We start from the raw sequence: 54,670 nt of genomic DNA, 5'->3' as shown, positions 1-54,670 counted from the left end.
AAAAAAAAAAAAAAAAAAAAAAAAGAACCACTTTTATAGACCATACACAAAAATAAACTCAAAATGGATCAAAGGCCTAAATGTGAGACCTAAAGCCATCAATCTAGAAGAAAACATAGGCAGTAATCTCTTGAACATCATCCTTAACAACATTTTTCAGATATGTCTCCTCAGGCAAGAAACACGAAAAGCAAAAGTAAACTGTTGGGACTACACCAAACTAAAAAGTTCTTACATAGCAAAGGAAACAAAACAAAACAAAAAGGCAACCTATGAAATGGGAGACGATATTTCCAAATGATGTATCTGATAAAAGGTTAATATCCAAAGTATATAAAGAACTTATACAACATCAAAAATAAACCCAAACAATTTAAAAATGGGCATGTTTCTGGGGTGCCAGGGTAGCTCAGTCAGTTAACTGTCTGACTTCGGCTCAGGTCATGATCTCACAGTCTGTGGGTTTGAGCCCTGCATTGGGCTCTGTGCTGACAGCTCAGAGCCTGGAGCCCGCTTTGGATTCTGTGTCTCCCTCTCTCTCTGCCCCTCCTCTACTTGCTCTCTGTCTCTGTCTCTGTGTCAAAAATAAATATTAAAAAAAAATTTTTTTTAATGAACAGGTTTCAAAGAAGACGTAGATTACAAATAGACACGTGACAAGTTGCTCAACAGGGAAATGCAAATCAAAACTACCATGAGATATCACCTCACACCTGTCAGAATGGCTAAAATAAAAATCACAAGAAATAGCAAGTGTTGACAAGGATGTGGAGGAAAAGGAACCCTCAAGCACTGTTGGTGGGAATGTAAACAGGTGCAGCCACAGAGAAAAACAGTTTGGAGATCCCTCCAAAAATCAAAATAGAAGTACCTGATGACCCAGTAATTCCACTAATGGACATTAATGCAAAGAAAATGAAAATACTAGCTCAAAATAATATTATTCTTTTGGTTTACTGCAGCATAAGTTACAGTAAGCAGCTGTGAATGCAACCCAAGTGTCCATCAATGGATAAAGAAGATGTGACATATGTATGTACACACAAACACAGGAATGTTAGTCATAAAAAAAACAACAATGCAATCTTGCCATTCATGACAGCATGGATGGATCTGGAGGGTATTATATTAAATAAGTCATGCAGAGAGAGCCAAATACTATACGATTTCACTTATATGTGGGATCTAGAAAAAACACGAAAAAGAGGAAACAGATCCATAAATACAGAGAATTGGTAGTTGTCAGAGAGGAAGGGTAGGGGCATGGGCAAAACTGGGTGGAGGGGAGTGGGAGGTCCAGGCTTCCAGTTATGGGATGAGTAAGTCACAGAGATTAAAGGTATAACATAGGGAATTATAGTCAATGAAACTGTAATGACTTTGTGTGGTGACAGATGTAACCATACTTGTGCTAAGCACAGCATACCATATCCAGATTTGTCCATCACTATGCTGTATACCTGAAACTAACGTAACATTGTGTATCAAACTATATACTTCAGTAAAAGCAAATACCTCTTTGGCAGACAAAAAAATTCGATTGTAAGCAGCTGTCATATAATATCCCAATGTAGTCCAGGAACTTAAGGATACAAGACAATTGGGGTTAACAGTAAAAGTACTACTATCTCCTGAGAAATTCTAGAGCATCATTATAAGAGTATTTAACATTTACCAAGCATTTAGGAGATGCCCTTTAAAACATTATAGTGCTTAATCTTTACAATGATCCTTTGAGGTAGCACTGTTAATTATTTTACCAATGAGGAAACTGAGGCTTAGAGAGATTATGCGCCAGCTCCAAGCTGCATAACTATTACTTGGCATCCTCGGGAGGTATGATTCAAAGCCTAGTGTTCCACTGTATCTCCCATTTAGGATAGTAGATGGAAGTGTAGATCAAATCTCTGCCTCCTCGCACTCTTCTGTGGCGTCTGGAACTTTGGAGGTTAGCCTGGCCAGTGGCAACAAAGATCATCTGTGCCAGGCTGCAGGGGGCACTGTGGCTTCCTGCAGGCAGCCTGTGGCTAAGTCAGGACAGCCCAGTTCCAGCCCAGCTCCGCCACCTACATCTGTGCATGACACTCAACCGCCACTATGCTTTGTTTTCTCCCATCTGAAACACTTGCCCTTCAAGCCTCACGGGGAACAGAAAAGACCCTGAAGAGCCAAAGTAATGTTGAAAAAGAAAACCAAAGCTGGAGGCATCACAATCCCAGACGTCAAGCTGTATTACGAAGCTGTAATCATCAAGACCGTATGGTACTGACACAAAAACAGACGTATAGATCAATGGAACAGAAGAAGAAACTCAGAAATGGACCCGCAAATGCATGGCCAACTAATCTTTGACAAAGCAGGAAAAAATATCCAATGGAAAAGACAGTCTCAGAGTACCTGGGTGGCTCAGGGGGTTAAGCATCTGATTTCAGCTCAGGTCACTCTCTCAAGGTTCATGAGTTCAAGCCCCACATCAGCTCTCTGCTGTCAGCACCGAACCCACTTTGGATCCTTTGTCCTCCTCTCTCAACCCTTCCCCTGCTTGCACTCTCTCTCTCAAAATAAATAAACTTAAAAAAAAGAGAGAGAAAAGACAGTCTCTTCAGCAAATGGTGCTGGGAAAACTGGACAGTGACATACAGAAGAATGAACCTGGACCACTTTCTTACACCACACACAAAAACAAACTCAAAATGGATGAAATACCTAAATGTGAGATAGGAAACCATCAAAATCCTACAGGAGAAAACGGGCAACAACCTCTTTGACCTTGGCCACAGCACCTTCTTGACGCGTCTCCAGAGGCAAGGGAAATAAAAGCAAAAATGAACTACTGGGATTTCATCAAAATAAAAAGCTTCTGCACAGTGAAGGAAGTAAGCGATAAAATTAAAAGGCAACCTTCAGAATGGGAGAAGATATTTGCAAATGATGTATCTTGCTAAAGGGTTAGTATTCAAAATATATAAACAACTGATCAAACTCAACACCTTCCCCCAAAAAATAACCCCATTAAAAAGTGGGCAGAAGACATGAATAGACACTTCCAAAGAAGACATACAGATGGCTACCAGGCACATGAAAAGATGGTCAACATCACTCCTTTTGATTTGTATTCAGGGAAATACAAATCAAAACCACAATGAGATACCACCTCACATCTGTCAGAATGGCTAAAATTAACCACAAAAGAAACAAGAAATGTTGGTGAGGATGTGGAGAAAGGGAAACCCTTTTGCACTGCTGGTAGGAGTGCAAACTGGGAATACAGCCGCTCTGGATAACAGTATGGAGATTCCTCAAAAAATTAAAAATAAAACTACCCTATGACCCAGCAATTGTACTACAAGGTATTTATCCAGAGAATATAAAAATGCTAATTTAAAGGAGCACATTCACCCCAATGTTTACAGCAGTGCTATCGACAAGAGCCAAATCATGGAAAGAACCAAAATGTCCATCAACTGACAAATGGATAAGGAAGATGTGGTGAGGGGCGCCTGGGTGGCTTAGTCGGTTAAGCGTCCTACTTTCACTTAGGTCATGATCTCGCAGTTCATGGGTTCGAGCTCCAAGTCGGGCTCTGTGCTGACTGCCAGCTCAGAGCCTGGAGCCTGTTTCAGAGTCTGTATCTCCCTCTCTCTCTCTGACCCTCCCCTGCTCACGCTGTCTCTCTCTCTCTCTCTCTCCTAGAAATAAATAAAAATATTAAAAAAAAGAAGATGTGGTGAAATATTACAATGGAATATTACTTGGTGATCAAAAAGAATGAAATCTTACCATTTACAACAACGTGGATGGAAATACAGTGTATGATGCTAAGTGAAATAAATCAGTCAGAGAAAGACAAATATCGTATGATTTCACTCATATCTGGAATTTAAGAAACACAACAGATGAACATAGAGGAAGAGAAGGGAAAATACGCTAAAAACAGAGAGGGAGCCAAACCATAAGAGACTCTTAAATACAGAAAACAAACTGAGGGGTGCTCATGGGGTGCTGGGTGGGGGAAAGGGCTAAAAGGGTGATGGGCATTAAGGAGGGCACTTGTTGGGATGAGCACTGGGTGTTATGTAAGTGATGAATCACTCAATTCTACTCCTGAAGTTAAAAAAAAAAAAGGCAATAATAAAATCCAGAAGGCTTAAAAAAAAAAAAATGACCCTCACAGGGAAGTTGTGACATGAAAGTATTCCAATAGCTTGGCAAGATTCTACAATTAAGATGGACAGATAGCCAGGATCTCCCAGAATAACATCCATGCAGCATTCCTTAGGCAGCAGTCTAGACAGGAGCAGGAAGAAAATAAATCCAGGAGAGCTATCACCAAGAAAAGCAAAGTGAAAATGGAGCTTCATCAGATAGGCTTGATCACAATGAGAGGATATTAACATTTCTCTCAGAGTTTGAGAGTAATCAAGTAAATTGTTAAATGACACATTAATTTCAGGGAAATGAAAAAGCTAAATGAAAAGAAAATATAACGAGGAGCGCCTGGGTGGCTCAGCCGGTTAAGCATCCAACTTTGGCTCAGGTCATGATCTCATGGTTCATGGGTTCGAGACCCAAGTTGGGATCTCTGGTTGTCAGCCCAGAGCCTGCTTCAGATCCTCTTTCCCTCCCCACCCAACTCTGTCCTTCCCCAACTCTCTCTCTCTCTCTCAAAAATAAACATTTTTAAAAAAGGGAAATGTAACTAGACTGTATCACATGGCTCAGCTGTGAATACTCACATAGTTATAATAATATACGTAAAGAATATTGAACTAGCCCCAAATTGTAAGTACACTGAGAAGTGGAATGAGGGAGGGAGGAGAGGGTAGAAGAGAGTGAAATCCTCTTCAGTGGGTGTTAAGTAGAAAGTATCGAAAACAGAAACGTGTAACGGAGTGTAAGCATCTTATCTAGAAATAACAGGGGGAAAGTCTTAAAAAGTTAAAAATCATTGCCTCTAGGGAGCAGAAATCAGGAATGGGGAAGAAGAAAGAGGAGGATTTTTTTCTGTTTTTAAAAGGAAGACTTTTAGGACTTCTTGACTTTCTAACCAGCACGCAGTAAGAGAATGTTGTAAGCTTTGGAACAGACAGACCTCAGCTGCATCCCCTACTGCTTGCGGGGCTTGGGTCAGTTGCTTAAACTCCTCCTTTACTCATCTGTAAAGTGGGACCATCCACACCAACTTCACAGGAGAGGGAGTACAGTGAAGTGGTTAAGAGACTCAGCAGTCGCCTTGCCTAGACTCAGTCCATCAGTAAGAGCTGGATGGAACCTAACTGTGGGGAGCTGTGAAAAGTACTTCATGTCTCTTGGGCCCATTTTTCTCTTCGGGAACATGGCGAGCATAATAGAACCTACCTCAAAGAGTTGCTGAATGGATTGAGAGAGACAATCCAGAAGGTCCTGGTACATAGTGGAGTTCAGTAAATAACTCTGAGGGGTTACAAGGGTTACACAAAACAAAACGCCAGGCGCTATGTGGGGCGCTTGACCCCCCAGTGGGCATCCTCCCTTCTCCTAAAAATACCTCAAGACAACCTAGGAGGAGAGCCTCTGTTGGTCTCCCCGGCCAGACCGAGGTACCATGTCCAGCTCCCCTGCAGTGATGCAGAGGGAAGCGCTCCTTGACCTACCACCAAGCCTGGCTCCAAGCACACCGGTCAGAACAGCCGTTTTATTTGGAGAAAGTGTATAAGACTCATTTAACGCTGATAGAGCTTCCCCAGCTTGTTCTTAGTCTTCTTACACACGGGAGAGCCCATCAAGGCCATCCGGGCCCGGCCAGGCCTCAGAGTGCCCAGCCCAGCAGGCGCCCCACAGCGTGCCACACACACTGCACAGCCTGAAGGGCCTTCCCCTGATGTCAGGTCAGACCCCGTCTGGAAAAGCGGCCACAGGAACGCTCTAAAGCCACGCCCATACTCCAATGCCCCCAACCCTCATTTCCCCCACCTCGCCTCTCTAACCCAGATCCCAAGTCACTTCCTGCCAAGGCTTCTCAGCAATTCAGAGAACTTCTAAGTGCAGGTTCTTTCCAAATAGATCGGTTTCTTGAAACTCACAAGAAGTCAAACACCAGAGGAGAGGGGATTTCTGAAAGCCACCCACTAGGATGGCAACTGGTACTTGGTAGTTTCAAATATTAAGAAAAGAAGAAACAAGCGACGTTGATTAGGCCGTATCTAATCTCGCAGAGCACAGGAAGTGAGTGAAGGCGAGTGAGTCTGATTTGCAGGAGGCCCTGAGGTTGCACAAAGCAGCCGCTCCTTCTGCAAGGCCCACTCACTGCCTGCGGAGACCAGACACCCGCTTTGCCTGCCTCCAGCTGAGCACACCGGAGGGAAAGCACCACTAAATTCCCTGTGAGCTCTGAGCCAATTAGCTGCAACAAGGTCACCAGGTGAAGGGGATGGGGGGTGGGGGGGACTGAGGGAAGAAAGGATGACATGGGTTTCACAGGGCTAATCTGATGGGGCCAATGGAAGACAGTAGCCAGGCTACCATTCACTTCTAAATGTTTACAGAGCCCCTACCATTCGCTAGGCATTAAATCAGGCACCCAGGGCACACAGAGGAATAAACCTGTCCCCACACTGAAGGACCCCACAGCCCAGCAGGGAAGCTGGCTGACATCCCGGTTAGGCTGCACTGTGGGAGGCACAGACGGTGTTAGGGAAGAATAACCTCAGGGTCTGAATGTTGTAGGACAGTTAGGGGTTGTCCAGGCAGACGGCTGGGGGAGGTGGGAGGAGGAAAGAGAACACCTCATGGGCAAAGGATCAAGATTCTGGATATTGGATGTTGTTGCAGGGGCGTGTGAAAGGACTATTCAATGCGCTTTGGGGACCAGGTATAGGAAGGAGCTGGAAATGTGGGCAGAGTCTCGCCACCTGGTGATGGGGGAGGGGCAGAGGCAGGGAGACGGGTCCTGGTGGGGTACGGCAGACCAGGAGTAGACAGGGGCAAATACTGGCCCAGAGCCCAGGCGGGAGGCCTCGTCTGGATGTCCAGGCTTCAAACTGCGGCAGGGTTGCCTTTAGAGATACTTGTTGGAGGGCAACGAGCCTCATGAAAGGGGTTCTCCTACTAGAGAAACAGGGAGGCGGCAGCTTATCTGATCCCCACGTCTGCCTGGGGAAGGAATGAGCATGCCCAGCCCAGCCCCGTGCACTCAGCCCCTCCTGACATGTTGGGCCCTGTGCAGGTGGCTCCCCAGGGTCTGTCGCAGGTTGGTCTGTGGAGTGAGCCGCTCGGAGCAAACCCAAAGCCATGGTCTCCAATCAGCTTTATCCATAATAAAGCGAATGTTTTGATCTCCATCTGTCTCCTACAAGCTCATGAGGGAGAAAGTGTTACTTATCGAAGCCACGGCCAAACCGCCAACAATACTAACGTATGTTTTGTTCGCTGTACTTTTCCGTCCCCTGCATTCCAAGCAGGTGGCCAGGCCTGGAGGAGTCCCCTTCCTGACATGCCTTTGCAGGGTGGAAAAGCAATCACTGGTTGTCTGTGCTTGCTGTTCTGGGTCGGGGGCTGTGAGAGCCTCATTGAGGAGAGAGAAGAGACTGGCCCCTGGGACTGAGGAGAGGGAAGTATCAGGTCCCCCAGGGCTGGGGCCTGGACACTGCTCGGTGTCAAGTGCTCAGAGAAGGTAGCCGATCAGCATCATTAGGGGAAGGCTGGACCCCAGGCCCAGGAGCACTTCCCTTGCCAAAGATTCCTCCGTTCCAAGCAGCGAGGGCACTGCTGGGGCTGGACAAGGGAACATCTCAGCAGTGATGTTCGGCCAGAACCAAAGAGCAATGGCTTTGCCTAGAAGGGCCTCACAGGAGGACCGATCGTGACATAACCCCTGGGTGGAAGGGCAGGCATTCCACAATCACAGATTAATTTCCTGCCAGCTCAGTAGAATGGGGGCTCTGGGCAGCCTGAAGCTGATTTAAACAAAGCCAAGAAGGGTGTTTCCTTCACCTCAGAGTTGGACGACTAACATTCACAGCTCCGACAACAGTTATGAGAACACAGAGGGGCTGGGATTGCTCTGCATGGGAATTCGGGAGCGAAGCCAAGGCATGTGGGCAAAGCCCAGACAATCTCAGATATGGCGGTAAGGAAAGAAAGAGGGGGCTGAAGAAAGCGCAGTCAGCAAAGCGAGAGATGCTAGGGAGGAGAGTTAACAGCATGAAATATTGCAGAGGTCAATTAAGGAAAGGATTGAAAGGTAGCCCTGTGATCTGGCATTTGGGGTGACCTTAGCAGAGCAGAGCTGTGGAGGCGGAAGTGAATGCAGGGAATAAAGGTCACATTCTCAAGAAGAGCAGCAGGGGAAGGAGGGAGAGATCAGGGGTCATAGATCAAGGTGGAGGAAAGGCTTATTTTTTAACTCAGGAGATTTCCAAACATGCCCTTCGGTTGAGGGGAAGGAGCCAATGAAACAATGGTAGATATTTTACAGAGCTCAATGGGGAGGACAGGAACATTTGCACACATTGAGAACTAGCCCAGGCACAGAGTAGTGGAAAGAAGTGGAGAAGTAGTGCTAGGCAGTTCCTAAGACCATTTCCCCCTGATTTCTGCCTCCTGGTGCTCACGCCCTTGTGTAAACCCCTCCCCTTAAATGGGGGCTGGACTTGTTGACTCACTTCTAACAAACAGAATGCTGTAGCAGTGATGACATGCCACTTCCAATACCAGATTATTAAAAGACTGTGGCTTGTATCTTAGGCCCTCATGTCTTGCTCTCCCTTGGATCATTTCTCCCCAGCTGCCGATTGGAAGGCAGCCCTATGTAAAGGCCAACATGGGCACCCTCGGAAGAGCATCCTTCAGGTCAGCCAAGCCTTGAGGAGACTACAGCCCCAGCCAATCACTTGATTGCAATCTTATGAAAACCTTAAAGGAGAGGCACCCAACTAAACCACAGCCAGAGTCCACAGACTGTAAGATAATAAGTGTTACTTTAAGCCACGAGGTTTTGAATGCAGCGATAACTAATAAGAAGAAGATAAGCTGGTGTGCAGGGCAGACAAACATTTGAGGGAGCATGTGCTCAAAGGCCTTCCATTTTCTGTGCTGAGAACAAGCTGAAAAGAGGGACAGTGGTTTGGCACGGCCACAGTGTAAGATGGGAAATTTAGTTGCCTAAGGATGCATGAAAGAATGGACCACTACTCTTAAAAACCCAGCTGAGACTGGTGACAACAGCCTCGAGGCTACTGCAATATGCAAATAAGGAGCTGTTGTCCAGCTACCCCCACATTCTAAAACAGAAGAGAAAGAGGCTGCTGACATGACCAGGGCTGGGAGTTTAGAAGATGACGGCGTAGAAAGCCAAAGAGGCAAATTAGCTGAAGATGGTAGCAAAGAGAAGGGCTACAGCGAAGGAACCACAGGAGGGGAACAAGAGGTGGTTGGAAGGTCATGGTTAGATGGACAGAAAATGGCAGTCTCTGTAAAGCTGATGAGCTGACGTGATAGGTTAAAGAGTGAGAAAACCAAAAGGCCCCAGGTCTGAGCTCAGAGGGGAGCAGTTCTAGGTGACCAGATGACTCAGGATGTGTGTAAGGGCTGGGCTCTGTAAAATGGAATGCCCTCTGCCAACTCTCCCCATCCAACCCGAGCCAATCTGAGCGCCCTCTAGCCCATCTCCCCCTGGGCCATGCTCTCCCCACAAAGGAATCCTAGGGGTCTATTCTTGCCATGTCTTCCCGGACAGCCCTCCATTCCACCTCCCCCTCATCTTTCCCTCAATGTATTCCTTTCATTTTTCCCTAACATATTCCTTTCCAACTCTGGAGTTCCAGCTCACGTCCTGCTTCTTTAGGGAGATCCTCCCAAAGATCTCCAGTCTGAATTCACATCTCCCCAGCCCAGGGTTGTGCCTGTTACAGCCCTACGGCCTGTTACACGTTATCATTAGGTGGATGGGGTTTTTGGTTTTTTCCACTGGAAGGCACATCCTTGGAGGGTAGAAGGTGTGAGCCGGGATCTTTAAGTGGCTGCTGTTCTTAGCAGAGTGGCTGATTCACAGTGAGTGCTCAGTCCCGAACTCCATAAAGTAGTTAAATAAGGCGGCCGAAGACGCCAAGCAAATCGGTCTGCCTGAGGAACTCTGAGATCAGAAAGGCAGTAAGCACTTACCCACTGTGCCTCTGCCAACTCTCCCAACAGCGTGCAAGAGTAGACCATCCACAGTTTGAGAAATTAAGGCTCAGAGGTCCAGATACTTGTCCATGACATGTGTCTTCACCCCTCGCTAGGCTCTCATCCAGACTCAAGGCTAAACTCCATGATGATGCTGATGCCCCCAGATTTCATCTCCAACCCAGGCCATTCCCATGCTGAAAAAACAAAACAAACAAAAAAACCTCCCAACCGCCTATGCAGCCTCTCCAGTGGACTTCTTAATCCGTTGTCTTCATCCTGGTAAATGGCGGCTTCCCTCTGCCAGCACTGAAGCTGACTCCTTGCTTTCACACACCCATACCCAGCTATCCTATGGGCACCTGTCAGCTCGCCACCAAAGGCTGTCTAAATTTGACCGTCCACTCCCACGTCAGCACCTGCTGGGAGCCCCCAGCCCCGCCCACCCTGATGTTTGCAAGAAGCTCCTTACCATCTCTGCCTCCACACCTGCGCCCTACAGCCTGCTCTCCACACAGCAGCAGAGAGGGTCTTGCCAAATGTAAATCCAACCGGTTCACCCTTCTGCTTAACACCTTACAGCAGTGGCCCATCTGAGTAAAAGCAAAAATCCACATGAGGGCCCACAGGCCGTGCGTGATCCAGGCTCCTGTCAGTCTCTGCTCAGATTGTTAAAATAATTTCCTTGGGTACAATTCACATGTATACAGTTTACTTAACGTGTGCGGTTGCGTGGCTTTCAGCATATGCTCAGAGCTGGGCCGCTACCCTCTCTGAATTTTGGAGCACCTTTATCATTTCAAAGAGAACACCTGCCTCCTGGAGCCTCCCCTCTTCCTGGCCCAGGCAACTTGCTTTCTGTCTCCATAGATGTGCCTACTGCGGAGATTTCCTTTTAACCTGTCTGATTCTAACCTACTTCTGCCCTGCCCCTCCCCGGACACCTCCTACCTCTTCCTCCCCCCTCCCACTCCTGAACACCCCCAGCACACTCCCTTCCCAGGGCCTTTGCCCTGCAACTCTGGTGCCTCACAGCCATACCTTCCCCTCTTCAGGTCTCTGCTCAAATGTCACCTTCTCTGGGAAGCCTTCCCTGACCTCCCCACAAAACAGCCCTCCCACAATTCCTGAACCACTCCCTGCTCTACTTAATTTTGTCATGTCACTAAATATATACATCAGAGTATATATCATAATTATATAGATCATATATTTGATGTTTGTTATATACATAGAGTTTTTAAGTTGTGCCCCACCCCCCAATAGCCAAGGGATCGAAGTTCCAGAGACAGAGATATTATCACTTTTGTACCCTTAGTGCCTTGAGCAGCATGTGAAACATAGTCTGTAAATATTGTCAAATGAATGGCAAAAAGTTTTTGAACAGGAGCCTGTCAGACTCCAAAATCTATCCCCTTGGGGCACCTGGGTGGCTCAGTCAGTTGAGCGTCCATCTTCAGCTCAGGTCATGATCTCGTGGTGAGTGAGTTCGAGCCCTGCATTGTGCTGTGTGCTGACAGCTCAGAGCCTGAAGCCTGCTTCAGATTCTGGGTCCTCCTCTCTCTCTCTCTCTCTCTCTCCCTCCCCTACTTGCGTGAATGGTCTCTCTCTCTCTCTCTCTCTCAAAAACCAATATAAAAAATATCAATACCCTTAAACATTATACTCTGCAAATCTTAGAGAACAGGAAGGATTTGGACAGTAAAAGGCGGAGGTCTACTGCCCATGCTCAGTGTGGTGGATGCTGAGGTACATTGCCCAGCTCTCCCCTCAGGACAGAGTGTGCATTACCCAGCTGCAGCTCACAGTTGCGTCTTTAGGGCTTGCCCTGGCCTAAAGAGTTGCCCTTCCCAAGACCACTTCCCCTTTCCAGCACAGCCTGTACCCAATGGTCAATGCAGGGGTAGAAAGCTTACCCTGAGCTCCATTTTTAAAGGGCCATCCTATATGATCTAGTAATTCCACTATATAGTAATTCCACTATAGTAATTACACAAAGTAAACTAAAAATCTAATCTGCAAAAATATATACACCCTTATGTTTATTGCAGCATCATTTAAAATAGCCAAGATACAAAAAATAAAATAAAATTTAAAACAAAAACAAAAACAAACAAAATAGCCAAGATACTGAAGCAGACCAAGTGTCCATGCATAGATGTAAAGATAAAGAAGAGGCAGGGTGTGTGTGTGTGTGTGTGTGTGTGTGTGTGTTTAATAGAATATTACTCAGCCATAAAAAAGAGTGGGATCTTGCCATTTGTGACAACATGCATGGACCTAGAGGGTATTATGCTAAGTAAAATAAGTCAGGCAAATACCATATGACTTCATTCATATGTAGAATGTGAGAAACAAAAGTACACAAGAGACAAACAAGAACCAGACTCTGAAATACACAGAACTGAGGGGAGGTGTGTGGAAGGATGGGTGAAATAAGAGGACTGAAGAACACACTTAATCATGTTAAGTACTGAATAATGTGTAGAATTGTTGAATCGTCTACATCATACATTTGAAATTAATGTAACACCATATGCTAAGTATATTTGAACAAAAGAACCTTTTTTAAAAATGTGGCATATACACACAATGGAATGTTATTCAATCTTAAAAAGGTATGAAATTTTGATACGTACTACATCATGGACGAACCTTGAAAGCCTTTTGTTAAGTGAAATAAACCAAACACAAAACGAAAAAATAATAATAAAGGAAATAAAGGACCACGCCAGCTTCAGAGCTCCTTGTGGTATTGGCTGAAGCCTTTGTTGTGACAGCATCAAAGTTCAATGTTTCCCTGTGTCCATCCTGCGTCCGTCCCTCCCCTTGCAGGTGTCCATCTCGAGAACAGTTTCCAACAAGCTTTGTTGTACACACCAATCTCACAGGGCCTGCTTCCTGGGGAGTTCAACCTGTGATGCTCTGAACAAATCATCTGACGGCTTTTTAGAAAGGCTGAAGGATCTTTGGAAAACTGGACACAGAACAAAGAAGCTGGGCCTCTGAAATCCACGCCAACAACCATATGAACCGATCCCACCTGTATCTGCATGAACCGGGCTCTCATCATATCCCTTTTAACAAAACTAACATGGAAAGGAAGAGAAGGTGGTGTGTACAGCCCACGATCACCTCCACAGCCCTCAAGTGTCCCTCACGTGAAAAACAGCCCCATCTCGGTCAAGCAGATCTGAGCCTGGGCTGCCGGTGTTGTGACCTCACTCTGCAGAGCCAAGTGTACAATGACTCATAAGTCATCAGGCTCAATCAAAATTTCCTCTTGGCTACATACCCCGCCCCCACCGCAAGGCCGGTGGTTATCTCCACCTCCCCCTTCTGGAGCGTGGCTGCTGAGTGGGAGAGAGGTGGGAAGGGGGAAATAAGTCAGTCCAGAAGTGACAACCCCAAGGGGGCAGCAATATGCCTGCCTGAAGTCTAGAGAGGAACAGGCAAAAATGATTAAAATCATACTTGCCTATCAGTCTTTTAGCCGAATAAGAAATTAGAGAGGCACCTGGCTGGCTCAGTCAGTAGCGCATACAGCTCTTGATCTTGGGGTTGTGAGTCTGAGTCCCACTGTGGGTGCAGAGATTACTTAAAAATAAAATCTTTAAAAAAAAGTTTTTAATGTTTATTTATTTTTGAGAGAGAGAGCGAGCGAGCACACAAGCGAGCAGGGGTGGGGCAGAGACAGAGGGAGACACAGAATCCAAAGCAGGCTTCAGACTCTGAGCTGTCAGTACAGACCCCGATGTGGGGCTCGAAGCCACAAACTGTGAGATCATGACCTGAGCTGAAGTCAGATGCTTAACTGACTAAGCCACCCAGGTGCCCCATAAAATCTTTTTGTAAAAAGAGAAAGAAATTAGAGGGTGCAACCCTCCCGAGTGTGGGAGCAGCTTGAGGGCAGGTATCAATTATTGACGTAATAGTAAAGGTCAATGCTCACATCGGAGAGATGGTGTGCCAAGCTCTGTTTCTGAGCCTGCACATATATTCACTAGTTTCATCCTCATAACACTAGGAGGTAAGTACATTATCACCTCCATTCTGCATATGAGGACACTACGGCTCAGAAAACCTAAGAAAGGGTATGAAACTGACGAGGGCCATACAAGTCATAAGTGGGTTTAGCCAGCGTACCACACAGCTGGTATGTGTACTTCAGGACTGAGGCAGTACCTGGGGCTCTGCGGGTTACACTACTCCATTGCCCTTCTCACAGCTGACCACATACACCTCAGGAGCAAGCGAACCCGGTTATAGACAACACAGGTTAAGAAGAACCACAGGGGCTCTCAGAGCCCCCCTTCTTCCCGTCTGGTGTCCGAGGGGCCACATGCATCTCCCCCTGGCTTGATTCATGGTGTCTGCTTTATCTTCAATGCATTCATTCTTTCCAGATTTTTTACTTTCTTTCCGTTTGCTCACAAGGGAAGGCCTGCTGGGGTGGAAACATCACGCATGAGTTAAAGGAGAACAATGGGCGCTGGTGTGCTGAGGAAGCCCTGAGTGTGGTGGCTGTATTGTGGTTCCTGAGCTTCCTCCAAGCAAGATCTGATCTTACATTACGCCCAGCAGGGCTGATGGAGACATTTATCACTTCCTCCCTCAACAAAAGGTGCTAATCAAAGAAACTTTTTTTCTCAGGGCCCAGTTGGCCCCTGTGTTGACTACAGCAAGAGCTCTAGGACTCTGGTTATTTTCTTGTCCTTTCAGAATGGGACTATGTCCTTATACCTACAAGCCCCAGCCCCTCCCAGTCCACACACAGGTGCTCAGTTGCGTTCTTCATTGGGCATCTCTGCCTAGCATTGCTTATTGTTGACTAATCTTCCTTGACCGAAAAGCAAAGTGATCCTCTGAGGTTCCAGATTTTGGAGATGGGAGACTGTCTAGACTGAGCTAGGCCAACGTCACTAAAGCGGTCTTCATTATCACTCACCAACGAGGCTTGTCAGATATTTTTCCCCTAATCACCCTTCTCCCCATGACATTATTATATATCAGTGTATTTCAGATATTACAAGGGTTTGTGTCCCCAAGTTATTTTTACATACACTCTGCTCCCTCAAGAAACAATTTCCCCCTCCTTGGGGGCAATACTACCTGTCTAGAATACATGAGCTACATCAGTCCCCCACCCTGGCATTGTCTTCCTTTGGGTGGTGACTGTTGACATCCTGCCCCAACACCGCATGTCACGCTCATGGTTGTATATAAACTCCCATGTACCCCTCACAGCCCAACCTCAAGCCTAAAGCAATTTCTCTCCCAGGTGATAATGACCAAGAGAAACACGTGACTTTGTCCACCAAAAGACCAGTTCAAGAACATTCATAGCAGCTTTATTCATAAAAGCCGAAAACTGTAAACAATTTAAGTGATCTTCGATAAAAGAATAAATTACAATATGTTCACACAATGGAATACTCCTAGCAATAAAAAGGAACTGTTGCTACATATGACAACACAGATAAATTGCAAAAATCGTAATGTGAGTGAAAGGAAAACAGACACAGAAGAGTAGATACTATTTGATTCCATATCTGTGAGGTTCATAAAAGGCAAAACTAGCCCACAAGTAATGGTCCAAATAGCACGTACTGCTGGGAAGCCTTAAGATGTATCTTGATCTGAATTGTTGCACAGGTGCACACAGGTTCAAATGTGAGTACTTGCATAAAAATTCTAAGCTATACATTTAACATTTGTGCACTTAACTCTATATAAATTATACCTTAAAATTTTAAGCAAGTCTTTGAAAGCTCCTTGAGAAAAACTCAACTAGGGGAGCTTGACTGAGATACAGATTTCAGTCGGTTAAGTGTCCGACTTCAGCTCAGGTCATGATCTCATAATTTGTGGGTTCGATCCCATGTCGGGCTCCATGCTGACAACTCAGAGCCTGGAGCCNCTCTTGTCTCTCAAAAATAAAAAATGTAAAAAAAAAAAAAAAAAAAGAAGTAGATTTCAGAGTCTCTCCCAGAGACCTAGCCTATGGGGCAGGACTGAGAAACAGAATCTTACCCAGCCTCCCAGGGAATTCTGACACAGGATATCCTGGAACAATGCTCTAAGACCCAGTGGTCAAGAGTTTCCACAGAAGACACTGTGCTCCATTAGCTTCTCTGCACATGTTCCCATTCTGTAAACCTGTAGAACTTTGAGTGAATTTAACAAATGTAGCAAATGTTCCCTGAAAACCTGTGAGGAGTACAATTGAAATAAGCCCCAGTGTCCTATGAGCTTAAATTGACCCTATGTAACAAACTGGCCCCTAGGAATGAGGGCTGTGATGTTGGAAACAAGGAAAAAAGGCAAAGATAGGGACACTTATACTAAACGTTTTTTTAATTGCTGCAATTGAGTACTCTAGTTCGAGTCCACCCCACATCCCTGGGAAGTGGAAGGCCGAGATACTAGCTCCTCCTGTTGTGAGCTCTGTGACTCTGGGTACATTACTTAATAACTCGGATTTCCAGGTCTTGCTCTGTAAAATGGGATTAGTAGAGTTTACTTTCTGCGATTGTTGTAAGGATTAAAAGAGAGAGGGAAAAAAAAAAAAGAGGCTCCTGGATGGCTCAGTCGGTTAAGCATCCGACTTTGGCTCAGGTCATGATCTCATGGTTCATGAGTTAGAGCTCCACATTGGACTTTCTGCTGGAGCATAGGGCCTACTTCAGATCCTCTATCTCCTTCTCTCTCTCTGCCACTCCCCAGCTTGTTCTCTCTCTCTCTCTCTCAAAATAAATAAACGTTAAAAAAGAAAAAGGACACTGTACCATATGTAGGGGAGGAAAAAAAAATCTTTCATTCTCTGTCCTCTTCAATTTTCTCCCTGGAGCCCTGCAAGTTGGACTGACAAAAGACAAAGTAATGAGAAAAAAAGAAACAAGTTGAGAGGTTTATTAACAAGTGCATTGAATATGTGCAATGTACCAAGTGATGAGGGTATGAAGCATAGGGGTGGTTAAAACATGAGCTTATATAGCATCTTCACAAGAAAGAGAAACAAACTTTTAGAAAACTGATGGGAAAGGGAAGAGGACTTTGAATTTCCAGGGCAGCAGACTGTGGGAAGGGACATATTGGAGGAAAACTAAAGGAAGATCTGGGCTACTAATAAGGTGTGTGATGCAGGCCCCTCTCTTGGGGTCACCGCGGGGCTGATATGAGTCTACAGTTGTCTTTAGTGATTAACTTCCCTCCTTTCTGGTAAAGAGGGGAGGGGGACACATTTACAACATTTTTCTGGCTTTTAGACAAATGGGGGAGAGCAGAGAACTTTTCTTGTATCTTTCTTCTCCATTGTCTTCAGCTCAAAATGATTTTTACACCAAAGTGGCATATTTTGGGGTGGCATAGTTGCTACCATTGAGGTGTATGCAGATGGAGCTTTTTAAGAGTAGCTTTCTCCAATCTTTCCTGAAATTTAAGTTCCTGTTTGCACTAGCCTCAGCCCCTTATTCACACACTAAATATTTATTAGGGTGGCAGGGGGCTCCTAGATGGCTCAGTCAGCTGAGTGTCCAACTCTGGCTCAGGTTGCGATCTCACGGTTGGTGAGTTTGAGCCTGCATCTGGCTCACTGATGTCAGCATGGAGCCTGCTCTGGATCCTCTGTCCCCCTCCCCCACTCACACTCTGTCTTTCTTGAAAATAAACATTAAAAAATAATGATAATTAAATAAAAAATAAATATTTATTGGATATCTATTTTGCGCCAAACACTGTGCAAGGGTGGGGGCTAAAGAGATGAATGAGATGTGGACGCTCACATTAGATGGGGCAGGTAGAACGACCTGGGAAGACAGGTACCAAGGACACCCTGCATATAGTTGCAGGCATCCCCCGCCCCATCTCTGGGAACTAGGGAAGGCTTCTCAGAGTTCCCCTCAGCTGACGTTAGCAGGATACACAGAAGTTGCCAGAAAGGCAAACCAAACAAAGAAGAAACAAAGGCCTGGGGTGAGGAGGAGATCTAGCTGTGTAAACTTTCTGGGTTCTCTTTCACGGGGTACACCAATTCAAAAGCCAGCATCTAGTGAGAGGCAACAGATGAGATACTGTGAGAAACACGGGGAATGACTAAGACAGTCCATGGTCTCAGGAAGCTCCTCATCTAAATCAAACCCTCCCCAAACCACTTGGGTGGTAGAAAGCAGGTGATCAGAATTAGATACATAATTTCTATTTGTCCTATGTTACTAACCAACTACTAGTCCTCAGAAGGGTGGGAAGGGGTCTTGGGTGTCTTTAGTACTTGCCCCGGGGATCTGGGGACAGTCTCTGACCATGGAGAGAGTCAGCAAGCAGTGGTGACTGGTGAGTTCCAACCACCTCTATCACCCTCAAATTACAGCATTTAGGAACTCCTGCCTCTTGAAAGTCAACTTCCAGGAACATTCACGAATAACAGAAATCACACTTCACTGTAGGTGAGTCAGCAGCATCTTCTCCCAGCTCTCTCGGATTCAAAGGCCACCATGTCACTTTGCCATAAATCCAACCCTTTCAAGAACACTTATGATGTTCAGTGAACGTGGTCACTTCTTGGGGGCTGTGAGAGGTCCTTCCTGTTCAGTGGCATGCTAGTAAGCGATCAACATCGGCTCTCCAGGAGAAAAGACCCTGACTTTTTGGGCAGTTTTTCTAGTGTAAATACTCCCACCATGACCAAGTTCGAATCACCAATGTGAGGCCACTGAACATAGATGGGAGTCATCACCTCACAAGCAGAGAGGATCCTGCTCTGGCCTCTGGTCACCACCGTGTCAGGCTCTACTGTAGCCCTAAGAGATGACTTACCAGAATATCTACAAATGTTACCCCAGCGATGAACAACATCAGTTTTTTTTTTTTAAACTTTTTTTTTCAAGTAACCTCCCTCCTCAACATGGGGCTTGAACTCAACCCCAAGATCAAGAGCTGCTTGCTCCACAACCTTGAGCCCCAACCACAGCATATTCTCATAAGTCCCCAAGCATTGTTTGACACAGCTTTGGGCACCAAAGTGACCTGCATTCAGAGCTGGGCCCAGGCCAGCTCCCGCAGCAGGTCCCATCCTTTCTCTGCCCGGTCACCTCCTACTCAGCCTTCCATTCTCAGCTTGAGTCACTTCCTCAAGGAAATCTTTCCAACACCCCAACCTAGGTCAAATCCTCCTACCAGGAGCTCCCAAAGCCCCACCCACCTCTCCTTCCTGGGCTCATCACAGTTTAATGGTAGATCTTGTAGGTGTGATTATTTGATTTGCGTCTCTCTCCCTTTACGCTAATCTCCCAAAGGATAGAGACTGGTCACTGCTAATCCCTCCCTGGCACGTGACAGAGACTCAGCATATACTAGTGAGACAATGAAGACATGATGTGAAGAAGTGACTAAACCAAAAAAGCATGGACACTGGGCAGAGCCAGAACTGCCTTTCAGGGTGACCCTGCGGCATTCTCTCACCTTTACCTTCACTCAGTTTCAAGGTTTGGGGCTCTGATACCAACTTACCTATGCAGTCATCATCCAGTAAAGGAAGTAATTTTCCAGTTCTAATTAGGACATCATCTAGCATGGGCCACCACCAGCCTGAATGTCTGTGTTCAAAGTAAACAAAGATCTCCCCTCTAGCCAGGGGGATGCAACCGCAAGGACTCTTGAATTGACTACAGAATGTTCTTTGGTGACAAAAAAAAAAAAAAAAAAAGGCAGCTTTTCTCAGAGCATACAGCTTGGTGGGCAGCATGGGAAATGAATTTCAAGCTGCAGTGTGGCATCTTTGTGAGTGCCAGGGCACAGCACATAGTGGTCATAGCAGCCCTGCTGGCCTGTCCTCCTCAGGAGCCAGCCTTGCCAATGTCTAGAGGCAGACAGTTCCAGAATAGAATGGCAGTGCGAAGTCCCTGAGGCAGGTCTGAGCTCAGACATTGAAAAAAATGAGGCCTGAGCAGCTGGAACTCAGTGAAGGCAGGAAGGAATGGGGAGTGAGGGGAAGAAGGGAGTCAGAGAGTGTGGCAGGGGCCAGAAAGGGAAGAGCAGCTTTAAGTGGAGAGCTTACATTTTCAGTGTTTGATGACTTGAATGGAAGTCATAAGATTGGATAAAACAAAGTTTTTCATTCTTTTTTTTTTAATGTTTATTTTTCAGAGAATGCAACCAGGAGAGGGGTAAAGTGAGAGGGGGACAGAGGGTCTGAAGCAGGCTTCACACTGATAGCAGTGACAGGAGCAAGCCTGATGCGGGGCTCGAATCCATGAACCATGAGATCTTGATCTGAGCCGAAACCAAACCAAGAGTAGGATGCTTAACTGACTGAGCCATCCAGCTCTGCCCCCAAGTTTTTCATTCTTACTGTCTTATCTATTGACAGTAAGAGCTTGGGGACAAGGCCCTCTCCCAGGATACACAAGACCTTAGCCAAATTATATCATGAACCTTCCTTCCTCCACTTTCCCCTCCAGGTAAAATCAGACCACGATAAGCATCAAGGATGGCCTTAAAGGGGTAGACATTTATTGTTACATATATCTACCTCCTCGCCTTTCTTTGAGGATTGTTCCCTTCCTTACTCCAAACATGTGGTTTGAACAGGGGCTACCATGTTCTCACAAACCCTGCTCCCAGCCACAGTCCCAAGATGGAAACGTGGCCCTAGCTAAGCCAGTTAGAATTCTTCTCTGGGATTTTTATTACAATATGGACCAGGGGTCCTGAGAAACTCCTTTCCGGTGTTTTCACTTAGTCATTCTTCTTTTGTCTGGTAAGCACTTATAAAAGCTGTGCTTACGTGTACCCCAATGTTCATAGCAGCACTCTCCACAATAGCTAAAACATGGAAAGAGCCTAAGTGTCCATCCACAGATGAATGGATCAAGAAGATGTGGTTTATCTATACCATGGAATACTACATGGCAATGAGAAACAATGAAATCTGGCCATGTGTAGCCACATGGATGGACCTTGAGGGTGTTATGCTGAGCGAAATAAGTCAGGCAGAGAAGGACAAATATCATATGTTTGCACGTATAGGAGGATCAGGCGGAACTTGACGGAGGAACAAGGGGGAGAAGAAGGGCGGAAATGGCGGGGGAAAGGGCGAGAGGCAAACCATGAGAGACTCTTGACTGCTGACAAAAACTGAGGACTGATGGATGTGGTTGGGAGGGGGGATGGGCATGGAGGAGGGCACTCGTGGGGATGAGCACTGGGTGTTATGTGGAAACTAATTTGACAATAAACTATTTGTAAAAAAAAAAAAAAAAGCTGTGCTTAGGTATTAGGGATACACTAGTAATACAAGGAAAGGACACAGTCCCTGGCTCCCTAAAGCTTTCAGTCTGCTGGGAGGGACAGAGGAGAGTCCTTCCTGCTGGCCTGTAAAATTCCGGTGGGGACAGTGATTACAAGGGAGAGGCTGGTGGTGCTTTGAGGACCTATGACAGGCAATCTGCCTGGTGAAGAGGTCAAGGACATCTCCCTGAAGGAAGTAAGGCTGAAGCAGAGACCTAGGCCTCTGGAATAGCCTATGGGAAGCCTAAGTGGCAGGAGAGAGCATAGTGAGCCTAAGGAGAGAAGACAGTGTGACAAGAGAAGAAGGAAAAGGGTGAAGTAGGGCCTGGTGCCCAACGAGAATGGAAGTGCAGAAGGAGCACATTATATTTGTTAGGTTCCAGTTAGAGAGACCTGAAATAGGAATGGCTTCAGTAAGATAGAAATTCTTCATTTCTCCCCCAAAAGTGGTCTATAGAAAATAGGCCTCTTTATCCCAGGCCCTTTCACCATTTTCTCTGCCAATTTTAGTGCTGGTTTCCATCTTCAGGTTTTCCTCATACTCTCAAGATGACCACTGGTGCCCCAGCTATCATATCCACATTCAAGGCAGAAGGAGGAGGAAGGCTTAAGAGCAAAAATGGCAAAACTTCCAGCTGAGTCAGCCTTTTGCAAAGGACTTTCCCAAGAAGCTCAACTTCATTACTTCTGCCTACGTCTCACTGTCCATCCCTGGCTGCAAGGGAAGCTGAAAAATGTAGTCTTTTCAGCTGGGTACACTGTCACTTCTCACAATATGGAAATTCTGTTACCAGGAAATAAGGAATACACCAGAGTAGATGCCAGCTAGGCATCTGGGCACACTGGAGAGCTTGGATAAAGGTCTGTGTTTGAGAATCAGTTAGTGAATCCTCTAAGTAGAGATGGTGATTGAAGCTGTGGGCATGAATGAAATCACTGAGAAAGGGAGTAAGAGCACCTTGGATAAAGACTTTAGGAACTCCAACATTGGACAGCCCGCTCAGGGGCTGAGCCTGCCAAGGGGACAGAGAAAGAGAAGGTTAGAAGTTGGGAAATGTGAGCCTGTGGCACCACCATCATGGGGAAGACCCCTATCTGCAGAGGGAGTGAAGAAAGCCTCCTATGCAAAAAGTAGCTGGAGAAGAAGGACTGTAGGGTGGGGAGGAAGGATGAGGGGAAATGGATTCCCCGGTTCACTCATAGCTGATGCCCTGACCTTCCTATGACTGAGTTGTTGAACTTTCTTCCTGTTATCTGAGCCTTTTAATATGTCTTCTCCTTTTTCTAAATCACTGGGAGTCCCTCCCTTTATAGTTTATTAATATAGACAAGTTGAGGCCTGAGGAGTGTGGAAAGTAACACTATCCTCTGGGTCATGTGAAAGAGGAAGCAACAGCTGATGGTAGAAGAACCTCAGGTGTTTTCAGCACCTTTGCTGGGCCCACTCTAGGATGAGTCCTCAATGTGAACTCTCAAGGTCAGACCTTGTGCCTTCCTAACGTATGGCTCATAAAAGATTCCACTTGTTTGAATGAATAAATGTTTGTGGGGTGAGAACCACTACGGCATGATCATTGCTCAAGCACTCGTGAAACCACGGGCTCCAGAGTTGGTTCATTTAGTCATTCACTTCCCTTCTCCTCTTTCACTCCATCACTCTTTCAACGACCCCAAGGCAGAAGCACCACATCACATTTCTTCTAGCTACAGTGACAAGTAGACCCAGTGGCAACAGAGAAACAAACAAGGGTAAGGATTCGTTGCTAATGGTGGTGTTTCTGACAACATTTACCTAAAGGGCAGGGGCAGCCTATGTCCTGGTGAAAAAAAAAAAAGTGTTAATCATTATGTAAATGACATTCCTGAACTTTCAAGATGATGAATCACATAATTATCTATATAATAATTCAACAAGCACAAGTTGCTAACCAAGCTATCTACACGCCTGAGAGGAAAACCAAGATCAGATATGGCCAAGTGGAGGAAGGAGCTTTGAATAGCAGGAAAAGGCCAGTAAAACGATTGTCCATTTTTTGGCGGGGGGATGGAGAATGTTTGAGCAGAGAGGTCCAACTGATATAAACCATATCCAATTTCCACATGACTTAAAGTTCTCTAGATTCTGATATAAACAAGAATATGGAACACGTGTCATCTCTACTCAATTAGCTAGACCGATATATTTATATTCACATTGGCTATTACTGGCCATAAACTTCTCCAAAGCTCTTTTTCCAAGCCATCCGAATATACACACATACACATCATCAACTTCATCAGTGCTGGAAATAAACAAGGAAAATAACTCAGCCCGAATCCATTTCACTACAGGAGGGCTTAGAGATGGGCATTTTAACTCAAGCCAGTCTCAGCAGCTAAAATCTTACCCATCCCTGTCAACTCTCTTGAGAAGGAACTAAACAATTGTGATGAACCTGGAAAAGTGAGCATTTGATTTTGGAAGGGTGGTATACAGTCCTTTTCAAACTGAAATCTTTTTATTCTAGGAAGAATGAGTCCTAAACCAACGGCGGGGTTCTCACTGGCTCAAAGCTTAATCTAACTGGTGGGTAACTGTCCATGAGAGACCATCTGGTTTTATGAGTTCATATCACCATGCACCATGCTTGGGTGAACTTGGCCACTTTGAAGTCTTTGCTTGCAAATTTTACCACATTAAACCCTTTTGGCTTCCCCATCAGAAGGCTATGAAGCTGTTGTTTGTTCTAGTTCAGTCACTGAATTAGACAAAACTCAGTTACCTCTGAATAAGCCAATTCGCTTCTTGAGTCAACTTGATCAATATTCACTTATGTCATTAGTATTGGGAGGTGGGGTGGGTCCTTCTAATGTGCAACTTTCAAGAGCCTAAGTCATTCCCTAATAGAAAATTAAGAGTTCAGTGATTCATACCAACCCTTCTCAGCCAAAAGAGATGCCTCCAATATTATGACTAGTTAGTCCCTTATATACTTGTTCCACTGGGGGGCAAAGACCGACCTACTACCCCAAAATGTTTCCCTCTGTCCCACCCTACCAGTTAAGGTAGGACAAAACTTGTTGCCCTCCCTCCCAGGTACCTGCCGCCCCCATTTAAATGAAAACTTCCCTCAAAAGAGCAGTAGCTTTACCTCAATCTGCTTTACATAGGGTAGCATGTGAGGGAGGTCAGGCTTTCTTCAGTTAAGATTTCCACTCAGACTTCCCACTAAATATCCCTGTCTCAATCTACTCTTTTCTCTTGGGGCCTCCAAGCCATTGCTGAAAATTATCTCAAAGCAGGATGGGAGGTAATATTGTGTGTTAAAAGAACACATTGGGTTTGCATTGGGATCTGCTACAGACTGGCTGGATTGCCCTGGGCAAGTCACTTTAACTTCTCAGTGCCTCTGTTCTCACACCTGTAAAATGAGGATAATAATGGCACCCGCTTTAGTGTACCTAAAGCATTAGCTATGACAATGATGAAAATCTCTTTCCATTCTTCTCTTCTCTAATCCAATAAGAATGAACTTCTTTTCAGTTCCCTAAAACCCTCTCCTGCCTCTGTGCCTTTCTCTCCTGATATGAGCCTTCTAGAATGCTTTCTCTTTTATTGGGACAACCCCTCCCCTAACTTTATCCCTCCAATTCACCTAACACAGTCAGGTTTTACCTTAGATATTACTTTCTCCTGGAAACTGTCCCTCACCAGCCACCCCCAAGTGTGGGGGGACTGTCTGTGTAAATATTCCTACCACATCCTAGATTTATCTTATCCAGCACCCATCATACTGAACTGTAAGTGTTAGATTAGACCGCATTTCCTGAGGACAGGCACTGTATCTATCTTGTCTGAGGACTAAGCACAGTTTTGATAAATATTTGTTGAATTAAGGAATGAACCAAATGTTAGATGAATGTTAGACAAAAGCTTATTAATACCAACTTATGGAAATTCCTGCAGACATTTCAGGGGAGAAGGTGTAAGTATGGAATTACCCAGAGAAGGGATCCTTGCCACCAAATACAGATTTAGTGCCCAGACGTTACTTACTTGCCTTTTAAGAACTGATGGCATTTGATGCCAAAGACTCAAAAACTATTTACGGTTTCCTTTAACTTATCTCCACACACATAGTGGTAATATACTATCAGGATAACAATACCAAGAAGATTCTTTTAGGTTTTTCTTTTTTTATTTTAGCAGAGGACAAACAGGAAGAAAAAACAGGAATTGAATCCCCTAGCTTGTAGTCATGTGTTTCTGCTTCTCAGAGCCTTGGTTACAGTGAAGAGGTGAATGACATTTAGATATGAAGCTAGTGACTTCAGATCTCAGTCTCTGGTGAAGTAGGGTATTTCCATTTGGAAATCACTGCTCTAAAAATGGCAATAGTGTGTCGTCATTATGCTGAACAGAACTCCAGCCCAAAGGAATTTCCCTGGGAGCCCTACTTCAGCCATCAATCTGGCTCCTGGAAGGGCCTGTCTGGTTTTTGTCGAGTTCTCAAAGTGAGGTCATCACCATCACTATTGCTTTCCAGGATGCTGTTCCAGGCACTGAGAAATTAAAGGGTAGGAGATAAATATAGGGCCCATCCAGGAAGCAAAGGGAACCCAAGGAAACGCAGAACCAGGGGAGAGAATGAGGCTTTACCCAGGGAATGGGTGACTAGACAGGCCAAGGAGCGCATGAAGGAACAGAAGAGGTTGTCAAACAGATACTCTCCCCCCAGCCTTTTTTTTATTTTGAGAGAGAGAGAGAGAGAGAGAGAATGTGAGCAGGAGAGGGGCAGAATGAGAGTGAGAGAAGGAGGAAGAGAGGGAAAGAGAGAATGAGAGAAATAATCCCAAGCAGGCTCCACACTGTCAGCACAGAACGCAATGCGTGGTTTGAACTCACAAACCGCGAGATCCTGACCTGAGCTGAAAACAAGAATCAGACAATCAACTGACTGAGCCACCCAGGCACCCTGGAGACACTCTTCCTTTTGACAGGCTGATAGTGAAGCAAAGGAAGCAGGGCAGATGGAATGCATTTGCAGAGGAAAAAGGCACTTGGAAGGGGAGGCTGAACCATGGGAGAGGGAGGGGACAGTTAATGGAGTGAAGTACACCAGGAAACAAGAGGAAACCAAGATCAAGATGGGGGAGGAAACTTGAGGTTGCAATTACTTTTCTTCTCCCAAAACCTAAGAGTCAAGACAGGCATTTTCAGAAGAAGAGATAAGTACAGGGAGTTCATACTGGAGACAGCAGTCCTGAGACCAAATGCCTGCATTGGGACTTGGAAGAAGTGAGAGCCTCTTTAAAGCTCTGGTTTCATCATCTGCAAAGCAGGGTTCTCTAGACTCACCTTGCAGATGAAACACACATGGGACACCAACCTAGTGCTTGCGCTGCTGCATAAATGATAGCAGCTGTGATTGTTACTCATCTCAGGAAAGCAAGACAGAAAGCCATCTGCAGAAGGGAAATGGAGAAAATGGTTTGGGGCCTTGAGGGAAGTGAGCCACCATGGGAATAAGGCAGAGATACAATCAGTAGGTGACCAGAAGGATGGTCAAGAGGACCAGCTGAGGTCAGAGGACAGGAATTTGGGGCAGTCCACTGGCAACTCTGGGCTTTGAACTAGTAGGATTCAGTAATGTAGAAAGGTGCGGACATTTCCATCAACATTCATGTTGTTGAAGTGGCTGATTGTTTTAGTTTGGGGGAAACAGTTCTTTTGATCAGGAATTCCACAAAAAAGCACCCCTCCCGTGCCTGGGATTCTCTTGTAGTGCTGAGGCCATTTGGAGCCTAGTCCAATCACCAAGGCACAGACTCTGTTTTTCACACATCGCTGCCAGAACCAGGTTTTTACCATTGTGTTCATTAGAGCCATTGTCCTACAAGCCTCGCATGTGTCAATGTGGGAGACAGGGGGTGGGTAGGAGCGGAAGTTAGGAAAGAAGAATCAGATGCCTACCAAAGATGGTTTATGGGGAAGAGCAAACTGCAAAATGCCTTTGAGAAGTTACCTTACTGTTTGATGATTATTCATTTTGACAAGGTGAGTGGTCAGTGACTGCCGTAAAAGGAATACCCTGCGAACAGGATTTTTCAACATCAGAACTACTGACATCTGGGACCAGACAATTCTTTGTTGTAGGGGGCTGTCCAGTGCACTGCAGGGGTTTAGCAACATCACTGACCTACACCCACTAGATGCCAGTAGCAGCCCTCCGCATCCCAACCCATTTGTGACAACCAAACAGGTCTCCAGATGCTGCCACAAGTTTCTTGGGGAGGGGACGGGAATCACCGGTGGTTGAGAATCCACCTTGGAGGGAAAGGACAGTCCTTGAAGGAAGACATCCTAGTCTCTACATTTGTTTCATCACTTTGAATCCCACTGTGGCAGTCTCTCCCCTCCAGGCAGTTCTCCCAGGCCCTCCTTCCTCATCATCACATCCCCTACTCAATCACCACGGCATCACCATCCTGGCAAGGTGGGACAACGTGATGGCGGGGGTCAGGGGGAGAGTCCATCCAGAAGGCAAGAGCAACGGAACAAGAGAAGCATTTCATCAGGAGCTGAGAGGGCCTGAAACTTACACAATTTGGGTAGCCCATTTATGAACACTAATGCAAAATTACAAACACAAAATTGCCAAGGTCCCTTTTGGGGCTCTGGAAGAGTCTGGTACGTTAGGGGGGAGCCCTGAATCTCAGTCATTACTTCCAACATGAACCCGCTTCTACACATCATGCAAACCTCTTTCCTCAATTTTCTTCTCTTATCTGAACTTTTATTCCCAGAATACTATGTCGGGTGACCTCACACAGGACATCCAATGTGTTGTTTGTTCTCTTGTAAATAGATATTTAAGACATTATTCCTTTTGCTTCTTTTTTCTCTTCCCACAAGGTATTTAAGGTGAAACCATACTGCTTTCTGCAAAAGAGGTACAGAGTTGACCGGAGAGTATGTAAAAGAAACCATCTAGATTTTAATTTCCTAGGCTGCATGGAAAATGAAATTGTTCTACTTATTAAAATAGCCTTTCTTCAAATTCTTGTGACTTACTAAAAATGACAATCAACATTTTCAGTTGGTTCCATTTTGGTTTTGGTCAGAGTTTCTTCTGAATTGAGTTTCACTGACAACTTTGGTGACATTTATCCTTCACTTCCTTTTTTTTTTTTCTGATGCCTTCTGGGACTGAGGCTAAGGGATGAGCTGCTCTTATGGGCACAGCAGCTTTTCTCTCTGGATAGGACTGAGATCTGATGCTCCAATTATGGCAATAAATCATATTTTTCTTACTAAAACACTTATTTACTCTCCTTAATGTTCTGTGTAAGAATTTCTTGTGAGCACAGCATAAACCAAGGCTTACTTGGGAATCAATCCAATAGTAGATAAAGCCCTCTCTTCATCTCAAAGAGATCTAATAGGTATGACACAGAAGTATATATAAACAACAACAATAATAACAGTAACAGTATTAGTAACACAGTTGACCCTTGAATAATGTGGAGGGTAGGGGCACTGACTCCCACATAAGCAAAAACCTGCATATAACTTTTGACTCCCCAAAAACCTAACTACTGATATTGGCCAGAAGTCTCACCACTAATATAAACAACACATATTTTGTTTATGTATTATATATTGTATTCTTATAATAAACTAAGCTAGAGAAAAGAAAATGCTATTGAGGGGCGCCTAGGTGGCTCAGTTAAGCGCCCAACTCTTGATTTCAACTCAGGTTGTGACCTCACGGTTGGTGAGTTCAACCCAGCATCAGACACTGTTGGAGCCTGCTTGGGTTCTTCCTCTCTCCCTCTCTCTGCCCCTCCCCACTTCCCCCACTCTCTCAATATAAACTCAAGAAAGAAAAGGAAAGAAGGAAAGAAAGAGAAAGGAAAGAAAGAGAAAGGAAAGAAAGAGAAAGGAAAGAAAGAGAAAGGAAAGAAAGAGAAAGGAAAGAAAGAGAAAGAAAGAGAAAGGAAAGAAAGAGAAAGGAAAGAAAGAGAAAAGAAAGAAAAGAAAAGAAAGAAAAGAAAAGAAAAAAAAGAAAAGAAAAGAAAAAAGAAAGAAAAGAAAGAAAAGACCCAGGGCACCTGGGTAGCTCAGTCAGTTAAGTGTCAGAGTTTAGCTCAGATCATGATCTTGCGGTTCATGAGTTCAAGCCCTGCTTTGGGCTCTGTGCTGACAACTCTGAGCCTGGAGCCTGCTTCGGATTCTGGGTCTCCTTCCCTCTGTGTTCCTCCCCTGCTCCCTTGATTGCTCCCTCGCTCTCTCTTGAAAATAATGTTAAAAAAAAAAAAAGGAAAATGCTATTGAGAAAATCAGGATAAAGAGAAAACACATGGTACTGCAAAAAAAAAATCCACTTATGTATAAGTAGAACTTCATTGTTCAAACCTGTGTGTTTCAAGCGTCAACTATAACTTGAGTGTGTTCCTATAGAGTTCAAGCACTTTACAAACATTAATTCACAAAATCCTGGGAAATACTGGGTAGACGTTATAATAACAAATGACAAACAATATTCTCTGAGGCCATGTTAATTACAGCTATGGTGGAGAGCTGCCAGGAGGACTTCACAGAGAAGGAGGGATTTGAACAGAGCCCCTGAAATCAACATGCTTTATATAAGCCGAGAGATTCCTTGGCATCAATCACACACTTATTTTTTATCAACCCCTTATCTTCTCACACAGTATTTAAGGCTACTTAAAATTTTAAAAATGCAGCCGTAACAGAAATGTTAACCCAAGACTTAAAACACAAAGATCACTTGGAGGAGAAGGGAGAGCTGTAGGAGAGAACCCAGAAAGACTCGTTCTCAGAACTGAGGTAAAATCAGGGTGTCTTGGCAACTTGGGTATAACGAGTTTCATAGCTTCAACTCCCATGTAAAGAAACAGACATTATCCTTGCTCTAAACGCTCAGATAATTGATAGGGTGAATCTTTATCAGCGGGGCGGTAACGGCAACATAAATTGTTTTGCACAGATAAAGATCTTTCACACATGTGTTTCTCACCCCTAAATTCCTGTCTTGTGATGGCACTTCTGTAGGGAGCTGAGAAGCTGCGATCCAAGAATGCGCCCTGTCAGGTGTTCTAACTCTCACCAGATAGAAGAAGAGAGCTTGGAGTTGTGCTTTTCAAACTCCATTGTGATTGCAGGGACCTGGGATTCGAATTCAGCTGGCCTAGGTTGGGGCCTGAGGGTCTGCGTTTCTCACAATCCTGTGAAACAGCGGCATAGAGCAGCAGTTCTCAGATGTGAGCATGAACCAAAACATACAGATGGCCGGGCCCTATCTCCTGAGTTTCTGACACAAAAGTTCAGGCGGGGCCTGGGGCGGGGTGGGGGCAACAGTTTGCTTTTTTAAGAAATGCAAACAAACAGGGGCGCCTGGGTGGCTTAGTCGGTTAAGCGTCCGACTTTCGCTTAGGTCATGATCTCGCGGTTTGTGGGTACGAGCCCCGCGTCAGGCTCTGTGCTGACTGCCAGCTCGGAGCCTGGAGCCTGTTTCAGTCTGTGACTCCCTCTCTCTCTGACCCTCCCCTGCTCACGCTGTCTCTCTCTCCTAGAAATAAATAAAAAAAACATTAAAAAAAAAAGAAATGCAAACAAACACCAAAAAAAACCCCACACCACTTTAGGTAGGTGTGATTGACATACAAAAAGCTGTCGAAACTTACATATACAATTTGATAAGTTGGGAGAGAAGTATACATTCGGGGACCAGTCACCACAATCTATGCCATAAACATATCCATCACCTCCAAAAGTTTCCTCCTGCCCTCTTTTTTTACTAAATCTAGTGGTGATAGGAGTTTGCATTTCTAACATGTTCCCAGGTGACACTCATGCTGCTGACACATATCTCCCAGACACCACATTTTAAGGACCACTGGCTTAGAACACCCCCATGAGTGTTGAGTGGTCCCTCCTGGGCTTTGCAGGAAAGCTGTGGGGGGGTGGGGGAGAGGGTAGACAACTCAAGATAAAACAACCAAGATGGGCCTTCCAAGTAGGTATTTTGTGAGCTTAAAATGCAAAGGGGTCCACATGCTTCAGATAATGAAGGTAAACATAGCTGGCGTTTGTTGACATTTTCTCTGTGCACCAAAGGGTTTAACTCACATCATCTCACTCAGCATCCGGTATGGGCAGCAGAACTGGTGTCTGAGGTGTAGCGGAAGGGCCGGCGGCCCTGTGTGCGTGCCAGGAGGTAGTGTCGCATCTTCTGTGCACTGCTGTGGTCTGCAGAGGTACCTGCAATGCAAGGCCAAATCGGCTCTCAGGAAACATCTTTAGATCTGGACAAGCAGACGCTGGAGGCCTGAGTTCTGCTTCACAGGGCTTGCAGGAAACAACCAGAAGAATTTGGGGGCAGGTGTTAACAATCATCTGTCTCAACCACAAAAGTACCTGAATATAGAACAGGGTTTATCAGCCCTGGCGCACACGAGAAGCACCTGGATGCCCAGGACCCATCTGGGGAGACACAGTTTTAAAAGCTTTCCAGCCAGGGTTCAGAACGACGGGTGTTGCTGTGATTTGGGGCCAGATGAGTGGGCCAAGGAGGGGAGCAAACACCAAATTTATCAAAGAAATCACCTATTCCCAGAGTGGATCGCTTAGGGGCTTGCCTAACTGGCCACACTGGTTTCATGCTCCTCTTTAGAGCAGAAGTCCTCTGATTTCCGGACAGACCAGTATCACCTGGAGGGGTTGTAAAGACAGGTTGCTGGGCCCACGTGCGGCGTTTCTAATTCAGCGAGTCTGGAGTGGGCACGAGAATTCAATTTCTAACACGTTCTCAGGCAATGCTGATTCTCCAGATTTCAGAAGCTTAGCTGCTTTGCTATTAAGACCTTAACTACTACATAGAGAGGGATGACTGTATTTCAGATTTTCTCTTTTTTTCTCAGCCTTTTTTTTTTAAACTGGAGCAAAAGAAAACAAGAGATAGACTAAATAAGCAGCAACCGTTTTCCCCTACACACTAAATATGTATATACACAGATTTTTGGAAAAATAATAATGATTATATGAGGAATATTTTTGGATCTAGAAAGATGTTTATACCTTCAATGTCCCTTATATAAAAATCTATACAATAGGGGCACCTCGGTGGCTCAGTTGGTTGAGTGTCCAACTTTGATTTAGGTCATGATCTCATAGTTTGTGAGTTTGAGCTCCACATCAGGCTTGCTGCTGTCAGTACGGAGCCTAGCTTGGGATCCTCTGTCCCCCTCTCCTGGCCCCTCCCCTACTGCTACTCTCTCAAAAATAAACAAACATTTAAAAAAAATCTATACAATAAAATTTACTTTGAGGCACCTGACTGGCTCAGTTGGTGGAGTATGCAACTCTTGATTTTGGGGTTGTGAGTTTTAAGCCCCATGCTAGGTGTAGAGAGTACTTAAAAATAAAATCTTCTGGGGCACCTGGGTGGCTCAGTTGGTTGAGCATCTGACTTCAGCTCAGGTCATGATTTCACAGTTCATGAGTTCAAACCCTGCATAGGGCTTGCTGTTGCCAGCGCAGAACTCACTTGGGATCCTCTGTCCCCATCTCTGTCTGCCCCTCCCCCACTCACACTTTCTCTCTTGAAAATAAACAATAAAATAACATCTTCAAAGAAATAAAATTTGCTTTGAGTTTAGAGCTATAACAAAGTTTATTTTGAGAATGAATTAAATATTTTATAATTAAACATAGTTTCAGAAAAGCTATATCCAGCTTTTTAAATAGATGTTAGAAAGGCTATAGCCTTGTTAAAATGCTATTTAAGATTGAACTGTAGAAGTATTATTTTAGTAAAGCCTCTAAAGAAATGCGTAAAGTATAGGATCTCTATCAAGCTACACAGTGGGCCATAAATGTTTCCTTTTATAAACTCAGAATAATGATCAAGAGATACTAAAGGTTTTCAATGTTTATAACCTTATTGAGTAAAGTCTATTGAGTAAAATCAAGAACAGTAAAGATTAAGGATAGAGTGCACTTAGATTTTGCTTGTCCTTCACATATGGGACAAGAGTTAGAAAAGCAGCTCAGACATTCTGTGTATGATGGTACAGCATTTGGGTGCAGCTAAATAACCTGTGGGCTAAAAGATTTTATATATATATATATTATGTATATATATATACGACATGTATATACATAATATATATATTAACATTTATTTATTTTTGAGAGACAGCGCATGAGCAGGGGAGGGGTAGAGAGAGAGGGAGACACAGAATCCGAAGCAGGCTCCAGCTCTGAGCTGTCAGCCCAGAGCCCGATGCCGGGCTTGAACTCACGAACCACGAGATCATGACCTGAGGTGGAGTCTGATGCATAACTGACTGAGCCACCTGGCTCCCCTAAAAAATTATATATTAAAAAGAAGACAGGAGGCACCTGGCTGGCTCACTCAGAAGAGCATGCGACGCTTGACCTGAGAGTCATGAGTTTGAGCCCCACGTTGGGTACAGACACTACTTAACTAAATAAACTTTACAATAAATAAAAGAAAAATAAAAGAAAGCCAGAAAAGAATTAAAACAACAACTGGGTCACTACAGTAAACACAAAAGTACAAATGACAAGTAAAAATCTCCACAAAAGGCCAGGCAAATAAAAATGAAAATCAGCAGAAACTGTTCTGATTTATTTCAAATAGTGAACGTGAAATTAAATTCAGGAATCACTTCTTAAGCAAGGATGGCTATAGGTGGTCCCTGAAGGCTGGTGTCCCTAGTGGTAGTCTTCAGTCACTGCCCCAGGTGAGGAGCCTCACCCTTGCCGTCAGAGTGCCACCCCCAGGGCCAGTCTGGCTGGCCATCTGCGCACAGGGTCCTCCGATTGTCTCTCCACCAGAAAGCCCTATCCTCCCCGCCGCTCTGAGACACACCCAGCCAGCACCCAGGCACCGAGCCACAAGTGTCCCCTCCTGGAGAGAAAGGCACCAACAAGGAGGGAGGGCAGTTTTCTCAGCTCTGGATACACTCCTAAAAATGTCCATGCCAGGGATTCGGTTTAATTGGTCTGAGATGGGAACCAGGCAGCAGTTTTGTTTCTTAATTGAAGTAAAATATGCAGACAAAAAAGTACACAGATCATAAGTGTGCAACTCAGTGAATTATCCAATGTGTATTTTTTTATTTGTATAACCATCATTGAGATACACACACACACACACACACACACACACACACACACACACGGACATTACCAGCAACCCAGAAGCCTTTCTTGCGTCCTCCCTGTATCTACTCATTTCCTCATCTCTAAAGGTCCTGGTTTCTAACACCATAGAGATTTACAGTTTTCCTGATTTTCATTATTTTATGATATCTCATATTTTGAGGAAAATCTTTTATGTCAGTATCCTTTCACTGAATGCTCTATTTGTGAGATTCATACTATTCGTAGCTATAGTTTGCAAACTTAATACTGTTTGGTATACTATTATATGGATATACTGTTGCTATAGATTAACACAACTTGTTAATCTATTCTACTACTGATGGGCATCTGAGTTGTTTGTGGTTTGAGCAATCGCAAATACTCCTGGCTGCAGATATTTTGTACAGGTGTCTTGGTGCACATGTGCAAACATTTCTCTTGGGCATAAACATAGGAGCAGAATTGCAGATCACAGGGAGATGTTGGTTCAACTTCAGTAGGTACTATCAAACGGCTTTCCAAAGTGATTGTACCAATTACACTCCACTTAACATGTTTATAAATTTTAGTTGCTCCACATCGTGGCAGGAGAGCAGTATTTGTAAAAATCCCCTAGAGGGTTCTGCTATGCATCAGGTTGAGAGCCTCTGGTGCCATCATACATCAAATATTTTGGAAATGACATAAGGTCTCACATACTGAGGGAATGCTAGGGGACAGGGGGATAGAGGGTGATGTTTTTCCAACCACTCAAGAAGCAGACAGGACAGTTTTAGTTCCATGTGGCTCATAAAGACACTAAGACTCAAGGTCATTGACTTGCCAGAAGTAACACAGCCATGTAGTGACAGTCAAACTAAAACCCAGGACTCGTGATTTCTATCCCTTTGTGTGTTCCAACACACAACACAACATTATTCTTTAGGTGACCAGTATATAGTGATTTGGGCCACACCAGATGTCAAGGCAACTTCTCTGTTGTCTCCTGTCCCAGACTCTAAGAAAGAAGAGAAAGCAAGGGCTCGGTCAGTTAAGCATCCAACTCTTTTATTTTTTTAATTTTTAATTTATTTCTGAGGTGGAGAGAGAAAGTGCGAGCAAGGGAGGGTCAGAGAGAGAGGGAGACACAGAATCAGAAGCAGGCTCCAGGCTCTGAGCTAGCTGTCAGCACAGAGCCTGATGCGGGGCTCGAACCCACGAACCGTGAGATCATGACCTGAGCTGAAGTCAGACACTTAGCCGACTGAGCCACCCAGGCGCCCCAAGCATCCAACTCTTGATTTTGGCTCAGGTCATGATCTCATGGCTCATGAGTTCAAGCCCCACATTGGGCTCTGTACTGACAGTGTGGAGGCTGCTTGTGACTCTCTCCCCTTCTCCCTCTGCCCATCCATCTCTCTCTCTCTGTGTCTCTCCCTCCCTCCCTCTCTCTCTCTGTCTCTCTCAAAAATAAATTTAAAAATTTTTAAAAAGAAGAAAAAGCAGAAGTCTCTACTCATGATTGTAAGAGGCACACACACTCATCCATCAGGCAGGAATGTAAAACAGTAAATGGGCCCTTCACTGCCTGGGAAGCTCCCTGATGGAAGAGTGGTCTGTCCCTTCAGGAACAATATAGTCTGAGCTTCCCTCTGACTCATTTCTTCTCTATCCTTACTGGTGACCTTGGACAAGGGACTCAATCTCCTCATTGGTAAAAGGAAAATAATAATATATGTACATCTCGTGTTTTAAGGAATAAAAAGCATACATAAAAACCTAATACATATAAGCACTCAATACAATGTAGGTATCTTAACATTACCAGACAGAGTCCACTAACCCTGAATCTTACCTTTTTCCCTCTTTACTGGATCTTTACCAACAATGTACAAATGTGGTTATCTCCCCTATTCTTGAAAATCTCTCTCAACTCTACTTCCTTCTCTAGCTTGAGCCCCATTTCTCTCTTCCTTTTACAACTAATGGCCTTCAGAGCATTGTTTGTACTCATTGACTGCAGTTCTTCCTCTTCATTTGTTCTTGAACCTTTCCAACAAGACTTTCACCCTCACTACTCCACTGACACTACTCTCTTTCAAAGTCACCAATGACATTGACTCTGGAGGCTTCTTAGTCCTCATCTTACTCACTCTGTCAGCAACAATGGATACAGTGGATCACTCCTTCCTCCTGGATACATCCTTACCTGGCTTCCAGGCACTATACTCCCCCTCCTCTCCTCCTATCTTATTGACTGATCCTTTTGTCTTTTCTGCTTCTTTCCCCCCAACCCCCGCTGCTGTCATAAACACTAGACTGTTCCAGGGCTCATGCCTAGGACTTCTCTTTTCCATCTACTGTCATTTCCTCAAAAAAAATCTCATCATCTCTTAGTTTTAAAAACCATGTATTCATTGATGACTCCCAAAAGGTTATTTCTAGCCCCAGCCACTCTCCTGAATTCCAAGCTCATAGATCTGACTGCCTCCTTGGGTTCTCCATTTGGGTGTATAAAGGGATCTAATATGTAAATCCCACCACTGAACTTCTGATCTTTTCCCCAACCCGAACCCCATAAGTCTTTCCTCTGGTTCACAGCCTCCCTTTTTAGTTGCTCAAGCAAAGGATCTTGGTGTTCTATTTAACTCCTTTCTTTTCCTCATACCCCACAACCAATCCATTAGCAAATCTTTTGATTCTATTTTCAAAATATGTCCAGAATCTCACCACTCCTCACCATTTCTATTATTACTTGGTCTAAGGGACATCTTTCTCTTCCTTGACTTATTTCAATGGCTTCCTGACTGGTCTCACCATGTCCTTCACAGGCTACTCTCAACAGCCAAAGTGATCCAGCTAATATGCAAATCAGATCATATCACTCCCTGGCTTACATCACATAGTCACTTCCCATCTTGTTCTGAGTAAATCAACATACTAACAAGAGCCCTCTGTGATCCTCCACCCACACACCCACACTTTTCTGACCTCACCTTCTACTCTTTCTTGTACTCATCCTGTTCAGTCACCTTTGGCCTGCTTGTTGATCCCTAAACTTGCCTGTCATGCTCCTAGTTCTGGGCTTTGTCATTTGAATCTTTCCAACAAGGTTCTACCTATGCTGAGAATGCTCCTAACTCAGATATTTTCTCCTCCCCACCTCCTTCATGTCTTTATTTAAATGTCACCTTCTCAGGAAGGCCTTCCCTAATCACCCCACTTTATACTGTACCCTTCTTTATTTTCTCCCTAGCACTTCTCACCACCAAACACAAGACACACACGTTGTTGTTGTTGTAATTATGAATCTTGTCTACAGTTGTGTTCCCCAAAAGAACGTACAGGGCACAAAGGCAGGGGATTTGCCATTTCAGTTCACTCCAATATCTCCAGCAACTGCAGCCATGCCTGCTTATGATACAAGCTCAGTAAATATTGGTTTAATGAATGAATTAGTCTCTACTCACAAATGAAAAACCAAAAAACACATCCTTGGTAAAAGAGATCCTGGGGGAATCCTCAAGAGTCCTCTGGCCTCTCAGAAAGAAATATAACTGATATGAAGGGGAAATGGTTTTGGTTTTCCCCTTTATTTCTGAAAGTTCTATTTAACAAAGACTAGCCATCCCTGCCCCCAGTAACTCATTTCCAACGTTTGAGATGCCTTAATGCATACATAAAAAAGAATGGGGGCGGGGGAGTAAGAGCCTGGGGGAGGGGCAAGGAAAAGGGAGGAGAGGGGAGGAAGACAAATGAAGGGCCCAGTGTGCCGGCGAGTGCATAAGCCACGGAAACTGGACTTGCCCTGGGTCTTTCTGCTTCAATTGAACAAGGTCCTGAAGTAAGTTTCCTGCCTGCAGCTCTGCTCTCTGGTCCCTCCCAGGTTCATCCCGCCTCCTACCCAAAGAATCCTTCTGGCTGGTTGCATCACTAATGGAGCTTCTTTCAGGTTATGTCAGAGCCTTCCCATTTAAAATTTCCATCGTACAATGGTACGTATTAAGAAAGAATAAAAACTACTTGTAGCCAGTATAAATACCATTTCTCCCAGTAGTAGGGAAAGAGATTGGGAAGCTGATGCTGCTGACTGCCCTAGTGCTTGATAGAGAGGGGGCAGTTCACTTTGTGTACTCACACAGCTCCATGATAAAGGGATGGCTGACCACAGCTCTGCAGCGGGACCAGCTAGCAAAGGCAGCCACTCACCTGGATTATCTGAGAAACACTGAAGACTGTTGCTCTACTCACCTGCGGTAGCACTTGCTCTGCTCTAATTAGGACTGCTCTTCCTTCATGCTGTGCCTCTAGAAGTCGCCTATCAAAGCCCCAGATGCCCTGTGGAAGGCAGACAGTCCAATCTAAGATAGTCACTCACTCTCACCAGTGCAAGGGTGCAAATGGAGGCCTAGAACTATGTGTTTAAATATTTAAAAGTTATAAATCAAACCAACAAACCGATGAAATATGCTCTGTTTTCCGCACACTGACAACAACTTGGAAGGCTGGGTTCAAACTTAGAACTCTCCGACCCTTTAGACTTCTCAGCCAGAACTGATGACACACGCAGGGCCAGCCCCGAGGCCCCAGGCCATGTACAGCTTCCGTTCTCCCATCCTCGCTCCATCCCACACCACAAGGGCCTCCTGCACACACACATGGACACCCCAGTCTGTACCTCCAGGTCCTGTTCCCCTCCCCAGAGAGCTGGGCACAGTCTTCCCTCAAAAGGACCCATATTTGGAAGAGGCCTAAAGGAGACCTGGGGCTCTTTGGGGCCTCCAGTTTCCAGAATGAACTCTAGAAGGAGAGCACGGGCTCTGGGCTCTGGGACAGGAAAAGGGCATGTGCCCTCGGTCCTAGGTTTCCTCACTCCATGGGGGAAAGGCAGGGCAAGAGGAGCCCAGGGAGGAGCACAGAGTTCAGTGCAGGGCCCTTCTTGTTTGGGTCTAAGGGCTATATTCCCCAGTTCTGGGGAATGAAGGAGAAGACAGAGAAGTATGAGGGAGGAATATGTGCCCAGCATGAGATGCTGCCTGCAGAGCTGCACACAGTGAGGTGCCCTCTGTCAGCCAGAGGGCCAGCCCGAAAGAGGGGGAAAGGAAAGTCAGGAGAGAAGGAATGGGAAAGCAGGTGAGTGGAAAGTGAAAAGGCACTGACAACAAAACTACTTCATAAGTAACCTGGGGTGTGTTTTATTTATGTAAGTATAATGTATTTTTTTAATTGAACTACTGATCATACTCCTCAGCTCATCACATGTTATCATCATCATTACTGTATCATTGGGTGGTAAAGAGCCAGTCTTGTTTTATTTATGTATTTATTACATTTCCTCTCCACTCTCTACTTCACCCCTCACATCCCCACTGGCAACCATTCTAATATATTAAAAAGTATTTTGTATGTAGGGGGAGCCATCCTGGTTCCTCTCTCTTCATCTTTGGGTGCAATAGCCTTGTGTCTCAGCCATGGCTGAACCAGGAGATCATCCCTCTGCATAGACCTGGTATGTCTCTCTGAAGTGATCATGATCCTCCGTGTCCCTTGACCTAGTCAGCCCCTGCCTAGACCTCAGAAGAATAGAACCACATTAAAACTGCCACAAGACCCTGTTAACCCTGGAATGGACTTGCAAAGACTCCACCTTGGATCCCAAAGGAGAGGCCAAAATCTCATTAGGATTATTTTCATCTACAAATGAGTCCCTGCAGTTTTACTGTTCTCATGCTATTTCGAAGCCTATTATATCCAATGTAATATTTTATCTGCTAAAAAAGAGTTTGGCATATTTTAAACATTTAGAGCAATGTTTCTGTACTTACTTAATCTTGGGAAACAGTCCATTTTAAGTTTCTGGCTGCTCCATGCACAGTAATTTTTTAAATTTTATTAATAATTCATTTATTTTTTAATTTACACCCAAGTTAGTTAGCATATGGTGCAACAATGATTTCAGAAGTAGATTCCTTAATGTCCCTTCCCCATTTAGCCCATACCCCCTCATGCACAGTAATTTTGATCATTTTTCTCTTGCATATTCCAGTTATCTTTTCCATTTAAACATTTCCTATTCTTTCTATTGTCATTCCACTTACCTTTGAATACCAAAAATATGTATGGGTAGATTTTCATTAACTTAAAATTGTTGTCTAATTGACTCCCAATTACAGTATCCATTTTATTTTATATTTTTAATGTTTATTTATTTTTGAGAGGGACAGAGTATGAGTGGGGTGGGGGCAGAGAGAGGGAGACAGAACTTGAGGCAGGCTCCAGGCTCTGAGCTGTCAGCACAGAGTGCGATGTGGGGCTCAAACTCATGAACTGCAAGATCATGACTGGAGCCGAAGTCTGACACTTAACTGACTGAGCCACTCAGGTGCCCCATACTGTTTGTGGGGCTGTTTGTTGGGCACCTGGGTGGTTTAGTCGGTTAAATAGCTGACTTTGGCTCAGGTCATGATCTCACAGTTCGTGGGTTTGAGCCCCACGTCTAGCTCTGTGCTGACAGCTCAGAGCCTGGAGCCTGCTTCAAGTTCTGTATCTCCCTCTCTCTCTACCCCTCCCCTGCTTTTGCTCAGTCTCTCTCTGTCTCTCAAAAAAATAACTAATAAAACTTTTTTAAAAAACAGCTGGCTCTGTGTGTGTGTGTGTGTGTGTGTGTGTATAGAGAGAGAGAGAAAGAGAAATGACTTACATACTTAAATTGCCCAGAGGACAACTTAAAATAAACTTTTAGGGCACCTGGTGGCTTGGGTAGTTAAGCGTCTGACTCTTCATTTCAGCTCAGTCCATGATCTCCATGGTTCGTGAGTTCAAGCCCCATGTCAAGCTTTGTGCTGGCAGCTCCAGCTCACACTGTCTCTGTCTCTCTGAAAATAAACTTAAAAAAATTTTTAATTAAAAAGTTAAATATAAACTTTTAGCATCAATCATAATTCTTTTCCTTCAATAAAAGATTTAAATTTTAATATAAACTAAACATACCTTTGTAATAACATGTTTTTATTTATGGAATTTGATTTATATTACAGGAAACAAACACATTAAGAAGGAAAACAAATACTAAGAGACCCATGAGTTCTTAGCAAAACTGCCAAACACTCTCTCCCAAGTGTGCTTATTTTTGTACATATGTGGGTATATGATAAATGGTTCAGAAAACTAGAAGAATGTGGAACTAGCAGAGGAAAGAGGTCTTTGATGGTAATATTCTGTTATGTCAAAGCTAGAAATAATTTAATTGAAAAAGTAAGATACTATAGAAAGGGGTTAAGTCCATGGTTATAAAAAACCGCATCTAAAGACCAGCTCTTAAAGAATATGGGCTCTGACGGTAGGGGTAGAAGGCAAGGAGAGACCACCAACTGATCCAGGGACCACTCTCCAATCTTAGAAGCAGAGGCTGGTCTGTTACCTTTGTAGGCCCCTCACCATTAATCTAAAGTGTGGATCTCTAGGGAACTAAGGGGCTGTCACTAAGGGAGGGTTGGGACCATTGGATCCTAATCATTCTTACCAGATCAGGATGTAAATATGTGGTCAAATGAAAAAAAAAAAAAAAATTGCATCCCTCCCCCCAATTAAATAAACAAATGAATGAACAAATAAATACTTGGTCATCTGATGCTAAAATAATCAGGGATGGCCAAAAATACAGGCAAACTCTTGAAGTGAAGAAGAGCATTTCTTTTTCTGCCCTGGGAGGTTTGGAGCTGTCTGTGCTTTGGAGCCAGAAGCCTTCAGCTTGTAGCCCTAGCTATGCAGGTGACTATGTCACCTACTATCCTTCATACCGTCTCTTGTGTACCAGCATCCTCCCCTCCAGGGCTGCTATTAGCTCACACTGCATCTTTGTGTGAATTAGGGAAAGGTAATCCATGGAGACAGATGGAATACTCTACGCAAGGTACCTGGCTTAGAGAATGGGGTACTGGCTATTTGCCCCAACCACAAGCTCAGAAGGCTGTCTTTTCCCATCAGTTTTCAAACAAGCTTTGTCCCTCTTGACCCTCCCCCTTGACATCTTCCAAAGACAACCCCAAAGCTTGGTTCCCCTTCCCACACTTCAATAAGGTCACCATATGGCTAAATCTAGGGGTTTTTGTTCTCATTTCACAGGCCCTCTCAGGAAAGTTTGACCCTGCTGATCACTCTCTCCTTAAAATGATCTTCCTCTGGCCCCTGTGGCACCACATGCTCTTGGTCCTCCTCCTCCTCTATCTGGCTGGAGCTTCCTCCTTGAAACCATGTTTAAAAGCGAGCCTTCCTCAAGCCTCAGTCCTGACCATCCCCTCTTCCCATTCTAGATTCTTTCCTTTGTGTCAATGGCCTCAAATATTATCTCCACAGCCAGGGAAAACCTTATCAGCAATAAAAGTGGTCTATTGATTTCTAGTGGTGGTCTGATCCTATTTCTCAATTGGTTCTGAACTCAGATGAGGGGGATTAGATTTGTTTCCTTCTCACCTCCAAACCCCACATATGGCCCACAAACAGGAAAGCTTAAGGAATGGGCACAAAGATGGGGCTTTGGAGACATAAGATGTACTCAGAGAGCAAGATGCTTCGGGTGTGGCTGGGTTAGGAGGTGTCAGTACTTTGTAAGCGCAGGGTTTCTCAGCCCTTGACAGCTTGAAGACACAGCAGTTTAATGAGACTGGGGTCACGAGGCTTTGGCAAACCCAGGCCTTTGCAACCTCAGCGTACACAGGCCAGGCATGCTTTTGCAACTTACAGACCTAAGCAGGTGCACCCAAAATAAGGATTAGAGTCTCTCTGTCACTTAAAATATGCAGAGCTCCAGTGGAAAAAATTCTTTAGGCATTAGCGGTTGGGAAAATTTCTTGCTGCTCCTACCATTTTTCTCAGGCAGGAACAGCCTAAAGGAAGCTGTTTCACACGAAACTTCCTGTAAAGGGCGCTAAGTGCCACTTGGGAGAGAAGTGTGGTTCTTAAACTCTAACATCCATAAGACTCACCTAGTGAGCTTGTTTAAGTAGTTTCCTGGGCTCCTGCCCCCTGATTCAGTAGGTCTGGGGCAAGGCCTTTGGATTAGCATTTCTAACAGGTGGTGCTGATGTGGCTGGTCTGAGAAAGATTTGAGAACACTGGGTTAGAATGTACTAGTTTTGTGGTTCTTGCTTTAGGTGCATTAAGTCAACTACCTCAAATTCTCTTCCTCTTTGTATGTTGAATTGAACGCAATTTTAGAGCCAAAGAGTGAACTCTGGTGGAATTAACCTCCTGGTTCCTTATGGCTTACCTACAGACTCCTAGAATCACCCTCAAACCCTGCCGATGGATCAAAGTCCTTTAGATTTGTTACCTAAGCCTGGCCATGGCTTTGATCAGAGATTTGAATAAGGGCCTTATTTGATGGGTGGTAGGCCATCTTTTGGGGCATTAATAAAAATATGAGTAAACCAAAGTCTAGAAGGAATACTAAAAGGCCTGTGACAGGAACATACTGTCCCTAGGAATCAAGGAGGTACTGGATTGGTTTAGAAACTAACAAAGATTCTTTCCTTAACCAAACTCTATTTAGGCTCACCTGAACTCCTTTCTCTCTCTCTNCTGGATTGGTTTAGAAACTAACAAAGATTCTTTCCTTAACCAAACTCTATTAAGGCTCCTCTGAACTCCTTTCTCTCTCTCTTTTTTTTTTTTAAATTTTTTAATGTTTTGCTTATTTCTGAGAGAGAGAGAGAGCATGAGCAGGAGAGGGTCAGAGAGACAGGGAGACACAGAATCCTAAACAGGCTCCAGGCTCTGAGCTGGCTGTCAGCACAGAGCCCGACGCGGGGCTTGAACCGACGAACCGTGAGATCATGACCTGAGCCGAAGTTGGATGTTTGACTGAGCCACCCAGGCACCCCTCTGAACAATTTTCTCAACTGGGGCCCTGATTTCTGAGCTTCCATGTTCATCTCTACATTTCAATTTTAGCTAGAATCCTGGTAAGTGAGTTTAACCAGACCACCTCCACCCCAGCCTCAATATCTGATCGGGTTCCCTATCCTCCTCTGCCCCCAGGTGATGTCTAGTCACCCTGGCCTGCCTTCAGCAAAAATCCTGTGATCTGGGTTCAGCCAGAATCCCTTTATCCCTGAAGTTTCCTTTTAGTAATTTCCCATCCACTGACCACCCACCTCCCTGTCCTTTGGCTATAAATTCCTACTTGCCTGTGCTATATTCTGAATAGAGCCCAATCTCTCTCCCCTGCTGCAAAACCACACTGCATTGGTCCCTACACCTAAATAAAGTCTGTCTTACCATTCAGTCTCTAACATGAGTTATGAATAATTTTTTTTTAACAAAACTTTGATCTTGAAGACAGAATCAGAGCATCTGGAGAGAGAAAGATAAATAAAGGAGCCAGGATGATAATGGAGGGTGGTCAGCAGGGGAAGACTGAAGTTCAGCCAGAGACACACGTTGGTTGTTTGCAGGCAGCGTCTATTCAGATCATCCAGCACTGGGCCTTACCACCACTGCCGAGTACAGAGAGGATCTCCTTAAGAGGCAGGTTTTGATCATGGAGGTCAGGCTAGTCCCATATGAAAGGTGAAATAAGGAACACCTGGGTGGCTCTGTCAGTTGAGCATGAGACTTTGGCTCGGGCCATGATGTCTAGGTTTGTGGGCCCGAGCCCCATGTCAGGCTCTCTGCTGTCAGCACAACCCCTCCCTCATTTGAGTACATACTCTCTCTCTGCTCTCTCTCTCTCTCAAAAATAAAATAAACCTTAAAAAAAAAGAAGGAAGGTGAAATAAGATATATGCCTGGACCTAACCACTCTCAAGGAAGGTGTTAGATACCTTTTTGTTTAGGTTATTACTAGACCAGAAAGGTAGACTAGGTAGGATCCAAAAAAACTTAATAGAAGGAGATAAAATTTCAGAGAACAGACTGGAATAATCTAGACCCTGCCACCCCCAACCAGGGAGTACAGTTCCAGGAAGCTCTTGAGAAGTGCCCTCTTAAAAGGTCAGATAAGGAGTCAACAATAAGTTTAATTGGGGAATCACCCTTTAAAGATTGCCACAGTTATGATAGGTAGTCACGCAACTGTGGACAGATGTGAGGTGGGAGGTCTGGGAAGAGGGGCCTGAAGATGCTTCAGGCATTACCAGTAAGCTTTCCAGTGGCTCAGTTATTATAGGAGACAATTCAGTCGTGGCATGTGCCTTGAGGGAACATACCCGGGAAACTTCTGGAGGAGGACTGTCAGGAAAGTCACGGGAAGATGAAATAAGCTGTATGCAAACCAGCCAGGACAGTGGTGGACAGAGCCCAGCCTAGGTTAGATACTGGTCCAGGCTAGTATTGACAGCACCATCCATGAAAGAACACCCACCCACGAAGAATAAATAAAGGAGGACAAGACCTGTATCATCAGCCATGTTTCTGGCAGACTCAAAACTTCAGAACTTCAAATCGTTTCACTGTGGTGGACCCAAGACAGAATCCAGGGAATGTATCAGGAAAACAAATGTCTTGACTCAAAAGCAAAGGGAAAGAAAGAGGAAAACACTAATCAATACAGCGCTTGGCTGACATGATAAGGAAGGAAACGATCAACTTAAGAAGCAAGTTAAAATGTTAAAAACGTGGCTGAGTCTTCCTGAAAAGAGAAGTGGAATGACCGAGGCAAATGGATAAGTGAGAGACGTGTCTCACTTCACAGAAAAAGGCAGGACAGTCTCTGCTGCCATTGACACAGCTGTCATTCCTGAGAGGAAGGCAGTGCTCTGCGGACTAGCACATGGCGGACGGGGTTGTCCTCACCAGCCTCAGAGAAGAGCCTCAGAACCACCACCGCAAATAGGTGCTGGGACTCTCTATGTGCCAGGTATGTTCTAGGTTCTGGGAAGACAACTTGAACAAAGACCTCTGCCCTCATGGAACATGTATTCAACAGCAGCTTTGGCTGAGAAATCCACTATGAAATGAGTGAGTGAAATTAAATAAATAGGAAAACAGATTCAGGAGGCAGGTATTAGAGACATTTCAGAAAAGTGGCAACGGCTTTTCAGGGCTCAGGAAAGCTGATAAATATTCAGGGATTTTGCAAGGCACAGCTGTGGTAGCTTGAAATCTTCTATGGTAGGAGGACTCAACACTGAGGAAATTGGCAAATGCTATAAATCAGAGTCTCTCTCTTTTTTCTTACTTCCAGAGAGCCTGCTTATCAGTATACCATTGCAATGATTGCTCATAAGAAGAAAGGTGGCTGTGTCCTAGGTTTGAGAAAGACACAGGGGAAATAGAAATGAGAGGTTTTAAATATACAGAATGAGGAAGAAAGGAGGCTCTAGTAATGATGGGGTATCATTAAAAATTACTAAATTTGGGGCGCCTGGGTGACTTAGTCGGTTAAGCGTCCGACTTTCGCTTAGGTCATGATCTCGCGGTTCGTGGGTTCGATCCCCACGTCGGGCTGTGTGCTGACTGCCAGCTCAGAGCCTGGAGCCTGTTTCAGATTCTGTGCCTCCCTCTCTCTCTGACCCTCCCCTGCTCACGCTGTTTCTCTCTCCTAGAAATAAATAAAAACATAAAAAAAATTTTTTAAAAAAAATTACTAAATTTTTCAAGAGGGTGAAAAGGTTTCAATTTCCAGATATGATATGGTATGTGCTTGCTTCGGCAGCACATATACCAGATATGAGATGGTAAACCCAGGCCATAATCAACCTCTTGATGAAAGACTTCTCCTAACACGAAGGAGTCCACAGGTCAAGAACTATAGAAAACTGCCATATAGACTGAGATGCATTCCAGAAAAGGCTCATATTGGCAAGATAATCTCTTTCACTCTTTCATGTTTTGTCAGTCTTCCTTTCTTCCCTCAGATATTGTGAGGACCCTGTCAGGGCTTTCAGCTGGTGTCAGTACTATGTGTTTGTTCTGGGATTGTAAGAACTTGATTTTGGGGCACCTGGGTGGCTCAGTTGGTTAAGCATCTGACTCTAGCTCAGGTCATGGTCTTCAGTTCATGGGTTCAAGCCCACCAGCCCTGCTTGGGATTCTCTTTCTCTCTCTCTCTGTCCCACCCCAATCATGCTTTCTCTCTCTCTTAAAATAAATAAATAAGCTAAAAAAAAAAAAAGAAATTTATTTCGATTGAAGTAGATATTCATTATGATTTTGGCTGCCCGTCATCTGCCGACCTCTTCCCCCTCCCTAAGAGTATTGGTGGGAGGCAGAGTCTATCTCCTTTTATAGAAGCAGAAAATGCCATTTACTCAATTTCCCAGCTTTCCTTATAGCCACATGGCAAGGGGGCAGCCATGTGACCAAGGCTCAGTCGGTGAGACACACTCACCCAGAACTTTGAATTGGAAGTCAATGATGTACAGAAGAGGGTCTGGCAGAGAGCTCCCCATGAAAAGTGGGTGCAAAGCTCTACTCCTGGCAACAATGCCTTTGCGAGGACAGTTCATAGGTCACACTGCTCAAAGCCAGGTTTTCTAATCTTCCCTGCAATTCCCCCACCTCTCCCAAGAACTATCAATCAATTCCTTCTCTGCTTAAATTGGGCAGAGTCCATTTCTACAGCTCACAACCCAGAATCAGGGCTGACAGAGCTGATCTAAGTGCCACAAGGCCAAGCAGATTTGCTCATGTTTTCTAAGTTTCTTGCATGTGAGGCTGGTGCTCAGGTAACCTTCTATGTCCTGTAACCCTTTGGACTCTAAAAGTGGAATATAGAAGAGACTTTGGATGCAAACACGGAGGGGCCCCTTTCTTCCCAGGCACTGAGTGAGGGCCCTGGGCTGAGGCTGACCAGAATGTATCTGCTCTTTATCTTACAAAAGCAAGGAGATTTGATTTGGGAGCTTTTATTCCTCCTTGGGAATGGAAAACTGTATTTCATAACATCGAAATACCACCAAGAAAGAAGGAGAAACTGCCAATTTCAGCTTTAACACAACACTTGCCACTTAAAATGTTGATTTTATACTTACTTAACAAGCTCTTTTAGACTGACTTAGACATAGATTTTTACCATATGTTGTTCTTGTGCATACATAAAAAGGAAAATACGAGCAAAATAACTTAAACTATTCTTAGAAGCTCTTTATATCCAGAATCCAAATATTCTGAATCATGTTTGTTTTCAGAGTTGGAAAAGAGCTTTTATTGAATATCTTTTCACTTTTTTCCTAAGGGTTCACACAAGTCTATAACATACTCTATATACAGATTTTTTTAATTTTTAAAAAATTTAAATTTCTTTTTAAAGTTTATTTATTTTGAGAGAGAGAGAGCACGCACGTGCAAGTGAGTGCTGGGGAGGGGCAAAGAGAGAGGGAGAGAATCCCAAGCAGGCTCTGAGCTGTCAGTGTGTAGTCCAACATGGGGCTCAATCCCATGACCCTGGGATCATAGGCTGAGCCTAAATCAAGAGTCAGATGCTTAACCGCCTGAGCCACCCAGGCACCCGGGCATACACATTTTTTAAATAAGACCTCTATTTTATACAGTATTCCCCCCAAATTTTTTAAGCTTTTTATTTTTTTAAATATTTATTTTTGAGAGAGAGACAGAGACAGAGCGTGAGCAGGGTAGGAGCAGAGAGAGAGGGAAACACTGAATCTGAAGCAGGCTCCAGGTTCTGAGCTGTCAAGCACAGAACTGACGCGAGGCTCGAACTCACAAGCAGTGAGATCATGACCTGAGCTGAAGTCAGACACTTAACCGACTGAGCTGCCCAGAAGCTCCTTCAAGCTTTTTATTTTGAAATAACTTTGGATACAGAACAACTTGCAAAAATAGCACAAAAGTAGTATATCCATTACCTGGCTTCCCCCAATATGTTGAATCACTTTTTTAAAAATTGAGATATCATTCACATACCATATTCACAAAAACCGAGATATTCACACATCACAAAATTCACCCTTTTAAAGTATACAATTCAACTTTTTTTTGTGTATTCACAAAGTTGTCCACTGTCACTATTACCTATTCCAGAACATTTCCATCACCCCAAAAAGAAACACTGTACCCATGAGCAGTCATTCTCTAGTCCACTCTTCTCACCTTCGTACCCATGCAACTGCTAATTTACCTTCTGTCTGTATGGCTGGGCCACTTTTAAAATCAGAGTGGCCCATGTAATACCTGATGGTGTCACCCTCTATGTCATCAAGAGCGCTGGTGATGGAGCATTTTATAACAGTGCTCTGCTCTGTCTGCTGGGTTTTCTTCCAAGCTGCTGATAACCATTCTGCCCTTTTTGAGACACATGGCAGGCGACAACACCATCATCATAACAGCTGCCTGGTGGATGAGATTGTAATATGACTCCCAATTTTACAGAGGTTAAAATGGGAAAAAAAAATTTCCACATCTTAGTATTACTGAAACAATGTAATGGAAAAAGGTTATTTGGGACATGTCCATTTCATTGGTATTGCATCACTGTTGAACCTCACATTGTCATATATTTATATTGCCATTTGATCTCATTACATATCTTCTGGTAAACCTGTTGGACTAAACAGCTGAGCAAATAGGAGACAGGAATGAGGACAGTCATCTTCTTTTCACGCTAGGTGGAGTGGGCAGTTAAAGAACTGTTCTGCTTCCATTCGAGAGCCTTCTTGGAGTAAAGGCTAAACTACCCATCAGTGGTTGAAGGAGGGACCCAAAAGGAGCAGTGGAAGGTAGGCTGCACGTGTAGCGGTAAAGCCTCCTAAAGGTGGGAGCACAACAACATGTTTCTAGTCCTCACCTCAGGGAAATTCGCTGCCAGGACTGAACTGTACAGTGACGCCTCTTGCCCTCTCTCTAGCCCTTGCCAACAACATGCTGGTTATCGTTTTTTTAAAGTTTATTTATTTATTTTAAGACAGAAAGAGAGACAGGGAATGAGCGGGGGAGGGACAGAGAGAGACAGAGAGAGAGAGAATCCCAGAGAGCCCGGAGCCCAATGCAGGGCTCAAACTCACAAACCATGAGATCATGACCTGAGCCCAAGTCACATGCTTAACCAACTGAGCCACCTGGGCGCCCCCATGCTGGTTATTTTCTGATTGCCTACTCCCCACCCTATCTGCCCTCTGTGCCTGGGCAGGCTGACTGCTACACACTGCATTCCCTGGTCATTATAGTCCTCTAGTTTCCTGTGGGTCAATGAGAGGGAGTTCAGATGGTGGGAAGAGCAAGTATGCAGGATATTTATTTTCCCCCAGAGCCTAACCTCACCCCCAGGGCAGTCAGAGCCAGTTTTAGCACTGGCTCCTTTCCTTAGCCACATTCCTGTTGGATGGCATCTCTTCCTTGGCTAGAGCTCTTGCGGAGTTCTGGTAAGAGCTCCCTTCCCTGATCCCCACTAGGATTTCCCTGTATGTAGTTCCTGGATGCTTCTACATCCCTTGTTGGTACCATTAATCTTGCCCACACCTCAGTAAATAATCCCTTTGCTATACCATTTGTTTCCTGATGAAATACTCAGTCCTTCCCCCAGGAGGAGTGACTCACACACAGCTTGGGTGTCTCTCCTCTTCTCTCTTTCTTTCTGTCTAGATCTGTGGCCCCTGCAGAAGGCACACAGTTCTTTCTCTCACATGACACAATCTTAATAGGCCAGGCTCTGTTTCTGCAATATGGAGGTCTGCAGTTGGAGGCCAATATGTTAAATATATATAAATATATATTTTAGAGTAATTTGTTTCTTTTTTTAGTGTTTTTATTTATTTTTGAGAGAGAGAGAGAGAGAGAGAGAGAGAGAGAGTGCACGGGGGAGGGGCAGAAAGAGAGGGAGACATGGAATCCAAAGCAGGCTCCAGGATCTGAGCTGTCACCACAGAGCCTGATGCAGGGCTTGAACTCACAAACTGTGAAATCATGACCTGAGCTGAAGTCGGACGCTCAATAGACTGAGCCACCCAGGTGCCCCAGGAGAAGGATATTAAAAAGTGCAATTTTGTCTACTGATCCAAGCTGTATTCTACAATCCAATTTAACCAATTAAAAAGCTGGGATTTTGTCTGTTGTTCTGAACTCAGAAGATAGGGGGCATTATTCATGGGTCCCCTTAAGTCCCTACAACCACTGTCAAATTATCTCTCTAGTTTCAGCTCCATATAGAAAGTCATATTGTTTAGCAAGTTGCTCAGAACAAACATATCCATGCTCCAAACTCAAGATCTACCTCTTTCTACCCCAAACTTCCAATGTTCCCTATTTCATTCCATCTTATCACTCTCTACCAGTTGCTGGAAACCTGAAAGTCATTCTTGACACCTTCTTCACCTTTAAATACACAAACTTTCAAATACTGAAGATCCTGCCTATGAACAGATCACTAATCCTCCCATCCTCTTTCCATTTGCTACAACCTTGGTACAAGACACAATTAACTCTTGACAGGACCATAGTAATAGCTTTTCTTTTTTTTAAAGGTTTTAAGGTGTAAACACACTAAAGAGACAAAAATTTGCCCACTTTCCAGAGTCTCAGATGTACCATGAAGCTTCCAGGAAGTTCAAAATAGCTAAGAAACATTCATTCTAGTGTAGAATGAATTCTAGTCCTTTTGCTAATAGTAAGTAACATATTTTTATTTTTGTCTTTATTTTTTTAAGTAAGCTCTAGGCCCAACATGGGACTCAAACTCATGACCTTGAGATCCGGAGTCACAGTTGCATGCTTCACTGACTGAGCGAGCCAGGCATCCCAAGTGGCATCTTTTCTTTTCTTTTTTCTTTTCTTTTCTGTTCTCTTTTCTTTTTCTTTCTTTTCTTTGAGAGAGAGAGAGAGAGAGAGAGAGAGAGAATCTTAAACAGGCTCCACACTCAGCAGGGAGCTCTATGCGGGGCTACAGCTCTCACATGTCTCCTGCATGTGAGATCATGACCTGAGCTAAAATCAAGAGTTGGACGCTTAACCAAGCCACCTAGGTGCCCATGAAGTGACATATTTTTTATGAATATAATTTACTGTCAAACTGGCTTACTGTACAACACCCAGTGCTCACCCCAACAAGTGCCCTCCTCAACGCCCATCATCCATTTCCCCTCTCCCTCACCCCTATCAGCCCTTAGTTCGTACACTGTATTTAGGAGTTTCTTGTGGTTTGCCTCCCTCCTTTTCTGTTTATAGCTATTCTTTCCCCTTTCCTTCCCCCATGGTCTTCTGTTTAATTTCTCAAGATCCACATATGAGTGAAAACATATGACATCTGAAGTGACATATTTCTTTTTTTTTTTAAATATTTTAATTTATTTCTAGGAGAGAGAGAGAGACAGCGTGAGCAGGGGAGGGTCAGAGAGAGAGGGAGATACAGACTCTGAAATAGGCTCCAGGCTCTGAGCTGGCAGTCAGCACAGAGCCTGACGTGGGGCTCGAACCCTCGAACCGCGAGAACATGACCTAAGCGAAAGTCGGACGCTTAACCGACTAAGCCACCCAGGCGCCCCTGAAGTGACATATTTCTTAATGAAAGCACTTAACTAGTATCAGGGGCCTTAAAACAACAAAGAATAAGGGTCCAAGTACTGGGAGCTGTGGGAGCCAATAAGGGTGGTGCTACATGCTCCAGGTTTGCAAATGCAAGGAAAACCTTTGATCCTAAGATCCTCCAGAGCTCTCTGCCAAGTGCACTGCTCTTGTGGGGTGAATTGTGTACCCCCAAAAAGATATGTTCAAGTCCTAACCCCCAATACCAGCGAATGTGATCTTATTTGAAATAGGGTTGTTGCAAAGGTCTCTGGTTAAATGAGGTCACACTGAATTAGGGTATGACTGGTGTCCCTATAAGCACAGGAGAAGACACACTGACAGATCCAGAGGGAAGACAGCCACGTGAGGACAGAGGCAGTGATTAGAGTGATATTGGCCAAAGAACACCCAGGGCTACCAGATGCTGGAAGAGGCAAAGAAGTATTCTCCCCCAGAGTCTTTGGAGGGAGCATGACCTTGTAATATTGATTTCAGATTTCTGGACTCCAGACCTATGAGATAATAAATTTGTGTTGTTTTAAGCTTCCCAGTTTGTGGTCCTTTGTTACAGAAGCCCTAGGAACCTAATAAACCAGTCTTTAGAAATATAGTCCTCTAGAGCAGGAATTGTCAAAAATGTGGCCCATGGGCCAAATCCAGCTCACTGTCTGTTTTTATATGGCCCATGAGCTAAGAACTTTTTTTCCTCAGAACATTTGCAATTAATTTGATGACAGAGAATATTAACTTTGAACCTCAGTTAAGTGAAATGTTATCTCCATAGAAGAATTCTTTTCATTAATAGGCCTATATCACACAAAAATTATGGTCAATTATTATTATATTTTTAATTTCATCATTTTAAAATGTGCAGAAATTTTTTATCTCTTTCATTATATGAGTAGCTACATACTATCCACCATTTTGCCTCTTGGCCTGCAAAGTCTGAAATAATTTCTGTCTGGCATTTTACAGAAAAAGTTTGTAAAAGAATAAAAGTTTGCCAAACTCTGCCCTAGAAGAATCTCAGCGTCCTCTCCTCATTTCACCAAGAGAATTTCTAAGCATCAGCAAAAGCATTTTAGTTATGATAAAGAGGCTTGATTTTTATGCTTTTATTTTATATAAACTTTTTTCCATGTTACTTTTATATAATATATAAATATAATAGCTCCATTGGGATATAATTCACCCATTTAAAGTATACAATGCAGGGGGCGCCTGGGTGGCTCAGTCCGTTAAGCGTCTGACTTCAGCTCAGGTCATGATCACATGGTTCGCGGCTTGAGTCCCGTGTCAGGCTCTGTACTGACAGCTAGCTCAAAGCCTGGAGCCTGTTTTAGATTCTGTATCTCCCTCTCTCTCTGCGTCTCCCTGCTCTCACTGTTTCTCTCTCTCTCAGAAATAAATAAAAACATTGAAAAAATTTTAAAATATACAATGCAGAAATGCCTGGGTGGCTCTGTCAGTTGAGTGTCTAGCACTTGGCTTGGGCCAGGTCATGATTTCAGGGTCATGGGATTAAGCCCTGCATCAGGCTCTGCACTGAGTATGGAGCCTACTTGAGATTTCCTCTCTCTCTCTCCCTCTGCCCTTCTCCCTTGTGTGCTCTCTCTCTCTCTCTCTCTA

The 54,670-nt window shown here is 44.4% G+C and overlaps 1 long non-coding RNA gene across 1 annotated transcript; it reads right to left on the bottom strand.

Annotated features, from left to right (window-relative positions):
- Positions 1 to 35,553: 35,553 nt before the first annotated feature.
- Positions 35,554 to 41,445, bottom strand: LOC144233380 (uncharacterized). The gene is made up of 3 exons (XR_013335661.1): positions 41,333 to 41,445; positions 38,837 to 38,923; positions 35,554 to 35,603 (listed from the first exon to the last, which is right to left on the bottom strand). It is a non-coding gene; the product is annotated as an uncharacterized LOC144233380 (long non-coding RNA).
- Positions 41,446 to 54,670: the final 13,225 nt, after the last annotated feature.

This window comes from Crocuta crocuta, unplaced genomic scaffold (assembly GCF_008692635.1).
Source record: "Crocuta crocuta isolate KB4526 unplaced genomic scaffold, BGI_CrCroc_1.0 scaffold113, whole genome shotgun sequence".
NCBI lineage: Eukaryota > Metazoa > Chordata > Mammalia > Carnivora > Hyaenidae > Crocuta > Crocuta crocuta.
This window is presented reverse-complemented; position numbering and strand designations above follow the sequence as displayed.